At 42.8% G+C, this 72,089-nt stretch overlaps 1 long non-coding RNA gene and 1 pseudogene across 1 annotated transcript in view; both read left to right on the top strand.

The window, feature by feature from the left end:
• Nucleotides 1-3,197, top strand: part of LOC135319836 (uncharacterized) — a 4,429-nt gene extending 1,232 nt beyond the window's left edge. The window contains exons 1-2 of the long non-coding RNA XR_010378730.1: nt 1-1,837; nt 2,249-3,197. The exon at nt 1-1,837 is cut by the window's left edge and continues 1,232 nt beyond it. This is a non-coding gene — a long non-coding RNA (uncharacterized LOC135319836). The remainder of the gene's footprint in view (nt 1,838-2,248) is intronic.
• Nucleotides 3,198-14,192: 10,995 nt separating this feature from the next.
• LOC135319835 (trafficking protein particle complex subunit 9-like) lies at nt 14,193-65,495 on the top strand (annotated as a pseudogene).
• The last annotated feature ends 6,594 nt before the right edge of the window (nt 65,496-72,089 follow it).

Below are 72,089 nucleotides of genomic sequence, written 5' to 3'. Positions count from 1 at the left end.
GCTCCCATCCCTCTTTCCTTTGGCCCAGTGTGAATGAACAAGGTCCCTGCACCCACATGGGCTTAGCCCAATCCATGCACACAGCCCTGTGCATACAGCCAACTACCTGCTCTCCATCTCTGGGCTTAGCTGCACCCTCCAAACTCCCCAATCCCTGCAGGTCCGCATTCCCAGTGCTTCTGCCCTAGGGGTCTGGATCACCATCAGGACCATCAGCCACCCCAGGTCCACAGGCCTGTTGCGGGCAGCCAGAGATCACCCTGACACTCAGACTCAGATGAGGCACAGCGTGCAGGGTTCAGGACACCAGGGCGGGAATTGTATCTGCCTCCAGTTCGGCCCGCCTCGCCCTGTAGCCTCAGACACTAGCTATGCAGGTGCACACTAGGCTGGAACCCTCGCTGGTGGAAGTCACCGTGAGGGCTGGAGTCCCGACTACCAAACCCCAACCACGGGGTGAGTGGTGAGAGAGTCATCTCCAGGGAGGGGTGCACTAGGAGTGAGGGGGGAACCCGCGGTAAAGGGGGTACAGGCTGAGAGGTGACGGGCTGCTCAGAAGGAACTGACCCAGTTTAGGGGTGAGGGGGACCACTTCGGGATGTTGGAGGTCCTGTGGTGAGGCATGAGGGGTGAAGGTGGGGTGTAGGGGCCATAAGTTAGGACCTAGCAGGATGGAGTATGTGTCAGGGACCTCGGTGTGAGGAGAAGGAGCCCCATCTTCGGGGTCTGGTGAGAGACTGGGCCTGTCCAGGATGGGAGGATAGTATCGGGAAGGGAGAGGCTAGCAAGGGGAGTGGGGCTGGGGGTGTGGCCCGGCCCAGGGCGGTCGTGGCTTTGAGTGCCAGGACCCCATTGGTGGCGGTATGGGGACACTGGGGATGGAGATCTGGGGAATGGTGGGCAGCGGTGTGGCGGGCAGGAGGGTAAGCCCGCAGGAGGGTAGGCCCGCAGGAGAGTGGGCCTGCAGAAGGGTGGGGTCCCAGCCCACGGCCCAACCCAGGTCCTCCTGGCCCCAGGCGCCGCTTCCGGTACAGCAGGAGCCCCAGCCGAAAGTCCCCGATGCCGGTGGGATGGGGAGGGGCGCGCATGCGCAAACGCACAGACGCACGGACAGCGGAACCCGCGCAGAGCGTGTGGCAGCCAGGTGGGAGCCGGGTGTTCCTGGAGCAGCTCCCTGAAAAGGAGCACGGCCTGGAGTCTGGGCCGACGCTTACAGTCTCCTCCGCTGCCGCCGCCTAGGAGGTGAAGGGGCCCTGGATGGGGCATGGAGCAGGTGAGTGCTGTCTGAGCTGCGCAGTTGGGGAGGCGCATGGGTAGGGGTGCTTAGCTGAGTCCCGGGCCACGAGGCCCGTTAGGACCCTGAGGAGGTTCTGAGGCCGCCGCCTGGTTCGTGGTGCTGTCCCGTCTCCTTAGTATTCCCTGAACCCTTCGTCTGCCCTGACTCTTATTCCCGGGTTTGGGAAAGCGGGTGTGGCCCCGGAACATCTCCAACCGGCCCTCAGACCATGGCCTGCTCCCTGGAGGCTGGTGCGGTGCAGTCAGTGGGCGGCGGCTGAGAGGAGGGGTGCCTGTCCTCAGGGGGAGCAGGTGGACTTGCTGCCATCTCCTCCAGGGCCTGTTCTCGGGGCGGCCTCTGCTGCCCCGGGTTCGGAGACACATATTCATGCCAGCCGGCTCCTGGGAGGAGGGTGCAGTGCTGTCTAGGGCAGCGTCAACAGCGGGCAAGGACTTGTGGAGGACCGGGCTCTAGCCCAGGGTAACTCTCCTTTCTTCTCTTGCTTCCTCAGGTGGTGGCAGTAGCGGCTTTTCCAGTATAGGTTATTACCAGATATTGAATGTAAGTTTCTGTGCTATAGAGAAGAAACATTTTTTAAAATCTATTTTCATATATAGTGGCTAATATTTGTAAGTCTCCAACTCCTAAATTTATCCCTTCCCACCCCCTTTCCCTGGTAACCATGAGATTGTTAACTATATGTACAAGTCTGTTTCTGTATTGTAGATGAATTCATAGTGACCTTGTTTCTTTCTTCTTTTTCTTTAAGATTCCACATGATATCATGTGGAGTGATATCATGTGGTATTTTTCTTTCCCCTTTTGGTTTGCTTCACTTAGAATGATATTCTCTGGGTCCATCCACCTTGCTGCAAATAGCATTATTTCATCCTTTTTAATGGCAGAGTAGTATTCCAATGCATATCTATATACCACAATTTCTTTATCCTGTCATCTGTTGCTACATTATAGGTTGCTTCTATGTCTTGCCTGTTGTACATAGTGGTGCTGTGAATATTAGGGGACAGGTCCCTTTTCGATTTGGAGTTCCCTCCGGATATATACCCAGAAGTGGGATTGCTGATTCATAGGGTAAGTCTATTTTTAGTTTTTTGAGGCATTTCCATGCTGTTTTCCATAATGGCTATACCAGACTGCATTTCCCAGTGACAGTGTAGGAGGCTTCCTTTTTCTCCACAACCTCTCCAGCATTTCTCATTCATGATGGCCGTTCTGACTGGTGTGAGGTTATACTTCATTGTAGTGTTGCTTTGCATTTCTCTGATAATGAGAAGTATTGAGCATTTTTTCATGTGCCCATTGGCCTTACGTCTTCATTGGAGAAATGCTTGTTTATATCTTCTGCCCGTTTTGGGATTGGGTTGCTTGTTTTGTGTTATGAATTTGTGTGAGCTGTGTGTATACTCAGGAAATTAGGCCTTTGTCAGTCGCATCATTGGCAGATATTTTCTCCCATCCCGTAGGTTGCCGTTTTGTTTGCTTAAGGATTCATTTGCTGTGCAAAAGCCTGTAAGTTCAGTTGGGTCCCGTTTGTTTATTTTCTGCTTTTATTTGCATTGCTTGAGTACACTGCCCTAGGAGAACATTGCTGAGAAGTATGTGAGAGAATAGTTTGCTTATGTTTTCTTCTAAGAGGCTTGTAGTGTCTTGTCTTATATTTAAGTCTTTAAGCCATTTTGAATTTGTTTTTGTGTGTGGTGTGGGGGAGTGTCCTAACATCATTGATTTGCATGCAGCTATCCAGTTTTCCCTGCACCATTTGCAGAAGAGACTGTCTTTACTGCAGTGTGTGTGCTTGCCTCCTGTGCTGAAGACTAATTTACTGTAGGTCTGTGTTTATTTCTCGGCTCTGTGTTCTGTTCCATTGATCTATATGTCTGGTTTCATGCCAGTACCACACTATTTTGATTATTGTATCTCTGTAAGTTCATCTGAAGTTGTGGAAGGTCATTCCTCCTGCTTTATTCTTTTTCTTCAATATTGATTTGGCAATTTTGGGTCTTTATGAGTCCATAGGAATCTTAGGATTATTTGTTCTAGTTCTGTGAAAAATGTCCTGGGTAATTTCATAGGGATTGCATTAAATCGGTCGATTGCCGTGAAGAGTACGGCCATTTTAACAATATCGATTCTTCCAATCCAAGAGCATAGTATTTCTTTCCATTTCTTTAAGTCATTTTTAATTTCTTTAATCAGTATTTTGTAGTTATCCATGTATAAGTCTTTCACCTGCTTGGTCAGATTTATTCATAAGTATTTTATCATTTATTGGTTGTGATTTTAAAGGGGATTGTTTCTTTACTTACTTTTCTTACTATTTCATCGTTAGAGTAAAAAATGCAACTGATTTTTGCATGTTAATGTTGTATCCTGCCACCTTGCTACATGTTTTTGTAGTTCTTCTCTGTCCTTCTTTCATACTCTTCCCTTATGGGTAGTTGATTTTCTTTATTGTTACATTTGTGCTTCTCACTTGTTTTTGCATACCTAATGTAGGTTTTTGATTTATGGACACCATGAGGTTCATATAAGTTGCTTTGTTACAGTATCTGATTGTTTTAAAGTGATTGTCATTTAAGGTTATATAAGTTCAAAAAAGATCTGCTCTTTTACTCCCTCTCCACTCCTTTTTTGATTGTATTTTTTACATCTTCATATGCATCCTATAAGTGTTTATTGTAAGTATAGTTTTTACAAATTTTGTCTTTTAGTCTTTGTAGTAGCTTGTTTAAGTGTTTGATTCACAGCCATTGCTCCATTTTTGCCTTTCAAGTGGGATTTCCCTCTTCACATAAGTTCTTCTTGTTCTTTTTCACATAAGGAAAACTTTTTAATACTTCTTGTGACGTCAGTTTAGGAATGATGAACTCTTAGTTTTTGCTCATCTGAGATGCTTTTTAATTCTCTTTCAATTCTGATTAATAACTTTGTTGAGTAGGTGGCCTAGATTCTAGGTTTTTTCCTTTGAGTACTTTAAATATATCATGGCTGTTCCTTCTGGCCTGCAGTGACTCTGCTGAAAGCCAGCTGATAGGTTTCCACTATTTGCCTCTCCTCATGACTACAGTGAAACCACAACTGACTGCTAAACAAGCATCCAAGAAAAAAAAAAAAGACTGGATCCTAGCAAAAGAAGATCTTCAGTGGAAACACAGAGACGGAACCACAGCAGGATGGTAGGAGGGGCATTCTCATGATATAGGTGGACCCCATATCCCTCACTGTGGGCAACTCACAAGGTGAAGAATAAGTCACAACAGGAGTGGGAATTATAAGCCCAGCATCAGGCTCCCCAGCCTATGGTTCTGGCATTGGGAGGAGTAGGGGACCCCAGGACAACTGTTTTATTTACTTTAATATTCCTTTTATTTTATTTTTTATTGAGTTATACTCAGTTTACAATGTTGTGTCAATTGCAAGTGTAGAGCACAATTTTTCAATCATATGCTTATTCATTGTCACATCCTTTTCCACCATGAGCTACCACAAGATCTTGTATATATTTCCATGTGGTATGCAGTATAAACTTGTTTATCTATTCTATATATACCTGTCAGTATGTACACAATTTGAACTCCCAGTCTGTCCCTTCCCACCCTCCTCTCCCCTGGCAATGACAAGTTTGCATTCTATGTCTGTGAGTCTGTTTCTGTTTTATATTTAAGTTTATTTGTTTCTTGTTTTTTTGTTTTTTAAGATTCCACATATGAGCAAAATATGGTATTTTTCTTTCTCTTTCTGGCTTACTTCATTTAGAATGACATTATCCAGGGACATCCATGTTGCTGCAAATGGCATTATATTGTCATTTTCATGTCTGAATAGTACTCCATTGTATAGGTATATCACATCTTCTTTGTCTGGTCATCTTTCTATGGACATTTATGCTGTTTCCATGTCTTGGCTATTGTAAACAGTGCTGCTGTGAACATTGGGATGCAGGTGTCTTTTTGATGTCAGGTTCCTTCTGAATATATAACCAAGAATGGGATTCCTGGGTCGTATGGTAAGTCAGTTCCTAGTCTTTTGAGAAATCTCCATACTGTTTTCCACAGTGGCTGCACCAAACTGTATTCCCCCCAGCAGTGTAAGAGGGTTCCTTTTTCTCCACAGCCTCTCCAGCATTTGTCATTTGTGGACTTTTGAATGATAGCCATACTGACTGGTGTGAGGTGATAACTCACTGCAGTTTTGATTTGCAAATCTCTGATAATTAGTATATTGAGCATTTTTTCATGTGCCTATTGATCATTTGTATTTCTTCTTTGGAGAATTGCTTGTTTAGGTCTTCTGCCCATTTTTGGATGGGATTGTTTGTTTTTTTCATATTAAGTCGTATGAGCTGCTTATATGTTCTGGAGATCAAGCCTTTGTCAGTTTCATCTTTTGCAAAACTTTTCTCCCATTCTGTTGGTTGTTGTTTTGTTTTGCTTATGGTTTCCCTTGCTGTGCAAGAGCTTGTAAGTTTACTTAGGTCCCATTTGTTTATTCTTGTTTTATTTCTATTGCTTGGGTAGACTGCCCTAGGAGGACATTTTGAGATGTATGAGAGATAATGCTTTGCCTAGGTTTTCTTCTAGGAGGTTTACTGTATGTTGTCTTATGTTTAAGTCTTTGATCCATTTTGAGTTTATTTTTGTGTATGGTGTAAGGGAGTGTTCTAGCTTCAGCGATTTACATGCTGCTGTCCAGTTTTCCCAACACCATTTGCTGAAGAGCCTGTCTTTGTTTCATTATACGTTCTTGCCTCCTTTGTCAAAGATTAGTTAATGAAAAGTTTGTGGGTTCATTTCTGGGCTTTCTATTCTGTTCCATTTGTTCATATATCTGTTTTTGTACCAATATCATTCTATTTTGATTACTGTAACTTTAAAGTATTGTCTGAAATCTGGGAGGGTTATTTCTCCAGCTTCTTTCTTTTTCTTCAGTAATGCTTTGTCAATTCTAGGTCTTTTGTGCTTCTATATAAATTTTATTATGATTTGTTGTAGTTCTGTGAAATATGTCCTGGGTAATTTGATAGGGATTGCATTAAATCTGTAGGTTGCTTTGAGCAGGGTGACCATTTTAACAATATTGATTCTTCTACTCCACGAGCATGGGATATTTTTTCCATTTTTTTAAGTCTTCTTTAATTTCCTTAATCAGTGTTTGTATAGTTTTCCATGTATAAGTCACCTCCTTAGTTAGATTTACTTCTGATAGTTTATTACTTTGGGTGCCATTTTAAAGGGAATTGTTTCTTTACTTTCTTTTTCTGTTGCTTCACCATTAGTGTAAAGAAATGCAACTGATTTTTTAATGTTAATTTTGTAACCTGCTACCTTGCTGAATTCTTCGATTATTTCGAGCAGTTTTTGTGTGGACCTTTTAGGGTTTTCTATATGTGGTATCATGTCATATGCATATAGTGACACTTTTACCTTTTCTTTTCCAATCTGGGTCCCTTTTATTTCTCTCTCTTGCCTGATTGCTGTGGCTAGGACTTCCAAGACTATATTGAATAGGAGTGGTTATAGTGGCCAGCCTTGTCTTGTCCCAGATTTTAGTGGGAAGATTTTGGGCTTTTCACCTTTGAGTACTATGGTGGCTGTATCTTTTACTATGTTGAGATATGTTCCCTCTATACCCACAATGGTGAGAGTTTTTGTCATAAATAGGTGTTGAATTTTATCAAAAGCTTTTTCTGCATCTATTGAGAAGATCTTATTTTCCTTTCTTTTGTTGATGTGAGTATTACATTGATTGATTTGCATATGCTGAACCATCCTTGTGTCCCTGGGATGAACCCCACTTGGTCATGATGTGTACTCTTTTTAATGTGCTGTTGGATTCTATTTGCTAGTATTTTGGTATTGATTTTTGCATCTATGTTAATCAGTGATAATGGTCTGTAATTCTATTTTTTTTTTTTTTGTTGGTGGCATTGCTGGTTTTGGTATCAGGGTGATGGTGGCTTTATAGAATGAGTTTGGGAATACTCCCTCTTGTTCAGTCTTCTGAAAGAGTTTGAGGAGGACTGGTATTATTAGTTCCTCTTTGTATGTTTGGTAGAATTCCACTGTGAAGCTGTCTGGTCCTGGACATTTATTTGTAGGGAGGTTTTTTATTGTTAATTCAATTTCATTTCTAGTGATCAGTTTCTTCAAGTGGTTAGTCTCTTTTGATTCAATCTTGGTGGACTGTATGTTTCCAGAAACTTGTCCATCTCCTGTAGGTTATCCATTTGGTTCCATACAGTTTTTCATAATATTCTCATATGATACTCTGTATTTCCATGTTTATTGGTTGTAATTTCTCCATTTTCCTTTCTTATTTTGCTATTTGTGCTCTCTCTTTTTTCTTCTTTGTAAGTTTGGCCAGAGGCTTGTCAATTTTATTTACTCTTTCAAAAAACCAGCCTTTGGTTTGATTGATTTTTTCTATTTTTTTAATCTCTATTTTGTTTATTTCCTCCCTGAGTTTTATTATTTCCTTCCTTCTGCTGACTTTCTGGTGTTTTTGGTCCTCTATTTCTAGTCCTTTTAGCTGGTGGATTATATTGTTTATTTGAGATTGTTCTTCTTTTTTAAGGAAGGCATGTATTGCTGTAAGTTTCCCTCTTAGCATTAGCATTGCTGCGTCCCATAAGTTTTGTGTGGTTGTGTTTTCATTTTCATTTGTCTCAAGGTATTTTTTAATTTCAACTTTGATTTCCTCAGTGATCCATTGGTTTTTAAATAGCATGTTGTTTAATTTCCATGCTTTCCTCTTTTTCTTCTTTGTTTCTCTCTAGTTGATTTATAGTTTCATGGCATTGTGGTCAGTAAAGATGCTTGAGATAATTTCTTAAAATCGTTGAGGCTTCTTTTGTGACCAAGTACATGATGAATCCTAGAAAATGTTCCATGTGAACTTGAAAAGAATGTATATCCTATTTTTGGGGGAGTGCAATACTCTGAAAATACCCACTAAATCTAATTTTTCTATTGTATCATTTAATTTCTCTGTTGCCTTCTTTATTTTCTGTCTGGAAGATCTGTCTAGTGATCTTAATGTGGTGTTAAAATATTCCAACAATGATTGTAATCCCATCAATTTCCTCCTTTATCTCTGTTAGTAGTTGTTTTACGTACTTAGGTACCCCTATGTTGGGTGCGTATATATTAATGATTGTAATGTCCTCATCTTGTATTACTCCTTTAATCATTATAATATGTCCTTTTAATCTTTCTTTATGGCCTTTGTTTTAAAGTCTGTTTTGTCTGAAATCAGTACTGCAACACCTGCTTTTTTTGGCTTTTCCATTTGCATGGAATATCCTTTCCATCCTTTCACTCTCAATCTATATGTGTCCTTCTCCCAAAAGTGTGTCTCTTATATGCAGCATATTGAAGGTTCTTGCTTTATTATCCAATCTGCCACTTTATGTCATTTGACTGGAGCATTTAGTCCATTAACATTTACAGTAATTAATGATAGATGAGTATTTATTGCCATTTTTAACTTATATTTGCATTTGATTTAGCATTTTCCCTTTGTTCCTTTCTTCTTCCTTTTGTGATTTGGTAAGTTGCCTGTGTATTATCTTGGATTTCATTTAGTTTGTTTGACTCACTTGTAAGCTTTTGGCTTGTGGTTACCCTTTTTTGTAAGTCTATTAACCTATTACTGTAAATGTTTGTACTAAACAGATAGTAATATTAGCTCAAACCCATCCTACCAAGAACACATTTTTTTTTAAAGAAGAAAGAAAAACACAATACTGTATGTTTTCTTGCTTCCCTCTCCCACTCAATGATTTAGATGTCTTCTTTTACAATTTTGTATTTATTCTATTTGTAATTCATGGCAGTCATCTCCTTTCCAGTTCTGAGTTTCTCATTTTTGTAGCATCCTGCTTCTTTTCTATTTAGAGTAGACCTGTCAATATTTCTTTTAGCATGGGTTTAGTGTTGTTAAGCTCTTAGTTTTTGCTCGTCTGTGAAGTTCTTTATCTCTCCTTCTATTCTAAAGGATAGCCTTGCTGGATAGAGTATCCTAGGCTGCATATTTTTTCATTCAGGACTTTGAATATATCTTGCCACTCCCTTCTGGCCTGTAGTGTTTGTGTAGAGAAATCAACTGAGAGCCTTATGGGGGTTCCCTTATAACTCACCTTTGTTTTTTTCTCTTGCTGCCTTTAGGATCATTTCTTTATCCTTGACTCTGGCCATCTTGATTAGGATGTGTCTTGGTGTGAGTCTGTTTGGGTTCTTCCTGTTTGGGACCCTCTGAGCCTCCTGTACTTGGATATCTGATTCCTTCTTTAGGTTTGGGAAGTTTTTAGTCATGATTTCTTCAAATACCTTTTCAATCCCGTTTGTTCTTTCTTCCCTTTCTGGAAACTCTATTATGCATAGATTAGCGTGCTTTGTATTATCCCATATGTCCCTTTATTGTTTCCATTGTTTTTTATTTGTTTTTCTCTCAGCTGTTCTGATTGGGTGGTTTCTGTTGTCCTGTCTTCTAGGTCACTTATTCATTCCTCTGCATTATCTAGCCTGCTATGTACAGCTTTTAGATCACTTCTCATTTCAGCCAATGAGTTTACCAAATATACTTGGTTCTCTTTATAGCTTCTATTATGTTTTTGACATGTTTTATATCTCTAAACACTATCTCTTTTAGTTCCTTCAGTACTTTGATCACTTCTTTCTTTGAAATCTTGATCTAGTTGGTCATCAATGTCTATTTCCTTGATTGTGCTTTCAGGGGATTTCTCTTGCTCTTTTAATTGGGAGTGGTTCCTCTGCTTCTTCATATTGCTCATACCTCTCTGGCACTGTGACTTAAGGAGTATCAGTTATCTATTGTGGTCCATAAGGAGTGTATTTATTTATCTACCTAAAGCCTATGCAGGAATAAAACAGATTATTTCACTTCTTTGTCTTTCGAAGAAGGTGATGTTCTGTCTGCATTAAGCAGGTGCTCTGGTTGGCTGAGTGGGTCCGTAGATGTGAGTTTTGGTGTATTTGTTGGAGAGAGTGAGCTAAGAGCATTCTTCCACTCCTCCATCTTGCTTCTAAACTCCAATATCATGTGTTTTTATAGCGAGAGGTATTACAGTGTTGAAAGCAGGGCTTGGTTCAGTTAAAAATGAGCTGAGGGCATGAGGGATGAGACATCCTCCATCCTCTCCCCTCCTAGGGTGAAACATATGACTGTCAATTTTGAAAAGATAGTCACAGTCCCTAACTAGCCCAGCTCAACTAGTGTATGTTAACAGGAGCAGCACCACCAGAGGCATTGGAGACCCAAGAATATTGCAGTCTTAAAGATCTCTTGGAAAATTTTTGTTCGGTTTTGGTTTTTTGTTTTTCTTAAAATGTGGGGCATACTACTAGTATAGAGGGAAAAATAGTTGTCAGGAAATGTTTTTTTCATATAACAGTTTCATTGCAATTTTGTTCACACACCATGAAGTCCACCCATTTAAATGGTACAATTTGGCGTCTTTTAGCATATTCACAGTGGTGCAACCATCATTATTCCAGAATGTTTTCATTGCTTCAAAAAGAGCTGTGGAAATGAATGACCCATCCAGCCCTCCCCAGTTCTAAAGAAGTTTCTTGGCTGTTCCTGAGCATATATTAACTTGTTACATTCCATGAAAAATCTGGGGGGAATTCTAATCAGAATTGCATTGAATCTATATATTAGAATGGGAAGAATTAATGTCTTTATGACATAAACTTTTTCTATCCATGAGTATATCTGGGACCCTATCTTTTTATCTCTGTAGAGCGTGGCTCATGGGAAGTCCTTACTAATTGTTGGGTCTGTGAATGATGAGATTATATACATCATTAGTTGTGACTGTAGCCTTTCACAGAAGAGAAAACTAACCTCAGTGAAGCAAAGTGCCTCCCTGATGGTCAGAAAGAGTGACAGCCAGTGCTGGAGTGATCCAGTGGACTTGGTGCTTGCAACCATTGTTCTCTCCTTCCTACAGCTAAGCAGATTACAGAGTTCTTTTAATTTTTTTAATGGTGTTGCTTTTATTTTTATTTATTTATTTGTTTCTTAAATTCTTATTTTTTATTGAAGTGCAGTCAATTTACAATGTTTGTTTCAGGAGTACAGCAGTGATTCAGTTATACTTATGCATATGTACACATATAATTTTCAGAGTGTTTTTAGTACAACTCATTACAAGAAATTGAATATAGTTCCCTGTGTTATACAGTAGGTCCTTGTCATTTATTTATTTTATATATAGTTATGTGTATCTGTTAATCCTAAACTCCTAATCTGTCCCTCCCCCCTTTCCCATCTGCTGACCACAATTTGCTATGCCCATGAGTATTTCTAGCAGCATCCTTTTTGCTAGTAATATATGCTGGTTGGCTGCCTTCACTTTCATTAATTCCAACTTATCTGTAGGTGTTTTTCTTCTGGTGGGCCTGCATGTGGTTTGCACACGTGTTCATACAGATCTGTATTTGGAAGAACTCCAGGCCTCGTGTAGTGCCTGGCACGGAGCTCCCACTGAGCTCATGCTTCAACTGGGAAAAAACATAGTAAAGTTTGGAATTTCCAGTACAATTTAGACTTCTGGGTTTCTGTAACCTACGCTTAACCCACCTTAATGTTGGCTGCACCTGTAGTGGATCATTTGATGGAACTTCATGGTATGGCGGTGTAGAGACAGGGCTTCCTTTTTTCTAACACTCACTCTCCTGGGCCTCCCAGATCCTACCCCAGCAGCGCTCAGGGCTGGCTTGGTGCTGCACTGAGGCAATATTTGTTAATAAGTCCCTTTCCTCATCTCTTCTGAGACTCCAGTTCCTTCTCTGCACAGTGAGAGCTTGGACTAGATAAGTGCTTTTTGGTTTCTTTTAAACCCATGTCTCCTTTTGAGAAACCAAGAACTCAAGTCCCTCCCCCACCCTAACTCTTCAGATTTTGATACGTCCTCCAAGGGGTGACACAGCTCTTTGTGGAAAGTTGATGTGATTTTGGTTCTTTCCAAGTGGTGCAGAAAAGACTTCAGAGATTTATTTCAGGGAGGGGGCAGGAGAGGGACAGTATGTCAAACTTTTTGGTATAAGCGCTGGAGCAGGGGCTTTGGTTTAAATACAGCCTCTGACATGGTCTCTCTCTAATCTTGCACAATGTGATAAACCTCTCTTTTCCTCCGTTTCTTCATGTGTCAAGTTGGAATGTTATTATTTTAGGCTCTTCATGAAACAATATACACAGAAGTCATTAGTTTCTCAGTAGAAACATGACCTGTTAGGGAGTCAGGGATTTCTTTAAAAAAAAAAAACAAACCTTGTCCATGGCATGCTGTCGATGTGTATTTTGAAGTTCCTGGAGGGTGAGGGTTGAGTCTAAAGTCCATCATGGGACAGGTGGCGCCTGGGTCTGTGTGCCCCAGATTGCCCCCTCCTCCCCAGTCCTCTTCCTCAGTCCAGGATGAAGTTCCTGCCATTAAAATTACACAGAGTTCTTGTGGATATGGTTTTTAATTTTATTGTTTCACTGGGGAGGGCTGCTGTCATGATTTCCGTGGTCAGGTTTTGGTGACCTGAAGGCTATGCAATTGGGTATTCCTATTTAAGTATAAGAAAACAAAGTTACAAATACAACATTAGACCTAGGGTGGTGGCAGGGGCTCTTGGAAGTGGGGACAATTATCTCTGTTAGCTTCAGGTGCAGTGGCCTCTGGCCACGAGGACCCATCCTTGTGCTCTGGAGTTGGAGGGACCAGTAGGTTCAGTGGGAATATTTACTGTGTGTATATCATAGGCTGTGCATTGTCCTATTTGTACTGTGTGTTCCTTATTTAAGACAGTGAGCTCATTTAATCTCAATAGCCTCTTTAAAAAATTAGACTTTTTATCTTGAGATATAATCAAGATTCCCATGCAGTTGTAAGAGCTGATACGGAGACAGACTATGTACTCTTTGCCCAATTTTCCTTAATGTTTCCATCTTGCAAGGTTGGGGTACAATTCATTATTGACTCACTAACCCTTTGAGGTTTGTGTTATTACTCCCATTTCTATTCGTGATTAAAGTGGGGTTTAGAGAAGCACACAGGCCTGCCCAGGTCACCCACATGGTTAGTGTAGAGTCGGGAGGGAAACGGGCTTGGGATTTCCAGACAGTACCATTATGATTGTGTCAGGGAGCAGCATTCAGATGCTTGTTTATTCATTCATTCAACAAACATTTATTGAGTACACTCTGTGGATCAGATGCTTTCATACGGTTATCTAATTCTTCAGCAGTACTGAGAATCAGCTAACGTTTTCTTTTTTCATCTGTGAAAATTAAATCTCAGAGGTCATAAAACCTCCCAAAGGAAATACAGCTCATAAAGGAGGGATTAGTAAATTTGTACATCCCCCCTTTTTATGCAGGTGGTAACCTAGGCATTTTGCATTTGCAATCTGCCTTGATCTAGATATATTCTTGTAAGGCAAGGTTTGTTTTTTGTTTTGTTTTGTTTTTAATTGAAGTATAGTCAAGTTTAGAATGTTGTGTTAATTGCAATGTTTTTTCTTTTTAATTTTTAATTAATTTTTATGGGGTAATTAAGTTTATTTTTTGTTTCTTTTTTTATTGGAGATACTTGGGATTGAACCCAGGACCTCGTGCATGCTAAGTATGTGCTCTACCCCTGAACTGTACCCTCCTCCCCAGGGCGAGTTTTCTTATCCATTATTTTGCAGCATAGTAGTTCAAGTAAATTGGAGTTGAAATCCAGATCTTTCGATCCCACTGTGGTTCTTTTCATTATATTCTGCTGAGGGGTGTGGAAGCAGTTCCTTTGTTTATTCATTTATTCAGGATTTTTGAGCATCAGGGCCTGGCTAGATGTTGGAAACAGAAAACAAGAAATGACCCTTTTTTGCAGGGGCTGGAAGAAAGAGCAGGATAATGTGATCCTAGCTATGGTAGCCATGTGCAGACTCTGAGGACAGACTGTACCCCCAGGTTTGCTTGGGCTTCCCTTGACTTCTGGCTGGTACACGCAGGTCACCGCATCCCAGAGGGGCCTGCAGCCCACAGCATAGTGTGTACCTCAGTCTCCTCTCCCCTCTTGGCACAGCCTGCAACATGAGCATTGCTGACTACATGCAGTGTGCTGAGGACCACCAGACTCTCCCCATGGTGGTCCAGCACGTGGGGATTATCTTGGAGGAGAATCTCTTATGCATCTATAAACAGATATCCTCAGTGAGCCAGGTCAGGCTGTGCGGCTTCCAGCAGTCATTCTGTATCTGCTACAGGTACCACTACCCACACAAGAACGAGTGGGTAGACTTCAAGACCCACCGAAGGGTCACGGGCCTCGTCACCATCACTGACCGCTTGGCCAAGGACTGGCTGCAGATCGAGGAGATCCCTGTGCAGAGGAGATGTGTGGCAACATGCAGGACGATTCGTGGCTCTTCGTCTTTGTGCTGAAGGGCAAGCTCGCCGAGCAGCTGCGCACTGATGTGGCCTTGTACCCCAGCTACGAGGACTGTGGGATGGTGGAGAAGAGGATCAAGGACTTCATCGAGTCGCTCTTCATCGTGCTCGAGTCCGAGCACCTAGACAGGGCCACCAACAATTTTGGGGACAAGATCTCCCTCCTCTGCATCCCATTTGAGAATAAGGACTTGGTGGGACTGGACACAGACAGCAGGTAAGCCTATGTGGAGTCCTGGCCACCCTGGCTGTGTGCCTGGGTTGCTTTCCTACATCCAGAAAGGAATCAGCAAGAAGGGGAGCTGTCTTGCAGCCAAGGGGGGAGGGAGATGCAGCCTGATTGTTTTCATAGTTTTAAAAATGAATTCATCTTTAGTTCAGAGAGATCCATTTAGGGTTAGTTTGGATACTTACTCCCCCTTTCCAACCAAGACCCCTGGTGGGACCCCTGGAGTTGCTGTCCAATAGGGTAGCCACAGCCAAAGAGGCTGGGAGTGCTGGGGAGGAGGTTGGTCTAAGCTGAGACGTGCAGAAGGTCAAATGGACATCAGACACTGAGACTTGTCTAGAAAAAAGAATGTAAACTAACTTGATAATGTCTATATTTACTACATGTCAAAATGATACTATAATACATATTACATTAAATTAGATCTGTTCTTAGAATCACTTTAAAGTGTTTGTTTTTCTACTTTTTTAAATGTGGCAACTGGAAAACTTTCTTTGTTTTACTCTCATTGCATTCCCGTTGTCCTGGGACAGTCTCGTCCATTTCATGTATAGGTTAGGGGCTGAATCCCTAGACCCAGCAGATCGAGGCACTAGCTGAGCTGGGGCTGGAGCCCATGTCTCCTGCCTCCCAGGCTGTTCTTCCTGCCTGACAGCCAGCATGCCAGGTAGGACATCAGAAACACCGCCAGGGATTTCCAAAGGAGCTCCTTAGGCAGGGGAAGGCGTGTCAAGGAGTATGGGACAGAGTATGGAAAAGTTCATTCTTACTTTGTCCCTGTGATTAAGTCAGTGGCCCCACTTTGCCCCGGAATTGCAGACGAGCTCTTCTGGGCCATCTGCCCCCTCCGCCACCCTCTGCTCTGCTTCCCTGTGTGGCCATCGTGCCATCCCTCGGGCAGAAGAGGGCGAGATGCCTTTGCTGAGAGGTGGTCCCCCTTTGCTGAGGAGAGCGAGGGAAGCTGTGTCCTCTGGCCTCGGGCCTCGGGCCCTGAGTCTGCTCTCCCTGCACTGGAGAGCACGCAAAGCGGTCTCATAGGTGACATTTGGTGGTCCTTGCACATCCTACCGGGCCCGCTGTAGAGTGGAGGCTCCGTAATTCTTGGACTTATCTAAGGTCAGACCATACTTTCTGGGTTTTGGTAAGTTAGAGGAGAAGACACCAGAGAACTGACAAAAAGAATGTCCCGGCCAGCCCTGCGAGTGAAAGGCACAGGGGACCAGAGTCCCACCTGCGTGTGGTGCCTGGCGGGCTCTGGATGAATTTTCAGTTCCTCCCCGGACATGCCTCTATGGCTTAAGGAAATGGCGAGACATGTTGTGGCCATGATGTGTACTTGTCCTTGCAGGGCTCTGTGATCTACACACCTAACACCCTTCTGCTCCTTGAGGATGAGGTGTCACGTTTAGGGTCCTAGGCACTGCTGAGGGCACAGCTGCCAGCACCTGGCCACTACCAGGCTGGCTCTGTTCACCTCACCTGTCACCTCCTGCTGAGCCCCCAGGCATTAGGCGAGAGAGGTACATCGGTGATGCACTAAGGTGGGGCTGCTCGTGCACACAGCGCTGCAGCGTCAGCAGGGACCACCTTCTCCCCCTGGACAGACTGGTGGGTGAGCGGTGGAAGCCTGGAACCCTGCTCCAGCCCCCTGGCCAGTGCCTCCTCTTTTGTCATAGGAGGCACTGGTGACATTTTTGCTCAGCAACTGCTTGGCTATGAGTCTGCGGGCCCACCGGAAATTGCCAGCTTGTTTTTGCCTTTTGAAGTCTGTCCTCGGGATTTGGCGGAGGAGCTAGTTTCAGGACAGTGTGCTTAGTGCATAGTGATTGACACTGTCACCATTGTTTACCCAGAACCTCGTCTACCAGGCACAGCTCTGGGCATCAAAATACAGCAGCACATTAAACCTCCCTCCTGTTGGATCTGTCTGTTCTGGTACCAGAAGTGCTTGGCTTGCATCTGAACGTCAGTGAGATAACGCAGCCAGTGAGCTCCGGTCAAACACGTTCTCCTCCCATCACTTTTACTCCATTGTTGCTTTTATTCCATAGTCACCCAACTCTTAAAACAATGCTTTGTTGCAGGAGCAGAGCCTAATTCTCTCCTGCTACTCTTGGTGGGAGTGAGCAAAACTGTCAAGCCTGAAATGAGACCAAGTATTGTAGATCAAAAGCTGTCGAGGTGCATGTAGGTGGAGTTTTGGTTTGGGGCGCTGACGACGTTGGGGTTCCCATGGCAGTGATGCTCCCCTCAGGCCCCTGGCTTCCCCGGAGCAGGAGGTGAGGGTGGGTCTCACTCTCCCCCATCTCTAGCCTCATCAAACTCACGTAAATTCTTATATTCATGCTGTCAAAATTATTTTGGTTGTTGTGTATTTCTAACTTTTGCTTGTTCCTCTTTTCCTTTTACTCTCGTACCACCCTGTGAGCATGCTGTTGGGTCTGAAAAGGTGGGTTGTGCACACCCTGCATCGGAAATACCTACATTTCACTTCGTGCTGCCTCCATCGCTTTAAAAAGCAAAAACTTAACAGCTGCCTTGATCCATTTATTATCCTAGTCATCCTATTATTTTCTAAAATTTTGGAATTTTTGCTTTGTTAACACATCACACACTGGTGTTTGATACCTGTTAAAATCCTTGCTTGGAGGAGCCTGTTTGGTCCTCCTTATATTGGTGACAAGTGAGCCATTATTAATTTTGCTTGTTTGTGTGTTTTGAGGAAGTGAGATGCGAATTGATTTAGGTGGCTTCTGAGGGAAGTTTTTCATGGGTATTTTCAATTGGAAAGTCAAAGTCTGCAGTACCTTGTTTGATTCTGGCTTTTACTCGCACGCGGTTCCTGGCCGTCGCTGTATAATGAATCTGACTGGGCTTCTGGGCCGGCGGTCAGTGGGGAGGACGTGGCCAGCTGGTGGGGTTAGCAGCCCACAAGGGGCACTGTTGGAGGAAGCAGTTTTCTTTTGCTTTTGCCTTCCCCATCCCATTTATTTTACGTTGCCTTCATAAAGGAGCAGAAATGGGTCTAAAATCCATGTCACTCTTTTGTTCCCTTTATGACACTGGTTTCTCTGAGAATCAGGAAAATGTGGCCTTCTGCTAAGTAGCTGGCTCACTTGGATCTGGTGGACACAGGGACTGCTAACGGGAACCGTAGCTTCCTCTCTGCTTCAGCCAGTGGGCATTCAGAGCCGGGTCTGTGGTTTGCTTAAGCAGCCGTGCACGCCTCCCTGCACCGGCCTTTACTTTTAACCCATGTTGGCAGTAAAGAGCTGACTCTGTTGCAGCTGACGTCCCCCACTGACGGCCGTGTCGTTAGTTTGCGGTAGTGAGACACCAACACCCCAGTCAGCTGTGAAGGGAGATGCTTTGACCGACCTAGGACCTTGGATTCTCACCCCCACCCTGGTTCATCTCACCCGGGGGAAGGGTTGGGCCACCACCGTCATGCTGGCCATGAGGCCTTCTTTCTCCTTTCATGCTCTGGTCCAAATGTAGACACTTCATCCTTCACTGACTTGGTCTCGCTTGAGACAGGCCATAATATCTGAAAGAGTCCACCACATTCTCGGGGGGAACAGAAAAGAAGTAAGTGTAGCAAGTAGAAGGAGTCTAGGCTGTCCGGGTTGGCAAATGCAGGCTGGGATCTGTGATTGGTGGGCTGTGCCCTGGACACAGGCCTTTCCCGTGGCTCCCGATTGCCCAGGGGTCGGAGTGAGAACAGCCTTGCCTGGGTTCCCCCATCCTCATCTGCTCACTGGCAAGTGTGTCTGCTTATTAGGAGCTCCCCCAGACCTCGGGACCTTCAAAGCTCAGATCACGGGAGAAACTTGAGTCCCTTCTCCTGGGCCTCCTTTGTGAGAATCCAGTGCCTTCTGAGGTGACCGGCGGCAGGAGATGCCTCCCCTTCCAGGGAGCACCCTTCGGAGGACTGTGACTCAGTGCACCTTGCTGTGAGCTTGTGGGGATCCGGCCGTGGTCCCTGCAGAACCAGACTTGAGATGGGCTTAGCGCCGGAAATGACAGGACTAATATTACAGGCCAGGGCTGGAGGGAGGGAACAGGGGAAATTGAATGTGACTTCAAACACCTAGGTGAGTGCTGGGTCTGTTACTAAAATGGGGAGCATGGGAGGTACCTGCCAGAAATTTAATTCCAGAGTAAATGGTGGACATGAGGCATTTTTAAGATGCCATTTTTCATCCAAGTTAGGACTTCATAGAGTCACTCGGGTCTATGAGCCTGGGTCTGATGTGAAGGAGCCAGACTAGAGATACACGTTGGGAGTCGTCATTCTTAGCTGGTGTTCACAGCCTTGCATGTGAATTAGCTCATCTTGAGAGGTGCAGACTGAGGCTGAGGGGGGGCAGGGCTGTGCCTGGGTTGAAGGAAAGCCCAGACCATGCAGCTTTGGTGTGTCAGTCAGCGGCGTTTAGGATTTTCAGGGCAATGTCATTTATCCTTAAGGGGCCGGGGGGTGGGCAGGGCCAGCCAGGAAGAAATTTGAAGGGAGGGTCGTGGCCACGTGTGTGTCTTGGGAAGTTGCAGAGTCTGCAGGGTCCGGAGGGTAGACTCCTTCGAAGCTGGAGTTGGAGTAGTGGGTTGAAGGTAGTCACACTAACCTGTCATTGAGGGAAGGAGGCCTAGGGAATCCCCGCTATTCCTGACTCGCGTTCCAATGAACAGTAGGCAGACAGAGGATCTGAGGTGAGAAGGGATGGGCGCTGGGAGAGAAGCCTACCTGGAGAATGGTGCTTGAAAAATTCTGGAATATTCTCCCTGCAAAATAGAGGTTAAAAAAATCCAGACTCTTAAGAATATTGATAGTGACTGGGGAGGAGGCAGTTGTTTTTCTGGCCTCCTAAGGGTAAGGCATGTATCCAGGGATACACAGAATATTCGGGCAGTCTATTCCGGGCGTTTGGTACCGGGGAAACAGCACAAGTTTAAAGGGGGACAAGGGCAGCAGAGGGAAACTAGCCAGGCCCCGTGTCAGGTACCAGTCTGCCGCCCTACTTGCATGTTGCATTCACAACCATGCCTCCCAGGTGGGCGGTGGCAGCCCCCTTTTGCGTATTGGCAAGCCTTCTCAGAGGGGTTAAGGTATTAGTCCGTTTAGAGTGTAGTAAATGCTGTAACAGGATTCAAGCAGGGTCTTGTCAGACTTCAAGGGTGTGTTTTCTCTGCTAATTCCGGTACCTCCCTGTTGTACGTGAAATGGTGAAGTGGGTCAGTTTTGGGGCCTTTCAGAAAAAGTACGATTTAAGTGCCTCAGGACTGATTCACAAAGCTCAGTGTTCTTTGATGGTTCGGTAGCACCGCAGTGCTTTACGCCCCACAGAGGTAAGGTCTTACTCCTTTGACGATGACGTGGTTGCAAATGACGTACAGGTGCAAAACCAGATTTAGCAGCTTCTGAAGGGAAACTCCAGTTCTCCCTTGATAGACTTTCTTCTACGGGATGTAGCTGTGCTGCAGCATAGGCCTGAGCTGTCTGTATGGATTGTGGGTTTGATATCCAAATTTAGCATAAAACAGTCAGATGAAGAAAATCAACGTTCACAATTTATTTTTGGGTTTCATTAGACAAGATATACTATCAGTTAATGGCCCATATAGCTAATGAAATTGAGTACAGAACATTGAATTTCTTACTTTTTTTTAGAGTTTTCTTATTGCATAAGGTTGCCTGCTTTGGAACATAAGCTCCACCACCAGGGCGCCTGTCTTTGTGTTGGTGTGATTGCATTTACACAGTGAATGTAATCTGGGCTTCCTCAGCCCAAACTCTCCAGTGCAGAATCACGGGCTGTAGCCATCTCTTAGTCACGCAAATACTTCTAAAATTATATGATGCCAGAAAAGAAAGAAGAGAGAGAGAGAGATTGCCTTTATCAAAATTCCTTTCAATTCTGACTGCAAACTGTTGTTGAGCAGCTCTCGTTTCCTTTGGATATGAATATATACATTTCTTTGCATGTAACCTGGGTTTTGGACTAGAACACCAAGCCCTTGCTTTCCACAAGCCACAAAAATAGTGGCCAAATTGCACACATGTGAAATATTTTATTCTTTTTCTGAGAAAGAATCCTTGAATTTGGGACTTCAGCTGTGATTTTTGCTTTTTGCTTCTCCCACCCCTGTTGTAATCTCTCACTCCTTCCCACGTGGCCCCCAATAGGTCGTGGTCCCAAAGGAGCAAGCAAACACCCAGTTGGTCACCATGCAGTGCTGCTATAGAGGGAGCCCTGCCAAGACCTAAAGGATATTATCAAAGAGGACTTCCTGGAAGAAATGGGCTCTACATTCAGTTGTGAATATAGAGCAAGGGTCAGCCAGTAGAAAGCGTGAAGACTGTGGCTCATGTGGCAGAGCAGCACACGTAGAGGCCTGGAGGCTTGTACAGTGGGGACTCGGGGAGAGTGCCATGTGTGGTCCAGGTTGGTGGGTGCCCCTGCTGGGGAGGACACTGGAGAGGGCCTGGGGTGGAGGCCTTTGGAAGAGCTTGGGTTTTACTAGAACTGACACAGGAGGCAGTGAATGGTGTCAGCAGGAAGTGACCATCAGGAAAGGTAATTCTGGTTTTGCTTCTGATATTCTACAGTAAGAAAGATCGGGATGGGCGAGAGCAGGTCTGGCTGTCCCTTTGAGACCCACCCCATCATTCATTTATTCATAACACACACACTTCTGAGTGTCTAGGGGAGAGAGGTTGGACCCACATTAGTAAGCAAAATGCTCCTTGGGAGCTTAGCAGTGTCAGAAGTTGAATTAGTCTAGAATGTTCTAGGAACAGAGGAACAAATTGCGGAGGTTGGAGGGAGGGAAGGCTTCCTTGAGAAACAGTCAAAATGAGCCTGGATGCAAGTGGGAAGTAGGGGCAGGTCAGGGGGCCCCTGAGGTCACTGGGGACCTGGGTACTGAGGTGAGGATGGGCGAGCAGGGTCGGGGGTGGGGCTAGAACTCTACCAGGGAGCCTCTGAAGGGTTTGAAGTGGGGTGATGTAATCAAATTTATGCTTTGGGAAGGCTGCCTTTGCTCCACGTGTGTGTGTGTGTGTGTGTGTGTGTGTGTGTGTATGTGTGTGTGTGTGTGTGTGTGTAGCGGGGAAGAGGGGGAGGGTGCCACCAACTGGGGAGTGACATTAGAAGACCATTCACAGGCTGGGAGGCCACAAGTGGGAGAGGGGAGTCGGGGCTGCTTGGGGACTGCAGGGGCAGTGTGGATGCCTGATTTCCTTATGGGGAGGGCTTGTTAGCTTGGCCGCCCTTGTGGCGCCTTTTGGCTTGAAGAAAACAGATGGAGGCCACCAGGTGGACTTTCCTCTTCTCTTCTTCCCTGCCTTGTGTGATGATCTTAGCTCAGCCAACATTTGGAAGAGAAGAGCTAAGTTCCAGGGTAGCCCAGGACTTTTATTGAGCTCGTTTGAGTGAGATCTGATAGGATTTATGTTTGTGTTCAGATCTGCATGTTCACTTAGCTAGAAACGTCCTGTCTTTGAATTTCCATAGGGGTTTTTACTCTTGATAAAGATTGCTTTCTTGGTGAGAGGAAATTTAATACAGCTGTTGTCTTTCTCAAAAACATCATATCTTTTAAGAACTTTAATATTCAAAAAATAGGAATATTTAAAAATGATAAAGTAAGGCTTTGGTGTAATTTCTTTGGTTTCCTAGTTAATGTGGACTTAGAGCCCTTGCATTACTTAATAGCACATCCTTGTCAGTATTTAAAGAGTTGTTAGTGAGCGCCCCAGGCCCCACCTCTCAAAACATCATTAAAGTTTGCTCTGAAATAGTGAGGTCATAAAGGTTTTGTTTGCAGAAGCCAAACACTTGGTTTATAATATGCAGCATAGCTCCATTTATAAAATAATAATAGGTTCAAAATTAAGAAAGTGGAAGATAATTGAGTTTTTTAAAAGCTGAAACATAATCTTTCTTGTGCTAATGTTGAACTGGAAATTTCGAAAATAAAAATCCTACTGTAATATCATCTACGTGGAATGCATATATGCTTTCCCATTTGAAAAGTAAGTGCGCAGTGGTTTTTGAAGTCAGGACCATTCCAGCTCAGATACTGGCAGTTATGGTTGCTGGTTTTCAATGGCAGAGCCTAAATTTGCCTTCTTAGCTTTTTTTTTTCTTTGTAGTGAAAGGGTTGAGTAGTGCTTTGCCAGCATGATTTTGGGGCAATTTGGGGGCAGATGTCGTGCACCAGCAGTGAGATATTTCCATGCATTTTATTTTCCGGACATCACCAAGGCACATGTGGGGTTTGTGCCTGCAGGCTGGGATGCTGCAGGACTCCCTGGTCCATCACAGTTTTTTCCTGGAGCTGCTCCGGTCAGTGAATGATTTTCTGTGGCTTCGAGGTAAGGTGGTCTGATGCAGATGATCATCTGTGTAGTTAAAGTGCTATTACATGAAATAAGAGAAACCTAGAAACATGAGGGAGGAGAATTGGCTGAGCTGATTTCGGTGGGGATTCTTCTCAGGTGACTCCCTCCCCGTGATTCCTGCCAATATCCTCCCCAGCCCTGCACGGTAGTCCTGCCGAAGCAAGCATGCACTTTGCTCAGAAACGGACTGAATTTCCTTGTGCTTCTGTTTGTTGGCTTTTTTTTAAAAGTACATCTTGCCCTTTGCTTAAATGCCATCCCTGCTAGTCACCTCTTACACTCATTCTTCTGGACGTTGTCCATACATAGCTGCTGAATGGATGAACTGAATGTAGTATCTCCATGTAGTGGAACATTATTCATACGTAAGGGTGAATAAAAAGGAAAAAAAAATAAAGGGGAAGATGAAAAAGGCCACCTGTTCTGGGAAGTTCACCCTGATTACTCAACCTGCCCTTTTCCCTTTGAATCCCCACCCCTTATGCTCCACTTTACTCTTTTTGATAGTACTTACCACCTTCTAATAAACTTTAACGTTTTCAAAAAAAAAAAAAGAGAGAGAGATGCTGATACCACTTCAACATGGACAAGCCTTGATAACAGCACGTTAAGTGAAAGGAACCAGACACAAACGGCCACATATTGTTGACTTCAGTGATCTGAAATGCACAGAATAGGCAAATGCAGAGGCAGAGAGCAGGTGATGGTTGCAAGGGGCTGGGTGGAGGGGGATTAGGGAATGACTGATAGTGACAGGGGGTTTCTTCTGGGATGATTGAGTGTTCTGGAAATAGATGGTGGTGAGGGCTGCACAACCGTGAGTGTGCAGAAGACTGCTGAGTGCTGTCTCTGGGAGTGCCTGTGGTTGGGGTGGCTTTATTTTGTTCTCACCCTGCAATGTGAACAGTCATCTTGTGCTGAGGCCGTTCTACTCCTGTGAGTGGTGAGGCTCAGAGACTTTGCAGAGTCATGTTTGTTTTCTCCCCCTTGCTGAGTGTAGGCAAAAAAGGCTTAAGCCTGAGAAAGTGCTCCGTCTGCAGAAATGTCTTTCAGTTTTGCCTGGTGTAAAAATCTTGAGAGCTTTTTAATCGTTGACGACAGTCTGTGGGGGGAAACAGCCCGTGAATCCTAGGTGCGAACTGGAAGAGCCGCGCTTCCCTCCCTGACACGGGTGGGGATTTCACCCCCGTTCAGGCAGTGAAGGGCCCAGACCCATGAGCAGAGTTGACAATCGTGAATATTTACGTGTATTCGCTGCTTCATCTTGGATATTAATTTCAAGCTGAGTCAGTTTGTGGCAGCAGCCTCATCCTACATCAGGAATTTATAGTATCTGCTCTTTGAAGTGGAGACCAGACAGACTTTATTATTTAACAGTCTCCCTTGAATTGATATCTCAGATTCCTTTGTAAAAAGTAAAACAGCAGAAATACAGACGTCCTTTAATGCCAGTGTGACCTGGATTGGGTTTAGTCTCTGTGCCTTTGTGGCCTTAACTGCAGGTGGGGAAGATGATAACAGTGCTTCCCTCAGAGGGCCTGGTGAGGGGGGAGTGAGAAGCACAAATTGAGGATTTACACGAGATGCTCATGAATGACCGAAGTTAGTGCTCTCAGCCTGGTGAGGCCTCAGGGGCAGAGATGTCAGAACAGAGCATTCCTAGCCGGAGCTCGATCCTTGTTGGCAGCTGTTATGATCACTATCACCACTGTGGGTTATCAGGTAGTTTTAAGACTTGTTAATATGAATTCTTGAATAATGTTAAAAGACAAGACATCTCAGATCCACTTTACATAGTTTTCAAGATTTCCTCTGAGAAATGGATGTTTTATTCCCCATCAAAAGTCTGAGTTGAGTCTCTAAAATAATTCTGTATTCCTCCATCTTTTTGCTTTAATTCTCCATTTCTTAAAAAAAAAAAGTTTTTAAATGGAGTTACTGGGGACTGAACTGAGGGCCGCATACATGCTAAGCACATACTCTCCCAAATGAGGTAAAATCTCCCCCATAATTCTTTCTAAACTTTACTTTCTTAGTATTCAGAGGTTAGAGGCCTCTAATTCTTTTTCTGGAGACTTGTCCATGAACCTGTAAATCTAATATTAATGGACAAATCTTGGTTTATTAAAAAAATCAATAGAATATTCTGCAATCCATCCAAAAGGAAATGCTCATTGATTTAAATGTTTCTCCTTTATGGTGATTTCTACTCTCTGGTCTAGCTTAATTTATTAACACCCATCCTCATCATCATAATGACCAAACTCGCTCTGAGTGGACACCTACCTAAGGCTAAAATGCTTTCCTCATGTTTTACTTCATAGCAGGTGTTTGACGGTAGGTATCAGTGTCTCCTTTTTTGCAGCTGAGGGATTGAGAGATGGGGCAGCTTGTCCCAAATCACACGCAGCTGGCGGTTGCTAGCCCGGTGCTGGAACCCTGGCTGCACAGGATGCATTTTTAATTGCTCCTCTAATCAGCCTCCCGTTGAGTGGTTTCCCGAACTCCTGTGACTCCATAAATGGCCAATTTTAGTGATCTCAGCCTGATGAGGCCTCCAAAGGGGAGACACTAGTGAGAATGTGAGACAGAGTGGCATAAATTAAAATTGTACATTTTTACAAAAGTTTTATTCTCAGGTAATGACATAAAAAGTTAATTTTTTTTTAATTTTAGTGCTCTGTGAGCACTAAAAACAAAACATTAAAAATAATTATAGTGCAAAAGAGAAGTGGGCTTTGAAAGTCCAACCATTGCTAGTGATGTTACTTGCTTTTCTCTAGTGGCCCTTATTGACAGAAATACTTAGAAAGACTGAATTTGTTTTATGTAGTCTTAGTATGGAAGAAAAGATTGTCAGTGAATATTGTAAGTAAAATCATTACTCTTTTCTTTCCTGATGATGAATAGGTAAGTTGTTTTTATGGCTTAAGTACATTTCCTCATTTGTGAAATTTGAGTAATAGCGTTTTCCTTGTCTAACTGTGAGAGTTAGACGCCTTGTGTACAAAGCACCAAAGAGGTGCTTAATAAAAATGTGCTGTCACAATGACAGGTATTTTAGAAGGATCAACTCTGAATACTAAAGGGGGTGGCTTATTTCTGATGCATATTCAATATGTATATATATGATATATATGAATATGGCTTAAAGTAACAAGGATTCATTTATTTTTTTTAGTACACTATGAAGTTTTAATGAAATCTGTATCATTCTATTGAGACAGGGACTAGTTAAATTGCCTTAAGCAGACGACCTTGAAGATTATTTACACAGAATGTGTATTGTTACAACTCAGAATCCATGTTGCCGTGTAACTTCCACTCAGACATTTAAATTCGTGGATTCTGACCAGATCCATTAAGTTTAGAAAAATCCACATTTATCATTTTCAGGGAATAATCTTCTCTCTTTTGTGATTAAAGAAAATTTTGATTTTTTTTCCTGCACTTTTAACAGGTTTAAAATATCAAAACATTGATTTGACATGTAACTTTTTTAATAGAATAAATCTCATGCTGTTTTAATATGTAAATAAATGTTTTTGTATTTCAACAAACTTTTACGATTTCCTGGCTCTTTGAGAAGTATTTTGCAAGATACTTAGATTACCTACTGTTGGAAAAATACAGACGTTACTTTTATGAATATAGGCCTAGTAAAGATCTGTTGGTTTTTGCTACAGTGCAAGACATGGGGCCTAGGAGAGCTTTGCTGCCGATTGCCAGGAGGACAGATCCCAGGTCTCAGTCTCCCCTCCTGTAAACTGAAGAGGCTGGACTGGTTTCTTTCCTCCTCTAAGATGAGTTTCCATAAGCCTATGTCTTTTGTTTATATTCAGGAGTATTAGCAATATCAGATTAAATACTGAATACCCCTCCCTTACCCCGAAACAAAGTGCAGTATGTGCTACATAAGCTTTTAGTTATCTGATTCTCGTTTCTGATCCTACAGGCAATTTTGTGTTGCATGTTTCCCTGCAACCTGGAAGGTCTTTTTAGCCATAGGTGGCGCTGTTGCACCTTCTTACAGTCTTAATTTTCCTGTTTGTTAAAGAAGGCTTAAACAACGTTATTTTATTTTGATTTCTTTGCTTAATGCTTCAGAATAGCACAGTCTCCATTATGTCTGTCTACCTGGAAAAATTATTCTGCTTATATCTTAGTTTTATTCTGTCATCTCGCTGTGAACATTTCAGACTTGCTGTGCAAACAATGGCGAAATCGGACTTTTCTTCCAGTGCTAGAAACCAGTGAGCCGGGAATTTATAAAACAGCTAGAAGCGGCCTCTGGAGCACCTTAAAGCTGAAAAGTGTACTGAGTTCCCTGAGTATTGACCCCGCCTCTGTGTGTTAATTGGTGGTAGGAGATTTGGTACATATAGGAAGGGGTGTAGTTTTTTGACGGGTTTGCGTGCATGCGCTGCCACTGAGCCACGTGAGCCTGAGTCAGTTCGTTCTGAGATTTTCCCTCGTCTGTGAGATGGGGATGCTCATATCTGCTTTGTAGAATTGTGAGAATTAGAAATTATGTAAACTGTTTACCACAGTGGGTATGTCAAGAGGGCTCATAAACTTTAGCTACTGTTTTGTGAGAAGCCATCATTTGATAGTCTTTGGCAATTACTAAGAAACAGGAAAATAAGGAAAGCTGGTTTTATGATGAAAGATACTTGAGGAGGTTCCATAGTTCCTATACCCATAATTTAGCATCAGCAAGTCAGAACTGTTACACAGTCACCCTGAACCAACGTTAAGCCACAGAATTTTTTGTTACTTCAAATATGTTGGGGCTTAAGGGGATCCAATACTTATACATATGTTGTCTTCAGCAGCCAAGCGAGAGATGACAGAAAAGAGTAAGCAGGCGATATATGTCTTCTTTTTTACTGATGAAGCCACGTTCTCCATGAACTTCAGGGCTGTGGGAAAATGCGTGTCATTATACTGTGTCCCAGAAGTAGAGACTCACCCTGTCCCAGGTAGCTCTGGGCCACCGCGAGCCTTCCCTTGAGAGGATCTGCCCCATCATGCACAGGGCTGTCCTGCCATGAAGCTGAGCATCCCGGGTTCTTCCCAAGTGTGGCCAGCACTGGAAGGAAAGGAACGGTTTCACATACCCTGCTTGTCTCTCCGGACTCTCACCTCACTCTGTTAGTGTGATAAAGGCTAGCTGTGGGCCATGGGTCTGTGGTGTGGAGAAGCACTCTCCGTGGCCAAGAGGAGTGGGGAGGAGGCATCCCCTCCCTCAGTTTAAACAGGTGGTGGTATGGAACAGAAGTGTGCTCCCCAAGAGTTTATAAAAGGAGAAATAAGGATTTTCTTTGGAACTTAGTCTAGCCAGGAAACACAGAAGATGATTAGAAAGGAGACTTGTAAATCACTTTAATATTAAGTTGACATTTGTTGAGCACCAATAATGTGCTACATACTTTTCTGAAAGTTTTACAGAAATGAATCCTTCAAACTTATCAACAAGTGAGTAAGGAAGGTTTGATTTTTATCCCAGTTTTACAGTGTGGAAATTGAGGCACAGAGAGGGTAAGTACGTTGGCCAAGGTCACAGAGATAGTAAGTGGCAGAGCTGGTATTTAAATCCTGGCTGTCTGGTTTTGAGGCTCCCAGGGATGGGCTTTGGGTGTTTAGAGGTATCTGCATCCCTGGATCTCTGTACCTCTGTGCATCAGTTTGCCCAATAAGGACAGGGAAAGGAGAGTTACACAGGTGCTCACAGTCGTGTCTCAGCCACTGTCCACGAAGAGTGCACCGTGATTAGCGTTAATTGTTTTCCAGGCAGTAGATCTGTTGGTATAAAAGAAATTTAGTCCATTGAGTTAATCTAGAAACCCTTCCTGCTCTGCTTCTGTCCATGTTTGCCATGTTACTGCCTGCCAGGGATTAGGCCGTGGAGGAGAAACTGTACTCATGGTTGAACTCTGATATTTCAGTCTGGTTCATAGTTTCACATATTCTGTTACAGTAATAAGTTAAGTTTCTGGTTTTCTTGCATCAGTGTCTCGTGAGTTTGGTTAATGTGAAACCAGTCCATGGGAGCCCAGGTGTGCTGACGGTATAATTTCTGAGCACGTTGTGGCACTTCTACACGTGCAGTCCTGACTGGAGGATGTCCGCCTTCCTCACTGATTTCTCCCAAGAGCAGGGCCCTCTCCCATCCCCGGATGTGAGGCTGGGAGCTCTCTGAGTAGGCCAGTCAGCGGCCAAGTCCACCAATCAGAAAATGATGAAGTACCCGGAAGTGGGTTTAATAAAAGAAAAGGGCTTCCAGGTAGTCCGATGGGCTGTTCAAGTCCATTTGGTGAAAAGCTGTTCACTGTCTGTGGTTGAGCTGATTCTTTGCTGTTGAAAATTCTGGATTAGATGAAGGGATTTTAAAAAGCAGAAAGGAGTGATTTCAGGTGGTACGTCCACACTGGTGAGAAGTGATGGATGACCGCCTGTGTGAGGCATAGACAGAGTCTTACAAACTTCATAAAACAGCTTTAAAAGCTCTGCCATCTGAGTGCACTTCATAAGGGGTCTGGATCATCACTGGTCACGCTGAGAGGGCAAATAACTGATGATGGCATAAAGGACACGGAGGCATCAAAAAGGTCTCAGTCATGTTCCCTATATAAAGGATGTGGCACAGTGTAATATATTTGAGCTGGTTTTTCACTGAACAATTTTTCGTGTTTTCTGGGACTCCCAGCTCCCGAAGTTTCCACGCAGCTGCATGTCCCCTCACTGCAGCTCTGTCAGCGCTTGTCCTGGGCTGACGTCATGTCACGGGGAGCAGGACCATCAGCGTCCCCGGCTCCTCCAAGCTCCGTCTCGTCATCCGCAGTGCCTGGTTGCTCATCCGTGTCTACTTAGAAGGGTTGCTGAGAACCACACGTGATGGTTGTCAGGGGTGATTTGTGGTTGTCCCTGTGTTTGACATATAGTCAGTGTTTGATAGAAACACATGTTTTTTATTATAGTTCTGGCTTCTACATTGCAGTGGTTTTTAGTCTGCATTTTTTTATAACTTTTTTCTTATTTTTAAATAAGCACTTTTTTTGGGGGGGGGAATTACTGGGGATTGAAGCCAGCACATTGTGCATGCTAAGCAGGTGCTCTACAACTGAGTAATACCCAGCCTCCTTGTCTGCACTTAAAAGTAAATATTGCAATACACAAAATAGCTCTTAAACACCATCATGGGACCTATTTTCTGTATATACAATTGAATACATATGCTATTTCAATAAGAATAAATGTTGGGACATACCTTTCTGAATCTGTTTACTTGTTTAAAAACGATCATAGCTAGTGATAAACACGAGTCTTGGATTCAGTACTTCTTAGGGTCTGCTTTGACATCATGGGAAATTACATTCTACAGAAAAGGCAAATTGGGTCTCGTTGATATTTGGATGATTTAGCAGATGATCAAGTCTTTCAAAACTTGACAGTTTTGTATTTTAAACTAACTGCAAAGTTATCTTCTAGAAGTTGGAATTCCTAAGCTTGTGAAGTGCTCAGTAATTCAGTGTGTATGTGTTTGTGTCTGTGTGAACGTGTTTGTGTGTGATTTCAGGAAGGTAGAAATAAGTTCCATGTAGCCCTCTGATACCTTCCTCCTGCAGTTCAAGATGTAGGCATATATTTACACAAGTAAATTGATATTCTTTAGTCATTTGACATATTGGTGGGAATACGAGGTTCTCACACTTGTTTCAGAAGGGTTGGGGAGCATCAGGTTTGAAAACAGGAGGGGAAAGAGGCAGGGAGGCACTTCACACTCTGTGCAGGATTTGAGGAACAGTAGCTTTTCTTTTTTCTTCTAAAGCAAACTGGCACTGAATTGTAACATACTATTACTCAGAATTGCTTTTCTGATCAGATACAAGTGCCTCAGATTTTTCAAGGCAACATGAATGATGAAATCATTTTTAGGAGTTATCTTTAAAATAGGGTTAATTTTCAAGTAAAAGGCTATAGCCTGTTCTTTCTTCGAAGGGTAAAAGACGTTCTCATTGATCCAAGCGCATGATCAATGTGCTTAGTTTCTTTGGGTTTTTTTTCTTTTTTTTTAAGTGCTTGTTTCATTGTGGTTTGAATGAATGTTTAAAATTTCTGAATTTTGTTCTTTAGAACATGCTGATTTATCAGAACTGTTAAAAACCTGATTGATCTTTCGTCTTTGTTTGGAGGGGCACCCTTTTGATTTCTGTTGTCTGTTAAAGAGGGAAATTCTTCCTCTAGCCTGCAGATCATTAAGTGAATGGTTTGCAATGTGCCTTTAAAATTCTTTGAATGCTTTGAGCATGCTTGTCTAGTGAATTTTGAATTGACTCATAGTAATGACTTTGCTTTGATTCTGTGGCTTTTGCTCCTCTCTGCAAGAATTTGAATTCTCTGTTGCATTTTGTATACATGTTCTTAACAGGGGAAGAAATTTTACATTTTTTACAAAGGTGGGTTTTCCTATCCCCTCTGAATGCCTTCTATAATTGATACAACAATAATCTGTTATTGCAGTGCTTAATTATTTCATAAACTAATTTTTGGCTTAATCAGAAGCAATGAGAAAGAGTGATAATAAAAAATATGAAAACCTTCCTTCCTTTGAAGAATACAAATCAGGTGGTCAGGCTCACGCATGTTTTGTGCTTGACACACTTACTTTCATGTCATTGTGTATCATGATTCGGAGATGGAGTTGCTTCAGGTTTTATAGATTTTTGTTTTAAAATTTTTGTTGAATTCTTTCTCCAGGCTGATGTTTCCTGTTGGGTTTGTGGAAAGCATAGAAGGGAAACAAATTCTTTGTTTTATTTTCAGGAGGCCTGAGTTGCTGATGAGAAAAGAGTTGAGGGTGGGCTGAGGAATAGAGTGACACTCCCTCTCTTCCCGGCTGAAACTGATGAACAATGAAATCAATTAAGTGTATCAGTATTTGACCAATAGAATTCAGCGAGCCCAAACTGGCAAGTTATGCCCAATGGAAAGTACTGAATTCACCTGCAGAATTAGGTGCTTTGCCAATTAGAAGCAGCTTAGAGCAATCAGAAAAATTAGTTCATATGATGAGATATAAAAGAATGTAATATCTTCTATTTCTAAAACTTTTCTTTGTTAAGTTGTGTAGAGCTAAAATTAAGTTTCAAGCACCAGGAGTTAAGAGTCTGGGTGGTTCTGTGGGATCCTTATTCAGGGATGTGTCTAGATCCTGCTAGAGTGTCTGAAGCTGGCAGGAAAAGACACAGAGCTAGGATTTGTCATCCTAGGGTGTCCTCCATAATGGTTCCATAATGGTTACATGTGGGAGCCCAAGATTAGGTTAACAAATTGTAACAGACCCCAGCGGCCTGTCAATGTTAAGAAGAAAAATGTGTGCTTAGTAACTGCTTTGCAAGCAGGAGCCTGTGCATCCTCACTCCTGTCTCCTTGCCTTAAAAAGCAGAGACAATGCTTTGCTTGCATAGTTGATGCTTTAGATAGCACTCTGCTCATTTCAAAGCAAGGACCCAGGCCCTCAGCTATAAAAGCTGGGCTTGTGTGCTTTTAGATAGTCTATTATCCCCAAAACAAGGACCTGGCTGGTCTCGTGGTCTGCTTTGTAATTCACATATCTAAAGAATGTATCTTATTCCCCTCACCCCATGACTTCCCTAAAGATACACTAAGCCTTTGTACTCACTGTGGATTCTACAATCTCTGTCTCCTCCCGTCTTTCCTCAAGTTCCTACTTACTATCACACAACTGTTAATGACTTTTTCCTTTCATTATACACAGTAAATATAGGAGCATTTGAGAGGCTTGTGGAGTTGGCTCCCTACTCCTTCTCTTTTTCTGGACTTTTCCCACAGAGTCTTGAATAATCATTCTGTGTTGGTACGACTTCTGCCAGCCATAACCCTCCGTTCCAGGTGAGAATGATGCAGGCTTTATCTCTCCTACCCGAGAGAGAGAGAGAGAGAGAGAGAGAGAGAGAAGAGAATTGAGATCTGCTCCCTTGTGGTCTCTTCCTTCCCCAGGGCCACTCCAGTTCACCTGCAGCCTTCTGGCCTCTTCTATCAGGGCCTCTGTCCCAGGACTGACTGCAGCCATTTTTTCCCTTGCCAACATTTCCTGTGCCTTTCAGAAGTTGGTCTCTTCTCTGCAATTCAACCCTGGCAGATGTGATGGTGGGCAGCGTGCTGGTGGGCAGTCACCTGGGGAATCCCAGAAGCCATGCTGATTCTCCTGAGTCTCTCATTCGGGGTTACAGAACTGTCGAGCACCAGAGGAAGCCCATTCACGTGAGGACAATACAGCATTGCATCACTTTCATTTTATTTTTGAAATTTCAATGGAGTAATTATTTGTAGCAAACTGTTCCAGTTTTTTGGTTGACTGCTTTCCTCACCACCATTTCCTTGTTGGATGTGGTGCTTGTTTTAAGAACCAGGTTTCTTCTCTGGTTATTTCTAGCAGGTGGGCTTGCCGAATCCTTGATCTGCATTTGAAGCAGAATGCTTCATCTTGATGTCAAACTGATTTTCTTCATTCTGAATATTTCGTATACAAGCATCAACTGTTTCAAATGAACTGCTCTTGTCCAATTTCGGTTAACTCACATTTGCTGATCTCCTGCTTTCATGCTGAGGGCAGTTTCTTCTTCCTGTAATAAAAGTTAGCAATTTGCATCTACTATGGGAAGGTACTGGCCCGAGGTGCTTTTGTTCTTAATAGTTTTAATACAATTCACCCATTAAAATTTACACCGGTTTTAACTCTATGCCAAGAATTGTGCATCCCAGTCAATCATAGAATATTTTCATCCTCCTAACAGGAAACCCCGTATGCATAAGCATTCATTCCCATCTTCCCCATCCTCCCCCAGCCCCAGGGAGCCACTCTTCTCTCTCTGTGGATTTACCTGTGCTGGACATTTCATGTAAATCGAGTCAATTCATGTAAATGGAACCGTCTATTGTGACTGACTTCTTTCACACTGAGTAACGTTTTCAATGTTTGTCCACGTTGTTGCCTGGGTCAGTACTCCATGCTTTGCTATTGCTGAATAATATTCCACTGTATGGCTGGGCCCCTCTGTTTACCCATTCATCAGGTGATAGGCATTTTGGTTGTTTCTTCTTTTTGGCTGTGATGAATAATGGCACCGTGAACATTCCTGTAGGAGTTTTTATGTGGACATTTGTTTTCAGTTCTCTTATTTGTGTGCCCACAGAGCAGAATTGCTGGGTCATTCAGAAACCAACTGTTCAACTCTCTGAGGTCCTGCCAGGCTGTTTTCCAAAGTGGCCATGCAGCGTTACATCTCACCAGCAAGGGCTGCTATCTCTGATTCCTGTGTGTCCTCATTAGTTCTTGTTATTCTTTTTTTAAATATAACCTAATGTAGTGAGTGTGAAGCAGTTTCTCCTAGTGGTTTTGACATGATTTCCCTTACAGCTAATGATATTGAACATCGTTTCGTTGTGCTTATTGGCCATTTGTATATTTTCCTTGAAAAATACCGTTTCGGATCCTTTATTCATTTTTTAATTTAGTTGTCTTTTTTGTTGAATTGTAGGAGCTCTTTTTTATTTGGAGATACAAATTCCTAATCAGATAAATTATTTGAAAATATTTTCTCCTGAGTGTTGTTTTTTCACTTTCTGGATGGTGTCCTTTGAAGCAAAGTTTTAAATTTGATGAACACAAATTTATCTCTGTTTTCTTTTTTCCTTGTGCTTTTGGGGCAATATTTAAAATCTGAGGTATTTTATTTAAAATTTACATATAAAATAACTTAATTCTTAGGACCGTCCTAGGAGACGGGTGCTGTTGTTGTCCCCAGTCTATGGATAGGAGGCTGAGATGCAGAAAGTTTCACTGACTTATCAGTGTCAAAGCTACCCAGTGCTGTGGGAGTTCAGAGCCTCATGATTGTCCCCAGCATCTGTGCTCTTCACCACCATGCTCCACTAATGCCTGGAATCGTTAATGAAAAGTCTTTCCTTTTTTGGTTTCTTGTTTGTTTGTTTTCTCATTGGGAACCTCATCTCCTCATTTTCCTTGCAGAGATCAGTGTAGGTTTATTTTAGGTCTCATGTAGGCAGAAGCATTTCTATCAGTTAACTTCTTTATTACTCACTCTCCGGTGATGATTGTTGCTATTTGACCTAATCAAGTCATGCTTAAGTCTTTCCTGCTCATGACACTAGCAGCAGAGTCATGACTTACAGAATGCTCAAAGAAGAAAATAATTGATTGATTTTATTTTGCTACCCAATCAAACCAATCAAATAAAAACCCCGGTGTTGACACAGATGGTAAGCCCTCCAGAATAGGGTCACTGTCTTCCTTGTGTTTCATTTGTTTGGTCACAGTGTCTGGATAGTGACTTGCTGTCCAGCAGTTTTGTGAGGATACGGTGCTCGTGAATCATTGTAAGGACAGAATTTTGACAACAGACTGTATTGGTCATTTCACGAGGGAAAAGATAATATAAAAATACTGCTCAGATCTATTTTAAAATTAAGTTTGGAATGTTGAGAAGAGTTCAAGAAACCATACAAAGATCTTTTTCACTTATTTTAGATCTATCTTAGGCACATTATGATTACATAGCAGAGTAACTTATCAACTAGATTTGACAAGAGGGGTGTTTTATTGATTATTTGTTTTAGTTGAAATATTCTACCTGGGAAAAAGTAATCAGTGCCCATAAATGAACAAATATGTTTGTATTTCTATGTAACATGGGAGCAGACTTCATATGTTTCTATATAATATATATGACTGTGTGTTTTAATCTGTCTGTCAGTGTATTTATAGTTTTTCAGCAATGTTCTAACTTTAGAATTCTTCTAAGAAAATCAGCCCGATTCTAGCGCAGTTTGTACTGTGTATCCTGTCTTATGCATGGGATTCCACTGTCTCCTCAGTGAGGAATTTCCTCCCCTACTGAGGTAGTAGCAGAGTTAAAGGACCTGTGACTTCTAGGCCTTTGCTCTCCATGTGTTTGCATTTGGCTATCAATCGCGATTTTCCCTTTCTTGAATTTTCATTGTTCAATTAGAATTTTTGAAAATAAGTGTTAATATGTTGTATTTGTCTCCCTAGAAACTTGATGTGTTTGTGCTTTTCAGTTTTCAATTTCTTAAAAATGTAAATGCACTCTTGTTTTTAAGTAGTCCTTTTTCACTAGATATTTGTTTACCTCTTTATAGTTAAAATACTTTTTTTCCAATGAATGAATTTGTGTGCATGTTTTAAAAGATACCATACTTTTTATTTTCCTTATTATAACAATTATATTCATTCTAGAGAATTTAGAAAATAAGGATAAACACAGTAATAACTTAAAAATGGCCTCTAATCTCACCTAGAGATACAGTTGTAAAGTTTCAAATTGAGAATTACAAGTCTTCTCATGTTGTTCTTCTTTTTGAAGATCGTTTTGGTCACTGAGACCCTCGAATTCCCATATGAATTATAACAGCAGCTAATCAGTTTTTGCAGAGGAGCCCGCTGGGATTGTGACCGAGACCACGTTGAATATACGATCACTCTGGGGAGCACTGCCATTCCAAGATCACTGTCTTCTGATCCAGGAATTTACGTGGCGTGTCTGTCCAGGTATTTAGGTCTTCTTTAATTTTTTTTCAGCAATGCTTTGAGTTTACAGAATACTATTTTACTTTTTTTCTTTGCCTTTATACTGAGGAGAAGTGTGCAAGGTACCGGGATCAGAAGTGTATTTTAGCCCCGCCCCTTGCTGCCAACATGGTCGCTGCGCTCTTGCTTTGCCTTGTGTACAATCTTGCACAAAATAGGACCTCAGTAACTCTCTCTTCAATGAATGATTATATGATTGTAGGATGATGCTTGAGAGTCCTTCTGATGATTTTTTCCTCCAGCCTTTCCCCAATTCTTAACTATGCCCTTTCTCTTCCTTTCCTCCAGCCTGGGTTTCAGCCTGCCTGTGGCATTGATTTTCCCTGTCTGTAGACTCTTCCTTTCACTGGTTCACGATAATGTTACATGTGGGCTGTGGAAACTTGCTAGATGTCAAGAAAGAGCAAATCCATTGCATGCTAGTATTTTTACAGTGTGGTATTTTTTATCAATTGAAATTAAATCAGACTGACCCCCTGAGCCCTCCAGTGAGCTCTTTTCACTTTCCTACATCTGATACTGCTCTGGTTGCTACATGTGCCCTTCCCCCAGCCTTGGTTTTTGGGTTGAGTAAGTCATCATCAGTGGAGCCCTCTCTTTAAAAGATGAAGAGAACATTGGCTCCTTCTCCCTGGTTGGGGACTTGGATGAGATGAGATACCAGATAAAGAATGGAGCTCCACCTCATTCTGACCCCCGCTCTTTCCGTTCCATTCTCCAGAGGAAAATAGTACAATTCAACAGTATAAAGATTGATTGTGAGCTAATGAGATAGACAAGACAATCGATCGTTTATTAAATATAACTTCATGCCAGAAACAAATGTATTATACACACAAAAATCACACAAAGCATGATAATATCGTGCTTACAGATGTGGGTCCGAGTTCGAGTCCTGCTCAGGAGTGACCAGTCCTGTGAGATGGAGAACTGGTAGGTCGGCTTAGGCTCTCCAGGACTGGTTTTCTGTCCTGCAGAGATGGGGCTCGCTAGGCTTCCCTCCCCCGTAGAGGTGCTGTGGGGTGTAACTGTCACGCGTGCACAACTGCTCGTTCCTCGTAAGTGCAGGATAGCATAGATTTTGCGGTGACGGCTTTATGACCGCCCCGTGTAGACTCTCAGTGCTCCAAAGGGATGCCTTGTGGTTTGGAGATGGGATTCTCATTTCTGTAAATACCCAAGGATTGTGGTATTGGGCCCTGCTGATTTGAATCTATTCTTTAGAAAGTACATATTGTAGATATATTTTTCAAGCATGTGTGCTTTTTTTCTTTTATTATTTATAGTTCTACCCTCTCATCTCTTGGTGTGACTTTTCATGGAATCCAGGAAACAGTCCTAAGCTACATGCCTCTTCACTCTTCTCCGTGGTGGTTTTCTTCCCTGACTAGAAGAGGGTTTTGCACAGGAAATTTTATTTGTTCCCCTTTTCTTGGAGTCCCTCTTTCGGTCTGCCCATCTCTCACCTGTCCATCTGTCCATTTATCTACCCACTCATTCTTCTGACTTGTTCCAAAAAGCATTTCAGGCAGCTTACAGAAGAACAGATACCAAATAAACAGGTTAGAAAATGGGGCCAAGTTCAAACTGTGAGGCTAGGAGGCGAGCCTGTGTGAGGGTTGCAGGCGTGAGACACACGCTTCTGCCCTGTGACTTATAAGATCGTCAGCAAGAGTGTACCTGATGCTTCCAGCAGACACAGGGTAACAGGGTTTGTGGGATATGCTCACTGGCTGTGAAATAAATAAGTGGCTCAGGAGAAGCCCAATCTTTCCAGCTACAAAGGCTTAGGAGAATATTTTGAGTGTCTTCCAAAATCAGGGTAATGCATTGTTTCTTTTGTCAGAGTTCTATGTATAGTTGGTTACATTCTATACCTGGAAATTTCTCCAAAACTCCTTACCAAGTGAGTGCCATTGCTCGGGAATGGGGTGGTTCTGCTCATTGACGGGGGTTGGCCAGAAACCGGAAATGACAGCTTCAAAGGAGCCTGGGATTTGTCAGTTATGTTTTGTCAGTGCTGTAGATTTCAGGAAATACTTTCACACTTTCTCTCCATCTGAGGCGGCAGCGTGCTCTCTTAGCAGCATCAGCAGCTCAGAGCCACGGGATGTTGGGGGCTGACTGCACTGCCGTCAAGACAGCCAAGCTAGTCACTGCAGGCGTGGTCCTTTCACGTAGTGCATTTCATGTTCTTTAGTAGAAGGTTTCAACAGGGAGTTAATTAACTGAGTTAATTAACATTTAATAAATATGAAGCTTTGATGAAAAGACGGTTATAGGCAGAATATAAGTTGTGAACACTTTGAAAACGGTTTCATTACTGAAATTTCAGTAGGGAAGATACACAGTTTATCTTATTTATGCCTCTCTTTTAAAGTAACAAAGAAAAAAGACAGAAAAGGCAGAGGATGATTTCTGTTATTCCTCTCGGCTTGCAGGTGCCCTCACATCCAGTGGCATCCATCCAGACACCAACACTGACACTGGCCATGCTCAGAACTGCCTCAGCCCTGAAGACACAAGTGACAAATAGAAGGTGGCCGCGCCCTGTTACAGCAGGTGCTCTTACTTTGTGGGTCCTTATGTAACTGCGCGGTGTTAATCAGGATCGCCCGTTCTACATTGTGTGGCGCTGCTGCGGTGTCTCCTAGTTATTTGTTTCTGTAAGTACTTGTGTATTATTCTCCAATGTGTGGTACTACACATCTAAAAATGCTTTTTTCAGATGAAAAATAATGTGTATTTAATATAATAAGTCTGAAAAAAGGGACAAAAAAGGCTATCCACGTCCCACTACTCAGAAATAATAATTAACATTTTAACATCTACTTTCTGTTCTTTTCACCAGTGTGTATCAGCTCTGTCATAAAAACCAGTGAGCACTCTGTGCCTGTTTACTGTGTGGAGACCTCCATTTTCCATTCGGCTTATTACATGTTTTTCTACAATATTCTATCTCCCCTGGCATGATTTTTAATGACCAGTATAGCATTATGTCTTGTGGAGGCATCGTCCATTTTACTTCGGACTTAAATAAACTTTTAAATTCCAAGTGTACTTAACTGAAATACTGAAAAGAGACCTGTGGTTGTACCGAAAGAACCCTACCTCCCTTCCCCTTATTTCCTGAGTGTAAAAGCTGTTGCCAATGTGGTGTATATATTTCATGACCTTTATGCCTATGACATATATATATACCCATACATACATACATACATACATACATACATATGAGAAATCTATGTATATGTGTGTATATATGCTTTTTTGAAAAATAAGGCCATACTATATGTTTTCTGCAGCTCGCTTTATTCACTCAGGGGTATATCATAGACGTCCTCCCACTCCAGACTCACCCGGTCCTTTCAGATAGAGTGGAGGGGTCTCCTGATGTGCAGGTGTGGTCTCTTGTGCAAGGACACCTTTGGTGGGAGAGTGCTGTGGACAAGGCCCTGGGCCACGGGGAAACGCCGGCCCCCTCAGTGCCCACAGCTCACTGTGATTTACCGCATCATTGTCTTGATGGTGGACACTTAAGTTTTCTCCATTTTCCACTGTCAGAAAGGATGGTTGACTGGCATCTTTCTTTAACAGACATTCCTGTGATCTTGTATGAGCATGCCTTTAGTTAAGTCTTCTGGAAATTTAGTCCCTGGATGTGACATTTATGTTCATCACAGGCTACTTTCAAGTGACTAGAAATTCCTTCTCCAGTGTGGAATGAAAAATGTAGGATTACTTATGTAACCAATTCTCTATCGCTGGATATGATTTCACTTCAGCTTTTCTTCCCACCAGTGTAAACAGTACATCTATTTGAACTGATTTTTTTTCTAAACGAAACGATTCCTAGAAGTGGGGTTGAATCAGTGTGTACACACGTTTTTCAGAGTTTACATATCCATTGACATGTCATCCTCCAAAAAGTTCGCTCACAGTTTTTTCTCCCACAGATGGACACTAGCTACTATATCTTTTAAAAATATTTACCAATAAGATGAGCAAAAGTGCTTTTTCATTGTTTTAGTTTGCATTTGATGACCAGTGAGGTATTGAGCATTTTTCACTGATTAGCCATCTGACTTTTGAAAAGTGAATGATCCATTTTGTCCTTTGCACAAATTTAAGTGAGGAAGCTTCTTTTTGCTTTGTGACAACTCTTTGTATGTTATGAACATTAATCCCTTGTCTTCATCAACATCTATCACAGAGTTTTTCCTTGTCATTTCTTTCGTTTCATTTTGTTCAGTAGGTTTATTTTTGTTGTGGCTCAAAATATTCTTAAGATAGTAAATGTCTTCCTTTTGGGTTTTATTTTTGGTATTATTCTTAGAAATACTTTCTTATAATGGTATAAATCTCATGTAGTTTTATTTAATGTCTAAGATGGAGATGATAATAGTACTTGTTATAGTGAGGGGAAGTTGAATTAATGTGAGCAAAGAGTTGTATTTGCTGTTATTAGTATTTTAATATTTACATCACTATCTGTAATTTTTTTTGTGGTCATTATGACAGGAATATAATTTGTTCTTTCCAGGTGATTCTCTGATTGTCCCAGGACAATTACTGAATTCATACTTTGCTCTTTGATTTGAAATCCCACATGTACAAAATACTTATGTACACTAGATTCTCTTTTTGAGCTCATGCTTTATTTCTGTCAATCTTACTTCCTTACTCCAGCGCTATATCTTACATATTGTAAAAATTAATTATTATCTGACAGTGCGATTTTTTTTTTTTGTTCTTTTCTTCCATCCCAAACTTTCTTGGCTATTATTATGACTTTATTATTCCTGAAGAATTCTAAAATACTTTGTTCAAGTTAAAAAAAAATCAGATAAGAGTATTCATGGGATTTTTATTAAGTTTTGAATTATTTTTAGGAGAACTTCCATATTTACAAAACTGCTTTCCTCCATGTAATATGTTGATGTCTCTACATTCACACCTTTTATTTACCCCCCAGTACAGTCATGTAGTTTTCTCCATGTACAACATGGGCATTAATTTTGAGTTTATTCCAGATTATTGTTGATGTTTTTGTTAATTTTGTAAGTGAGAATTTTTTGCTATTATATTTTTTAACTTTTTAAACTGACACCTAGGAAGGCAGATTCGGTTTGTAAATACGCACTTTGTAACAAATCATTTAAAATTGTAAGTATTAAGTAATTGTTCCAGGATCCTTTCTTTTGTGTTTTTAAAAATTTGTTTCCAATATTATCAAAATGGTCATAGCTAAGAAGTATAGGAGTGGAGACAGATGGAGAGAGGTAGTGTGGCTCATGTACAAACTGTGAGCACTTTCATGGCTGCCTTTAGGCTGGAGAAGCCCCAGAAGAGCCCAGGTTAGACCAAGGGTGGCTTTGTATGCACTTGAAAGCCAGCTTTCCTACCTTTATGGTGAAGCCTGGTGGGCGTGGCAGGTAGATGATCAAGGTCTGATCAAGGTCATTGGCTGCACAGAGCACTGTGTCTGTGAGAACTGGAGTCCATCGCCATGGGAAATGCTTGGTGCCAGGAACACTGCAGGGGAGCTGGGGAGTCTGTGCATTAAGGATTTTCCAGTCCTGGGAGTGGGAAGATCAGATTCTGCATTCAGGTCTGAGTTTGAATTCATCCTCTCTTTTTTACTGGTCCTCTGACTTTTGTCAAGTTATCTACCCTCTTTGAACCCCTATTTTCTTGTCTCTCAAAATAGGAGAATTACGGACTGCTGCTAGAGTGTTTGACCAGGATAAATGATTTGTTTCTATAAGATGCCACGTACAGTCACAAGCTCAGTGAGAAATGGGCTGTCACCTCTTCATCTGCAACTCAGTGTTCGACAGGACATTGGGGCAAAGCCAGTCCGTAATTTGTTTGTGATGCAAGTAGGAACAAAATTAATGTCTTGCCTTTCCCTTGCAGTATTCTTACTCCTTTGCTTCATTTACTTCTTTCCTCCTTTCCTTTCCCCTCCTCCACCAAAAGATCCTGAGACTCTCTCAGAACACTAGATTCAAATTACTTTAAAGGGTGTCTCATCCTCATGAAATGACAGTAACTTAAAAAAAATCTGTACAGATCCCAGACGTCATTGTATTTGATTTACACACACACACGCACACCCACCCACACACACAATCAGCCTACCTCCCACTTGCTGAGGGAGAAGGACCAATTTTTCTGAGTTTTCATTCACTGAGCGTGAGAGCAAAGTCTCTTACGCAGACTTTCACCTTGCTTAGTGCATGGTGTTTTTAATTGGATTTCTGCTTTGTGGCCATAGAACTATTCTCCTTATAGAAGAGAGGATGTGGAGACATAGACATTCTGCTGAGATATTGGTGTCAACATATTTGAGTTGGAAAGGACTTAGGACAGCATAGATTCGTAACTTTTTATGGGTGAGAATTCATGATAGTGTAACTTGGACAAGTACCTAGGTCTTCTGTCTTCATGTCCACGTGGATGAAGAGGCAACAGGGTGGGAGATGGCAGGGATCCTTCTTGCTTGAGTTCCAGGGTCTTGCTAGTTTTCATTGCTCAGCTGCCTTTAGTTTAGGTCCGTGTGGCCTCTCATGGGAAAGTCACTCTGTCCTGATAGACTGAGTTTCTAATCAGCAAAAAGCCCTGGACCCACTCATATTTCCCAGAGTTTTTCTGCTGTCCTGCTGACAGTTTATATAAATGATACCTAAGAAACTACTGGATATAAAATCCTTATTGTTATCATTTGCCCTCAAGTTCCATAGGAATGGGGTGCTATCTCAGGCTGTCTAAGGCTAGATCTGAACAAATATAGGGTGATAGGCTGTGCTGCTGGACCCTCCCCAGTCGAAAGGGATTTCCACCTTAGTTTTTAGAATCAGACAGATGAGTTCAAATCTTGCCTTTACCAGTTATTAGCTTTGTGAACTTGGGGAAGAAACTGTACTTGTTTGTGTCCAATTTTCTTTATCTGTAAATAAGTTCAGTATTTACTTTAGGGTTTTTGTTTTAGAATTGAATGAGCTAATTCCCTCATTTATACCTAAAATACTGATCACGTGGTTCTATGCTGGTGCCTTGGTAGAAGATTACTAAGGGACTCAGCAGTGAGAATGCAGGTGGGGGACCCCTGGATCATAGAGCTTATATTCCAGGATATGCTTGTAAAAGACTGGATGTGCAGTGGATTTTTAGTAAATGTCCATTCCTTTCCTTATCCACATTGATTGTGTATATATCTTTGTACAATATATGAACAATTTTTATTGCAATTTAAATCTCTTTGTAGTATTTAAATTATGTAGCTATAAAAAAATACTTGAAATAAAATGATTTGTCTTTTATTTTCTTTTCAATATGCAAAACAAAATAAAATAGAAAAGAAAAAAGGTTTTGAAGGAGTAGAAATAATTTTATTTCTGTGGAATCAATTCCCTATGTTAGGTTTTTTAGTTGTGTTGTTAAACAGCATATAAAATTGATAGGTTGTGACTTCAGTGTTGATAGCTAGGTGAGTGTAGTTTCTTTTTGTGGTTGTCTTTGATGAATTATTTGCACTAGATCATAAATGATGTGCATGTTACATATTGGAAACGAGGAAAGAGTGGAGACATACTACCTCCAATGCAGTCATCTTGTTACCAAGTCGAAACTCGTACTGCTTGCTGCATGACAGGCCAATAAATCGGGAGATTGAGGTGTTGGAGCAAGGAATAGTGACTTTATTTGAAAAGCTGGCAGACCCAGAAGATGGCAGAATGACATGCTGGAGAACCGTCTCCCCCAAGTCAGAAATCAGTCCGCTTTTATACTAAAAAGGGGCGGGGATGTGGTTGGTTGTTGCAAGCTTCTTGCGGTACGAATTGTTTCTCCTTGGAATTCTTTGTTCTTGCAGTGTCCACGTGGGTCAAATCATGGTGCCCCTCTAAAACTTCCAAAAAAAAACAAAGTTGATTCTCTATTTTGCAACTTGCCATCTCTACATAAGTGCAGAAGAGTTAACATCGTGAAAGATCAGAGCCCGGAGAATAGGCTCTCCTGGATATTTCAGGCTAAAGGCAACTTTCTTTTACAAAAGGTACAGAGCTACCAAGTCTGAGCCTAGAAAACGGCAAAGGTTTAAAGCCAAAGTAACAGATCTAACATGCAGTCAAATTTATTCTTTTCTATTACAATTTCTTTTTCCACCTCATAAATAATTTTAGTAAGAAACATGAGCAATTTTTTTACTTTTGCTTCTTAGTAACGGATAAGTGGGCCAAATACATTTATGAGAGCAGGGATGCTGTGCGGGTATTGGGGTCACAGCAAACTCTTGTTGGGGGTGGTCGACTCTGCAACATGTCTGATGCCCCATGGGTGTTGGTGAGGGACCCCATAACCAGGGGCTCTCTTCAGGAACCAGCATATGGGCATTGACCTCTGGAGACCTCTTTTTTAGCTGCTGGAAATTTTTTCAGATACTGTGACTGAAAAACCACTTCAGCTGGTGACAATTAGGGAATAAAGGAAGAGGAAAAGGGCTTGGATTAGATTAGAAGAGAAGGACAGAATATCAGGGAATCTGGGGGCTTGGCAGTGGGTCCTTGGGAGAGAGGGGAGCAGAGGTGGTGAGGGGCACGGCTCTGGAACCAGCTCCTGCACCTGTCCCAGGGCCCAAGTCACACAGCTTTTAATTGGCCCAGGACGCTCTCCTGTCTGGATGTCACCCTGGGCAGAAACTTGAGAATCGAAGGTAAGGGGTGGGCAGCACTCACCTAGGGGATCACTGAGGACTTCGTTCAAGTCCACGGTGCCTTTTCTGGTCATGTGTCTTCACTTGCCCTTTATCTTAGGATCTGAGGAGCAGGAGCAAGGAACGCAGGGAGAGATCCAGGAAGACATCTGACTGTGTTAAGAGACGACAGTCACAGCCACACGGGGAGCAAGGACACTTGCAGCAAAGTAAAACAACTTCACAACTATTGCTTCAGAGCTGCCGGTGTGAGAGAGCCTAAGCCTGTCTCAGAGTGCAGGGGACAAGCGGAAAGGAATGGTAAACTTCCACTGACAGTTGAAATTTTGTTAAATACCCTGCTACTGTTGCTTGTATCACTTGAATGAATGCAGGCATATTTCTATGGGCATTTATATGTTCACTCAAACCCACCAGCCACACTTGCCCCCATCGGGGATGGGCTTTCTCAAGCACAGTGCCCCTCCTGCTTGGGTGGGCCATGCTGCGGGTCCTCGCCTGGGGCCGGGCTGCTGCAGGGCACTGAGTCCCCGAGGCACGGCCTGCGAGACACGACAGGAACACCTCTGCTCTTGACTGAGGGCCTCCGTTTCCCACTGCAGTGTAAGAATGCTGGTGACTGAGTTAGAAGCATGCTTCGAAGCTGTCCGTGTCCTTGCCATCCAGAAGCGGAGCCTGGGAGCTTCCGAATTTCTCCAGAATGCGGTTTACATTCACCTTCGATAGGTGAGTTTATGTCCTTTTACAAGTGGAGGAATTACTGCAGTTTTCCTGGAACTTACTCACCACTAGTCCATCTGATTTTTCTGTGCTAGGATTCAATATGGCCTGCTAAAAATTCTGGAGTCAGATCTTGAAACCCTGATGAAGAGGATTATTTTATTTCTTTATATGATAGTATTTTACTTTCAAAATTCAGAGTTTTTGGTTCTTTCAAAAATTTTTTGGGGGGTTGGAGAAACAACTTTGCTCTTACCATCTTTGTGACCTGTTGCTATATGCCTCTCACCTTTCTTCTGTCACTTGTGAGGCGGTTCCATTTGTGACCCTGTCCGGGTTGTTCATGGTATAAAGTATAAAGTCTGTAAAAGTACAGTCCCTTTTACTCCGAAGACATTCCACAAATACTACTTAAATCTGGGTGTGGTTTTAAGAAGACAGAATCATTAGAACATGTACTTGCAGGTTGCTAGTGCAAAATCCCCAAATCAATAGTCTAGCTCAACATCTAAAATCTTTCTAATCTACCTTGGATGTGTATGGATAATTGAAGCAGTTTGCTAAGAACTCAAGACCACGGTTAGAATACAGGCTGGTGTAGCTCAGCAAGTCCTCCCAAGCTGATGCTCTGCCAGAGGGCAGGTCCTAGGGGAGAGGGCGTGTCCTCCCCTCCCTGAGCTGACATTTTGATGGCAAAGACCTTCATCAGGTGAAGAACTTGGAGTTCTTCTAAGAACAGTGGGTTTGAAAACAGTCCTAAAAGCGTTGGAGTGACACAATCCCATTTGTCTCAAGTAGGGGAGAGTGGCTTTGGGGCCACTTGGGAGACTTGTGAGTCCAGGTGGGCAGTGTTGGTGGCTTCCACTTGAGCGGTGGGACGGTCAGTGGGTAAAAGCGAACAGATTGAAGGCACATTTAGATGGTAAAAAGGAAAGGATGAATGCTGTCTGTGAAGGTAGGATGGAGTAAGGCCCAGGTTTCCGGGTGGATTAATGAGGTAAATGATGGTCCTGCTGTGCTCTGAGGAGGGAAAGCTGCAGAGAGAGTTCTGGGGGATAACTGATGAGTTCAGCTGTGGGTAAAGTGAAAGGCTGTTAGATGTGTGGTTTGGGAGCTCAGGTGAGAGCCAGTAGTGAGTAGGGGGAGGGGAGAGAGACTTTCAAATCAGTTTGTCTTGTGAACATACAAATAAGGATGAGTAATGACACACTTAACACCTCTATATTCTGTATTTAAAGCCCAGTAACATTTTGCTATATTGACTGCAGAGGTTCTTAATTATTTTTTAATAGAAATAAAAAAATAGAAACAAAATAGTGGAGTTAATGAACATCTTAGAGTTGATGTGTGTCCTTGTATGTATTTTGATACCTCATCTGTTTATAACCATAATCTACAAAAAGTTAGCTTGCTTAGCATAAGAGTTAAACAGAGGGACGTGACACACAGTGTTGGGGCTTGAAGCTGATCTTCTCTGGCAAATTATGTCACCTCTCTGTGCCTTAGTTCCATCTTCTGTGACTGCCCCCGGGCCACTCATCACAGCTGATTTCCTAGACTAGATGTTGGGAGGGAGGCTGCTGAAGGGAATAAGAAGCGGCAACTTCTAGGGATATTGAAGAGAGAGACAAAAACAGATTAAAGCCGATAAACTGAGTACAAATACCCTCAAAAGAGAAAGAATCCCGCAGTGTTTTGAGCCCCTTAGCATAAGGGAAACAAAATCACGTGGACCCAAAGCTCTTGATCATGTGAGTATTGTGGGTGGGAGGGTGTCCTCAAAAAGTGTTGAGAAAAGGCCTTTTCATTTCCCTTGACGTTTCCAGTAAGGATGGGGAGCAGAAGAGAAAACCCCCTGCTTCACAGTGGAAGCTGCTGTTTTGTGCAAAACTGACCAAAGGTTGGAGAACAGTCATCAGCGGTGCTGGCAAATGAAGAGACTTCTGGATTGGGTGGGGCACTTGCTGCGACTTCCAGGTGACCTGCTGGCTGGGGGCTGTGAGGTGGGCAGTAGGTTTGCAGGGTGACCCGGGCATAATCCCTGGCTTGTGGCTGCTGGTCTGATTAGCAGACCTGGGCACCCGCAGTCCTAATGGGGCAGCTCGGGATGTGGCCTGGGACACCTGCCATGCTGAGGGCGAGAAGAGGGCTTCCCTGAGTGGGTGTCCCTGTGGAGAGTGGAAACGTCCTCCTGCAGGGGAGGAAGAGCCTCTGAGCATGGTGCTGGATGCACAGGCAAGACCACCCTGAGCACGGAGGGTTTGGGGAGCCGGAAGTCACACAGTGGCCCGAGCATCCTTGTTCCTGCGAGATGGAGGGAAAAGATGCTGAAAAGACAGGCTAGGGTCAGACCCTGTGGTGGGTTATGAGTGACAGGAAAGGACTGGTCAGGCAGGCACGAGAGAACCCTGTGGCCGTCCCAAATGGGGCGTCACGCTGAAGGGAGGAGCAGAGTTATAGACTTTGCCACTTATTAGCTGTGTGACTTTGAGCAAGCTCACCCCACCTCTCTCTATATATATCTTCATCTGTAAAGTGACAGAGTGACAAGCTCGTGTCATCAGAAGGCTTAGTTTAGCTCTGATCCTCTGTCCAGTCCTGTCAGTGCTGCCCTGTGAGGTTCTGCAGCCGCTGCTCTTACCCTGAGATGGGAGGGCGTAGAGGGACGTTTTAGTGCCCGAGGGCAGGAAGGGGTTGCTTTAAAAGCAGACATGTTGCAACCTGCAGCTGCAGGCCTGCAGGCAGTTTGGTTGAAGGTCCTGCAGGGCACTTTGGAGGCCTTAGGTTGTGGAGAGTACTTCGGATGCCTTAGCTTCGTCTTAAGTCTTGTTTTCCCTTGCGGACCGGATTTGCCTTTGCAGATTGATGCTGAAGATTTGGGCTTCTGGCAAAGCTGTTTTCAAAGATGGGTATATACGTAAAATATCGTATAAAATAAAATGATTTATTTAACGTGTGGGACTTCGCAGCTGTTGGGAACAGCTCTGTTGTCCTGGTCGTCACGGAGGACACCAAGGGTCAGCAGAGCGTGCGGGAGGGCAGGTAGCCTGCAGTGCTGCTGTGGGGTGTTCTCCCGAGTAGAGCACTCTGCTGAGTTGACTCTCTCTGAGTTTGGTTGCCAGATGAGCAGACAGCAAATTAATGAGTTCTGGTGGGATTGTATAATGACAGGAAGAAAGAGGAAACCGTAATTTTTCCAGACTAAAACAGGCTTTTGTTTCCTGATCCAGTGTGTTCCATTACAGAATTGATGAGTTGTGTCTATTCTGGGACTTCATTGAAATAAACGTTCAGCCTAAATATTAAGAGTTATGTTTTATTTGGCTGGAGGACTCAAGCCTGGATGACAACCTCTCAGATCACTCTGAGGGACTGCTCCCAAGAGGTAGGGGAGGAGCTAGGATATATAGAAGTTTTACAAGAAAGACCAGGTAGTTGGAACAATAAAATATTGCTTGTTATCTAAAGAAAACCAGATATCTCAAGATCAAGTATTTAGTGCTTTTCTATGTATGGGAGGAAGCAAACATTTGTGTCATTGAATTCATCCCTTTGGCAAGTACCTAGCTATCTAGGGCCAGTATCCTGTCCTTTCTTATTCTGAGTCTGCTCAGAGGGCACCATTGTGAGTTGCTGCAGCTCCTGGGCTGCAGGCCTGTCCTCGCTGGGGGTTGGCGGCAGCCGCTAATGACTTGGTTTCAGCATTCTTTGTTTACTGACATGGTTGCAGTATTTTCATTCACATTGTAGTATTTTCATTCACGGACTGATTATGGATAATCTGCAACCTTGGAAAGCAACCGAGATGGAATTACTGCAGGTACCTTCTACTTTAATAAGCCGTGTGCAAACATAAACATGGAGGAAGCATACATTTGGATTTGGTGGTGTAGGGAAGGGATTCTGCACATTACAGGAGAATGCAATGCATAATTCCTTAAGTCCACCTTTCTTTTCTGTAGTGGTTTCTGAGAACAGTTTATGGTAATTAACCAACATTGACAAACGGTGGCACACATTGCATTTAAGAGCTGGCCGGCTGCAAACTTGTGTATTGGACAGGTGGAATTCATAGGCAAGTGGTCAGGTGGATGGGAGAGAGATGGAGCCTAGGCCTGGGCCGAGATTCTGGTTTAAATCGCCATTTCCTCACCATACGGCCTTGGACTAGAATGTAACATCTCTTAACCTGTTGGTGAATCTGTGAAATGGGCATGATAATATTCGTTTCTTCCTGGGATTGTTGTAAGTTCTAAAGAGTATTGTAGCACACATGAAGCACTTAACACACTGCCACTTAGCAGTGTTCACTGTGTGCGGCCGCCCTGCTTGGCGTGTGTCAGAGCCGTAAAGGCAGCATTTGTCTGTTGAGGATGCACTGGTAGCCCCTTGAATAGGTTGTGAATTTGGTGATTTCCTTTAATCTTGGTAACTCTGTGTGCCATGGGCAGTTATTTTCATGGACAGATGAGGAATCTCAGGGTAAAAAAGACTGTAATTTGCCCAAAGTCAGACCATAATTTTGGGTGCAGGGGCCTCGGTTCAGCATGGGCCCCAGGGCCTTCTGCCCTCTCCGTTCAGCACCAGAGCCAGATGTGTGGTCGGCTGTTTCCCAGCCCAGAATATCGGGCAGGCCGCAAGACACACCTGGCCCTGCGCTGCTTGAGCAAAAACTCCGGAGGAGAGGAAGTTACAAAAGGGATAAACATAAAAACAGACGACAGCAAACTGTGATCAGCACTGAGAAGGAAAGGAACACGCCTCGCAATGCAGAGCTGCGAGCTTTCCCGTCGGGGCTGCTCTGGGGAGGTTCATCTCAGCTAAACAAACTCTGCTGCTGCACCAAGGCAGGAAGGCAGGGAGCGTGTGGCCAGGTAGACAGGGCCTTGTTAATCATACTCATTCCCCATTAAGCTGCAGCTGTCACGGGCACTTACCTAGTAAACAGATGTCTTCCATAATCATCACGCACTTTTCTTGGTTGTTTTATTGCCCCACCTTTGAGATGAGGTCATTGAAGCTGGGGAGTTTGCTGCATGCCTGTGATCACCATGGAAATACCCCCACTGGTCTTTCAACCTAGACTGGTGTGGCTGTCATGTCCCAGCCCTGTGAATGTCATTGTGTTGCTTCTCCCAAGTGGCCCAAATGACTGACATTGATATTCTTAATTCGTAGGAAATTGTATGTGACAATAAGAGAAAAAGGTAGTAAAAATTGTTTGGAAAACTAGAAAAAAATCCAATTCTTCCCCAGCTGGGGGAGCGTACCCCGTGTCACTCACCCCACTCACTGCGTGTCACCTCCTCCCTGCCGACTCCGCGTTCAGAAGCCACTCTGAGCCTTTGAAGAACATTTTGCCTCATGACAATGTTGACTGGGACCTGCGACCTCTCTGTCCCTGGTTAACTCTCTCTTCAAAGCCATTTAAGTTTTATGCAGGCTCCTCCGCTCAGATGTAAGAATAGCCTCTTTCAACTTCTTGATGCGGCTCCTTAATGAAGATCTTGTGAAGGAAACTTAGTCAAAACCTGGGAGGTATGCACACAGTGACTGCAACCTCAGCACTTTATGAAGTTCAGAATCAGATTTGTGGGTGACTCAGGAAAGGCTTTTTTAAGGTAACAAGGGGAAAGTGAAAGGACACAGGCTGTGTGAGACTGAAACATCTCGGTCCCAGCCAGCAAGGCACCTGCGTTCAGGATGGTGTGTGGGGAGTGCAGAGTTCTCACAAAGAAAGAAGTGTTGGGATGGGAGGGAGGACAGTTAGGTACTTTACTGTGGAGGGAAAAAGTGGGTTGTACATTTCCTGGTTGAACAAGAGGATTGTGACATGATGTGCTTGTATTTTGGAGAGAAGGGTTTTGTGGAGACAGGCCTAGGGAGAACGCTCTGTGGCTGGGAAGTCAGCACAACAGAGAAACACAGAGAACCCGGCAGACCCCAAGGCCCCTGCTGGGGAAGAGGCTGTCCGCCAATTCGAGCCCTGGGGGCTGCTTTTGTCCCTTAGCTGGGGCCTCAGAGCTCCATTCACAACCCTGTCCTGTTGATACAAGAAAAAAAAGGTGCGGCATGAGAAGGGCTGTGTCCCAGGCTTTTGTTGAGCCCCTGGGATGTGCCCCGCTGGATGTTGTTCCTTGGCTTCATGCAGTAAAGGATTCAAGAGCAAGCCAGTGTTGAGTAAAGGTAGATTTACTCAGAGAGATTCATTGAAAGGCAAGAGAAAGGCCACGAGTTGCGGGGGTTGGATGATCATATTAAAAGAAAGTTCACACTCCACAGACTGAGTGTGGGCCTTCTCCTAAGAGGGAGAGAGAGTGGTGACCTCGAGGAGGCCCTGTGTTGCTGGTTTTCATGGGCTTGGTGGTTTCATTTGCTAATATGTAGAAGAACCAGCCTAAGGGCAAGGGGCTGGGATTCCCAGGGAGTTGGCCATTTCCCACCCTTTGACCTTTTGTGGCTAGCCTTGGGACTGCCATGGTGCCTGGGGCATGTTATTCACCATGTTACTATTACAATGGGTGTATAATGAAGCTCAAGCTCTGCTAGAAGTTAAATCTCTTCATCCTGAGCCTCAAGGCCTACTGGGGTTTGAATCCTTCACCAATTTGATGTTAATTGCTGTGGCCTTCCTTGAATGGCTGTGCCCTGCCCCCTTCCATCCTGTCTCACTGTGATGACACAGAGAGAGCAAAGGCCGGGCCCTGCCTATTCTCCTGCATTTAACAGCGGGAGGTGTGGGGTGGGCTTATGATGACTCTGAGTGTTGAAAAGGATGTTTCAGATTTTCCCACGTGAGACATGGGCACCTGCCAGCAGCCATCACAGATTTATCTCACGGGCATTATCGCTTGTGTTGTTACGGAAACAACAGGCCAGCCAAGAAACAAGCACTGAGATTTATTACGCAGGCGGGCTCAGAGGGGCTTCTGTTCCGAAGCTCTGAGCACCTCCAAGATCTGCACATGAGGTTCTATAGGGTTAATTACACGTAAGGGGCTATTAGCCAATAAGGCTCAAACAACAAAAAGCAAGGAATCAGTACACTGAAGCTTATGAATTTGGAACAGATCACGTTACTGATAATTGTTGACCTTGGATTTACGAGTTAGCTTATTAGCCCAGTAAACTGACACTAAACTTCAGATTTACGAGTTATCCCAGCAAAACTTAGATCAGTAAACCGACACTTATCACACTTAGATTTGTGAGTTAGCTCGTTAGCCCAGCTGGGCTTTTCCTTCACAGTGTCACTCATCTTTTCTATATTTCTGTTTTTTTTTTTTTAAGTATTTAATCCAAATTTAATATCAGGGCTTTTTGGAAAGAAATTTCTCTTTTTCTTTTCTTTGGGGCTCTTTTGGGGGGGTAGGTAATTAGGTGTATTTATCTGTTAGTGGAGGCCCTGGGGCTAGAACCCGGGACCCCGTGCACGCTAAGCCCACGCTCTACCACCCCCCCATGATCTTTTCTTTTTGCTTTAGCTGCCAAGAATCTTACAGCTGAATTTCTAGTCGGCCTTTAACACTTGCCCTGACTCCAGGGAATCCATTTTTATGACTTTACCTCCCCCTGGTTTCATTTAAGTATTGAATCTCCAATTTCTCTTCACTCTCAGTTTTGCCTTTTTGTTGTTATGGTTGTTAAGGTGTGTTTAAAAAAATTGTTTAATTTCTCTTTTAGCAGGAGGCTGAAAGTAAATAAATATGTAAACAAACAGCACACTTAAATGCTTTTATACATTCTAAGCTGTTTAGTTGTTACTTAAAAACCGAATTGAATATTAAAGTGATAATATTTTTAAATTATTTTTTAATTTTTTACAAAGATATAGCTGATTTAAAATATGATATGTTTCAGGTGTACAATAGATGCTCCATTTATAGATACTGTAAACATTGGCTGTATTCCCTGTGTTGTAAGATACATCCCTGTAGCGTGTTTACATTACATGTTGCAGTTTGTATAAGAAAGTTGGGTAACGCAGAGTCTGGGGCATGGCTGTGTCTGACTCAGCGTCACGCTCACCCTGCCTGTCAGAGCCCAGGCCCTCACTCCTGTCTGCAGGGCAGCGAGTGGAGGCAGCCCTCATCAGCGCTGGCACCACCCTCTGAGCGGCAGTGACAGCAGTGTCTGTGTGTGGACGTGCAAATTGTTTTTCCAGGAGCTTTACATGCATTTCTGCATTTAATAATTTAAGCCCTCCTGTGAGGAAGCGTTTTATGATTTTAATGAATAATACATTTTATTTTGATATTGATAGACTTCAAACCTCCGGAAAATTTACAGAAGTAGTACAGTGAATGCTTAGATACAGTTCACCTTAAAGGGCACTCTTTGTCCTTTTATGTCTGGCTTATTTTAGCATAAAGTTTCAAGGTTCATCCATATTGTAGCCTGAGTCAGTACTTTATTCTTTTGGTTTCATAATATCCTTTTTCTTTTTTTTTCGTTTTTGGTCTATTTAAAAATATTTTCATTGAAGTCTAGTCAGTTTATAATTTTGTGTCAGTTTCTTGGGTACAGCACAACAATTCAGTTAAATAGGAACATACCTGTATTCATTTTCATATTCTTTTTAAACATAAGTTACTATAAGATATTAAATATTTTCTCCTGTGCTATACAGTATAAACTTGCAGTTTATTCTATACATAGTCAGTATCTGCAAATCTTGAAATCCCAAAATATTCCTTCCCACACCCTCTCCCCTCTGGTAACCATAGTTTGGTTTCTATGTCTCTGTGTCTGTTTCTGTTCTGTAGATAAGTTTATCTTTTTGTGTCTTTGTTTTTTTGATTTTTTTTTTTTTTTTTTTTTTAGATTCCACATGTGAGCGATCTCATATGATATTTTTCTTTCTCTTTCTGGCTTACTTTTCTTAGAATGACATTCTCCAGGTCCATTCATGTTGCTGCAAATGGCATTACTTTATTATTATTTTATGGCTGAATAGTAGTCTATTGGAGAAATATACTAGAGTCTCTTTATCCAGTCATTTGTCAGTGGACATTTAGGTTGTTTCCATGTCTTGCTATTGTAAATAGTGCTGCTGTGAACATTGGGATGAAAGTGTCTTTTTGAATTAGGGTTCCTTCTGGATATATGTCCAGGAGTGGGATTGCTGGGTCATTGGAAGGTCAATTTTTTGTCTTTTGAGGAACCTCTACACAGTTTTCCACAATGGCTCCACCAAACTGCATTCCCACCACAGTGTAGGAGGATTCCCAATTCTCCGCAGCCTCTCCAGCATTTACTGTCTGTGAACTTCTGAATGATGGCTATTCTGACTGGTGAGAGGTGATACTTGATTGCAGTTTTGATTTGCATTTCTCTGATAATGATATTGAGCATTTTTTTCATGTGCCTATTGGCCATTTGTATGTCTTCATTGGAGAAAAGTTTCTTTAGGACTTCTGCCCATTTTTTAATTGAATTGTTTGTTTTTCTTTCTTATTAAGTGTAAAAGCTGTTTACATATTCTGGGAATTAAGCCCTTGCCAGTTTCATTTATTGCCACTATTTTCTCCCATTCCATAGATTGTCTTTTTGTTTTGCATTTTGTTTCCTTTTCTGTGCAAAAGCTTGTAAGTTTAATTAGATCCCACTTGTATTATTTTGCTTGTATTTCTATTGCTTGAGTAGACTGCTCTAGGGAAACATTGTTGAGATGTATGTCAGATATTTTGCCTATGTTTTCTTCTAAGAGGTTTATAGTGTCTTGTCTACATGTTTAAGGCTTTAAGCCATTTTTAATTTATTTTTGTGTATGCTGTGAGGGAGTAGTCTAACTTCATTGATTTATATGCAGCTGTCCAGTTTTCCCTACACCACTTGCTGAAGAGGCTGTCTTTACTCCATTGTATGTTCTCACCTCCTTTGTCAAAGGTTCAATGAACAAAAGTTTGTGGGACTATTCTTGGTAATTTTGTTTATCCGTTCATTGATGGATGGATATTGTTTGTAAACTTTGGCTACTCTGAATGATACTGCCATGAATATTGATGTGCAAGTTTTTGTGAGAATATGTTTTCATTCTGTTGGCTGTACAGTTGGCCCGCCATAGCTGTAGTTTCCACTTCATGGATCCAGATGGCTGGTTGTAAAGGGACTCGAACATCCTTGGATTATGGAATCCAGGATGGGGGGTTCCTGAAACCAACCCCCCAAGGATACTGAGGGATGACTCTACATGTAGGAGTGAAATTGCTGAGCCATATAACTCTAACCTTTTGAGGAAACACCAGACTTCTCCAAAGAAGCTGCACCATTACCCCTTTCCAACGGCTGCGTATTGAGGGTTCCCATTTCTCTGCCTCCTGACCGACACTTGTTATTGTCCATGTTTTGATTATAACCATCCTAGTGAGTGTAAAATCAGATCTCATTTTGATGTTGATTTTGCTAGTGATGCTGAGCATCTTTTCATATGCTTATTGGCCAATTGTGTATCTATTTAAATACTTGGCATATTTAAAAATTGGGTCGATTTTCTTTGTATTGGTCAGTTGCAAGCATTTGTTTTATATCCTGGATACTAGTCTCTTATTAGATATATGCTTTGCAAAATTTTTCTCCTAATCTGCAGATTGTCGTTTCACTTTACTTTTTTTAAACATTAAAACAATTTCTTTCTAGGGGAGGTAATTAGATTTATTCATTTTATTTTTCTTGCTAAGCACGCACTCTATCACTTGAGCTACCCCCTTCCCCTTTCATTTCACTTTCTTGATGATGTCCTTTGTAACAAATGGTTTTAATTTTGATGAAGTCCATTTTATCTTTTTTTTTTTCATATGTGCTCTTGGTATTGTATCTAGGAAGCCATAGCTTATCCTAAGACCACAAAGATTTAAACTATGTCTTCTTTTAGAAAGTTTATACATTTAGTTATTACGTTTCTGTCTGTGATTAATTTTGAATTAATATTATATTTGTTATATAAAATACGGGTGTCCAGATTCCGGATTCATTCTTTTCCCTGAAGTTACCCAGGTGTCTCTGCACCATTTGTTGAATAGACTATTCTTTCAATGGAGTGTTGTTGGCACATTTCTGGAAAAATGACTGTAAATGTAAGGTTCCCCCCTGGATTTTTTATTGTGTTTCATAGATTTATGCATCCAAACTTATGCCAGTACCATAATGACTTGAGTACTATAGATTTGTAGTAACCTTTGAGTGAGTCCTCCAGCTTTGCTCTTCTTTTTCAAGATTGTTTTGGCTGACCTGGGTCCCTTGCACTTCCATATGAATTTTGGCATCAGTTTTTCAATTTTTGCAAAGAAGTCAGCTGGAATTTTGATAGGGATTCCATTAAATTTGTAGATCACTTTGGGGAGTCTTAACATTTTTAACAATATTGTCTACCATTCCATGAACATGGGATGCCTTCCATATATGTAGATCTTTTAATTTTTTTGGTGATACTTCAAAATGTTCAATGTGCAAGTCTTGTAAAATTTTGTTAAATGTATCTCTCATTTTATTTTTAATGCTGTTCTAATTGGAAAGGCTGAGCTTCCTAAGGGTGGGACTATATATCAATTTATTTATTTCTAGGATTCCTACACAGCAAATACCCTAGATTTATATTTGCTACATAAATCTATCCACAATTCTTCCCACCCCCGTGTCATAAGAAACCAAGACCCAGGTTAAGCTACCTGAACACCTATGTGGAAGTGAGAAGTGAGACCCTTGGGTGGGGCTTTGTGCAGATTATACTGAGAGCTTATTCAGTGTGGCTTCATCTTAATGTCTTTTAAACAATCCTTTCAGTTTATATAGTCAGATACATTAAGAAAATGCCCTTTTGTTGTGTGGAGGAGCTAAGACTATAATTTTCAAATAATTTCTAGTGAGAGTGTTGTACTTGAAACCTAATTTGCATCAATCTTTGAAGATTTATGTTTCAGGAGCTTTGACTATATAATACCTGTCTTTATTCAATAACGACAACTAAATGCTCAAACAACATGTAAGAGTTTGAGCAACCTGCCCCCACCCCGTAGTGCTGGTTGGCTGCAGCTGTAACTGGAGTCAAGGCTTACCTATCCCAGTACGCTTGGGCTGATCTGCTCAAAGGGTTTCGTCCAATAGTTTGTCGGTAGTCTTTTGGACAAAGCCATAAAGCATTGATTTAAGGTTGCTGGAATGGAATCTATTTTATTAATATTAAATAAGCACATATTGAGTGCTTACTGTATGTTGGGAATTGTCCCTCAGCCTCACATGAATATTATTTCTTTTAAAACCTCACATATTTCCTTGTTATTCTCACTTTACAGATAAGGAGACAGAGAATTAGGTCTTCTCTCTTTTGGGGGGAGCTCATTATAAATGATGGGAAGTTGTAAGGAAAAAGATATTGATTCATCCAGAGAAAACATTTTACTGAGAGTCAGCACTGAAGAGGGTGATCATTGTTTGAGTGAGACGAGCCCCGGGTTGTACGGACTCAGCATCCCTGTCCTGGACACGGCACGTGTAGGGCTGCGTGGTGGGTGAGGCGGCGAGGCCACGCAGGGAACGCGGATGCCGGGCCATTGGGCTGTGCTCAGGCCCGGTGGGGCTTTCTCCTAAGGGCAGTGGACCGTCATTGACAGATTTTAAGTAGGGGAGTGGGGTGCTCTCGTAGATCACTTTTGTCTTGTAGAATGCTTAGAAACATTTAGAAGGCTCCACAGGAGGTGATGTGATAAGTCAGAGTAGGGTGGCTGTGAGGTGTAGCAGTGTTCAATTTTCAAGTGATTTTCAGTCCCAGGTTTGTGGCTCAGTACCTGTGTCACTTTGGATGACACACTCAAGGAAGTGAAACAATTTATCTTATTAATTGAAGCAGTGATATACCGACTTCCCAGGACTTCTGTGGAGATCCAGTGAGATAACATGTGCACAATGTGCAGTGTGGTCCCCAGTACAGAGTCAGTGCTGAGGGAGTGCCAGTGAGAAACTGGTAGGTGAGGTGTGGGTGGTGGGACTCGTTGACTGAGGAAATTGGGCCCTGAAGGAGGGGTCCAGTCACATCTGTGAGTGATGGGACTGAGCTGGGAGAGGCAGAGAGACCTTGCCCCCCGACAAGGGGCCCTGGGCACGACGGCTATGGGAGGAGCACCGTGAAGACAGCTATTTGCAGGTGGAGTTGGAGGTGCCCTTGAAACATCTAAGTGCAGTGCCACAATCACAGAGAAGGTCTAGGCCCGGGCTGTGCATTTTCCTATAATCTCAATCCCTGAGGATGCCGAGGTATTGATCATTGAACGTGAAGACATACTTACAGGACAAGTGAATAGTGGTATCATCTCTGTCATCAAAGCTCACGTCTCTTTATTCATCACTCACTTTGCTAATTGGGCACTTACAGAGCTCACTTCACCGTCCTCACCTGGGCTCAGGCTCCACAGAAAAGATCTTGTGAGTCTCCCTCTTTTCCAGAAGAAAACACATTTAGCTGGTAGACTTCTCTACCTCGCCAGACTTAGAATTTTAGTTTGTTGATTTAATTCTGTTTTCTGTTGGCCGTCTCCTGACAGGAGAGACATTTTACCTCATGGTCAGGTTTCAATTAGCTGTTATTGAGAACTGCTGATCTGATCCATAGTGTATGTTTTCTATTAACTTTGTAGAGTACTTATCATTTTTCTGTCTTTGCCCTTTAATTTTGTTTCCTCTTCAATGTTCTATCCTATTTGGGGCCTTATTTTATTTTTTAATTAAAAAATGTGTGTTAGCAGTTAAGAAAACAAAAGCAAAGAAAAAATGCACATGATGGCTAGATTTAGAAAATATCTAGTGTGTTTTCTGTCTCGGCAATGGAGGGTTCTAGAAACTCTTGAAAACCTTCATTACATAAGTTCCTTAAAATGCTGATTAAGAAATAAGACCTTCCTTCCTCATCTTTCAAGCTGCACAGCTAATTGTCAAGAAAGTGAGGGGAAATCTTCAGAAGCCAAGTCAAACCAGAAAGCAGGGATTCTGGGAGATACGCTAGCCTTAGAAGCCCTGGGGGGCCAGTTGGCTCGTGAACTGAGTTTCAGTTGCCTTGACAGGAGGGCTGGAGGTGAGCCCCAGGCCTCTCACACTGGGAGTTGGATGGCTGTTCTTATGTAAGGCCAAGCACATCCTGAGAATCCTGCTTTATAAAAGGGGGAATTAGAAAGAAAAGTAAAAAAGCATTCCTCAAGGCAAGGAAGTAAGGAAAGTCAATTTTTTGGAAGCGGGGAAAAATAACATATCCAATGTAAGTATTTAGTTTAAATCTGTTCTGGCATGAGAGTGACAACAAACTCCTGGCAGAAAATCACAGCTCCTCCCGGAAAGAGAAGTTGTGTTTTGAATGAATCAGTGGGCAGCCATTCCGAAAAAGGCCTCCAGAGTCTTCTGGATCAAGATACTGGACCCAAACACCTCCCTTCCATGGTCTCATTTAAATAACCAGAAAGGTTTTAAAGGAAAGAAGCCATAATCATAGTTCTATTTATTGACATTAATATATGCTAGGAATTCAGAGGTGACTATGGAGTTGTCTCCTCTTTTATGGACCTTACTTTCTATTTGACATAGTCGGGGAACTTGGTGGAGGGTGGTGTTAGTTTGTTGCAATTAGCCAGGAGAGGAGATTAAGAAAACAGTGAAGGGTGGGTGACATTTTTAGCTGAGGACAGTCCTGTTCAGTTGGTTTGTAATTGCAGACTCGTTTAGTTGTCACTGGAGGGAATTGATTTTATGGAATTTGGACTTAACTCAGGCCTCTTCAGAATGGACAAGTGAACCTGGAGAAAGACAGTCAAATCTGTGCAGACATTCAAGTCCACGTGAACGTGCTTTATCCCTGAGCCAAAGATAGGACAAGTAGGCAGCACTTCTTGAGGACAAAAGAGTGGTTTTTAAGGTTCTCCAAGAATGAATCCCAGGGAACCGGGATGGCCAGTTGTCAAACTGTGACTTTGCTCTTTGGACGGTGTACCCACCGAGGTTTTTGGCCATTTATAGGTTTCCATTTCTCTTTAATGCATGACAGGTGATGAGGACGTGGGCATACACTTTTGACACCTTGTTGAAGTGACTGGGTACCTGCCTAGAAGCGCGGGCACAGCTACGGCTGCGCCATACATCTTGCCGCCCATCCCGCTCCCTGGCTCCCTGATCACGGCAGAGTGGTTCCTTGATGACCTGTCCGTCTCCTCTGTGACATCGTAACCCAACAAAATACCGGAGCGTATTAGCTTGGCTTTGTTCTTTTCATCCTTCCCTTCGAATGATGATGACTGATAATGGACCCAGTTACGTTTGCAGATGATTTACACGTAGGGCTTTCAGTACAAACCTTGTAATCCCCACTGTGTGATCTAGAGAAGAAAGTTACATTCTTTCCAAATTGTTTTGATGCACTTATGTGGGAAAATGTTGTATGTTTGAATATGTATTTCCTCTCTGAATCATCATGGCTCGAGATGAATATTTGTAGACATGGAATGAGTTTTCTGTATTTGAACTGTATGGTCCCCTAAATTCTCCCCAGCTTTTTAAGTCATCACTGTAGTGCTACCTCCAGAGTTTCCCAAAGCATCCACCACTGCCTGTTCTTCGGACACTGTGAGTTTCCAAGTTGGAGAAGGCTGCTGGTTGTTGAGGCATTCTCTGGCACATCTCTGGCTGGCTGATGTGAGCTTAGCACACAAGACTTGGCAGACAGTATCTAACCATGGTCACGTCCATTTCTGGAACACTCATGGAGGGTTTTACACCTATGCTAGTGGCATACGTTATTTCATTTAGTTTTCCCAACAATCATAATTAGATTTTATCACCTGTATTAATAAGGAAATTGTCAAAGCGAGTGATGTGCAGACTTTGGACTGGAACACGGGTCTTTCTGATCCCTGTCTCTGTTCCCTCCCCAGCCTATCCTTCCAAATGGCCAGGAGACTCTTCCTCAGTCTTGAGTTTCCCGCTGATTTTACCACTCTCTTTGTTTCTGGAGAGGAAAACAAGTCTAAACTTACTTTCCAGTTGGAAATGGAATGGAGAGTTAACGTTGGAAGCCGGGAGAGTCTGTCCTGTGATGAAGCGGTCTCCGAGCCACTTCCACTGGGACGTCACATCACTGTCTGGGCCCCTTGCACAGCCTGTGCACAGGTGATAAGCCAGATGTGCCGAGCAGTCCTCCCGGACAGGGCAGTGCGTTGGAAATGAGTTTGGGGATTTGGTTTCATTACATAGGTTCCTGAGGGCCTTGGCCTGGCACTTCGAGTGGGACCACTCCCTGTCCCACAGACTCGTGCTCTGGGCCCGTGCAGAACTAACGTGGCCTCAGCCTGAGGCTCAGGGCCCGTTTTGATGAGGAGCATTTTAGTCCAGGGTCTGCCGGAGGCTCTGACACTTCTGGGCTGTGGGAATTTGTCCAGGATGATAATAATTCCTCCCCGAGTTTCAGATTTCCTTGCCTGTGAGCCGGGGTAGTAATAGTTTCTGAAATGATTGTAATGATTCAGTAATGGGCACAGCGTGTGCTGGCAGGTAGCTGGTGTTTAAGGAGCAGAAGTCTCAGACACTCTGTCAGCCTCTCACTGTGTGCTCTGTGCTTTGAGAGGTTGTGTGTTTGGTGAAAGTCCCGCCCAAACCCTAGGGTCTAGATGAACTGTTGTTCCTTTACTTTCCCTTCCTTTTCCTCTTTCCCTTCTCTGTGTCCCATGTTTAGGTAGCAGATTCCTCTGTTTCAGGGAATACGGACCTTTCTAATAAAAGGAGAGGCGGAACTCGGAAAGGTGGGGCCCAGAGGGTGTCTGGAGCGTCTGCAAAGCGCTGCTTCCCTGCATTTCTGCATCCGGTCCCATCAGTGCATGAAGTCAGCCTTCCTCTTCCTTCCTGTGTCGTTGGGTCTCTGTTTTAAGGGAAAGTATTTTACGGGTCTTTTTTCAATTACATGTTTCATTCAGATGCTTGTTGCTTTTCTCCCTGTGCTTCAGCATTCCTAGGAGAGAATTCAGCAGTGCAGCATCCTCTCCGTGCTCTATGATTTGATCGGCTTCCACCGCAAGTCCGCCTTCTTCAAGTGGGTGGCCCCCGTGCAGCTCGCGGCCCCCTGCATCCCAGAGCCTGGCGGGAAGGCCTGCTACCGGCTCCTTCTGCAGACGCTTCCTGGCTACAGTCTGTCACTGTTTTCGCAGGACTTCAGCAAAGGTGTTGGAACTAAAACATTGCTTCAGTCCCATTAACCATGCCTGGTTTGGGCCCTGCTGTCCTGTCTCATCAGGGTGAATCCTGATTCGTTTAGAACAGGGCTCAGCAGGCTTTTTCTGTCAAGGGCTTGGGAGTAAGTATTTCAGGGTCTGTAAACATCCTGATCTCTGGTGCAGCTGCTCAGCTCTGCTGTTCAGACGCCAGAGCAGCCGGACATTCCACACACCCACAGAGCGTTATTAACAGCGGTGGCTGGGGCTGGATTCGGTGTATGAACTGCACTTTGTCCCCACAGCCTCCTCATTATTGACGCCTGCACCAGAGCGTGCATTTGCGACAGTGGGTGAACCTGCACTGACACGTCATCATCACCCAGAGCCCAGACTTGACACTAGGATTTACACTTGGTGGTGTGCACTCTGTGGGTTTGGACAGATGTGCAATGACATGTATCCACCGTCACAGCATCATACAGAGTAGTCTGTCTTAGTGACCTTAAAATGCTCTGTGCTGCACCTCATTCATTGCTCCTTCCCCTCTAGCCTCTGACAGCCACTGATCCTTTAGTCTCTGTGGTTTTCCCTTTCCCAGAACACCATACAGTGGGAATCAGACAGTTGCGGAACCTTCCCAGATTGGCTTCTTTCACTTAGTAATATGCATTTAAGGTTCCTCCATGTCTTTCCATGCCTTGATAACTCATTTCATTTTAACAACAAATAATAGTCCATTTTCTGGCTGGACCACAGATTATTTATCCATTCACCTACTGAAGAACAGCTTAGTTGCTCCTTAGTTCTGGTGATTGTGAATAAAGCTGCTATTAACATCTGTATGCAGTTTTGTGTGTGGACATAAGTTTCCATTTCGTCGAGTAAACACCAAGGAGCACAGTTGCCGGATCATATGTTAGGAGTACGTTTAGTTTTGTAAAAAATTGCCAGACCGTCTTCCAAAGTATCTGGGCCATTTTACATTCCCACCAACAATGCATGAGTATTCCTGATGCTCCACATCCTCACCAGCATTCGGTGCTGTAAGTGTTCTGCGTTTTGGCAGTTCTGACAGGTGTGCAGTGGTATCTCGCTGTTTCAGTCTGCATCCCCTTGATGACAGATGCTGTGGACCATCTTTCCATAGACTTCTTTGGCATCTAGATTTCTTCTTTGATGAGGTCTGTGTTCAGGCATTTTGCTCATTTTTTAATCAGGTTGTTCATCCTTCTTGTTGAGTTTAAAGAGATTTTGGTATATTCTGGATATCAGCCCTTTATCAATGTGTCCCTGCCCTTCACCTGCAGCACCGAAGTTGTCCTTTGGGTCTCAGTGGAATGTCAGCCCTTCAAAGAGGTTCCCTGTCTTCCCTCAGCCTAAATACTGTCCTTGTATTTTTCACTTTCATTGACTTATTTTGTTCTTTTTAAATAGCATTTCCCATAATTTGTAAGTACATTAAAAAAAAGGGCAATGATTGAACACCACCTCCCCCACCAAGCTGTGTGCCCTGTGAGAGCAGAGGCCCTGTCCCCACTCACCGTTTCCCATGACAGCACATGGCACATGTCCATGTAAAAGTGTGTAACGTGGGGCCAAACCTGATGAGCATCTATGATGACATGTGTTGGCTACCATTTATTGAGTAGACTTTTTTTCTGATGTTAATTATTAAATCACATGAATGAAACTTGTTTGTTTTGAAAAATAAAACAACAAAGCACACCTCCGTTTGATTGGTACTTTCTACTTAGCCTTCTGACCCAGGAGGGGATGTTCACCATCATTTTGTGGAGGAGGTTGGGGAGGTAAAGTAAGAGAGTGAGATCAAATAAAGTAAAAATGATAACTATCAGTTGGCTTCATTTTCACTAAGACATAAAATTACTTTAAACCCTATCTCAGCTGTTGTTCTGTTGTTTTAAACATTTCTCATAGAATTAAATGGAAGCCCGCTAAACCCTGAAAGGGAAATTGTGTGCTCAGGTCCTGAAAAGTGTTTATGTCTATTTCTTGAAATGCACATTTTCCCTGCTGGTTACAGAAAGTCGAGGCGGGAACACAGCCGTGCGCTGTGTGTCTGCAGGCTTCACGAGCTGCTCACTGTCATTTTCATTTTCTTGTGTTGCAGTTTATGAAGGTTTTCCATGAGATATATTGCTCAGCCTTTTCCTGAATGAAGGATTGAATTTTCCACAGGAAATCTTATGAAAGAGAGTGACAAGGCACATGGGTTTCCCAAAAAGGAATACTTGATGTAATAAACCCTCACTATGGTGAACTTTTTTAATACAAGCCAGTTGAAAATTTTATCACTAGGTCATAGGCCACAAAACTGTCTTAAGAATAAAAAGATTCAAATTTTATAGAAGAAGCAGTTTGAATCAAGTAGAAATTATGATTTATACACTAGTTGGTGTTAGAAATTATACTCAGTCTTATCATAATTGCCTGTGGTAGGAGCTGGATTATTATTTATTTATTAAAAAAAAATCCACTAGGTGCTATTTGCCCCATTCTTGATGCAGCAGTGCTGAGGTTAGTTAAGTTGGGCCATTTAGGATTGTTAGCTAGGTTTTCCAGACATTGATTTCAGCCTTTTTATCTTTTATACAATCTCTTCTTTTGTATCGGCCTTTGGTCTTTTGACAACATGGAAATACTGCACGGATCTGCCTTTCCCTTTTTTCCTGTCTTTGTGGGAAAAGAGTTCTCAAAGACAAACTACTAGGATATAAAGGATTTTGTGTGGGGTAAGTTTGTTCAGTTCTAAGGATTTCAATTAATATGTATTAATACTTGCTATTCAGCTAATGACAGTAAAATTATAAACTAACTTAAGTATACATCAGTAAGTATAGTACAATCAGCCCATCACCCAGATTAAGGAATTCACAAACTTTTCCATATTTCCTTTATTCAGACCTTTGTTCTTTTATTTGTCCTTTGTTGAAGTATTTGACAGCAAATCCAAGAAGACATGTCATTTTACCCTATGTGCTCAAGTAGGCATGTCTGAAAAATGAGGGCCTTTTTTTATCAGATTTTTCCATTTGACCCATGTGCTCGTTAAGTACCAGCTTTATCAGGCATCTCACTAGGCATTAGGGATCCTTGGGGCAATGAGACAGTCCTGGCTCCCAAGGAAGTTAAGGGCTGATGGAAGAAACCAACACAGGAGCTTGGGTGCCTCACTTAAGGTCCCTACTGGGTGACACCAATTGGACAAAATTTGTGCACAATACAGTAGGATTCACAGAAGGGACTGGTCAGACTTGTAGGGCAGGCCTTGAGAGAGGCGGTCAGCAGGGCTACAAGAGGAGGACTCATTTGATCAGAATCTGAAATCCTTTCTGCCAACCTTTCTACCAAGCCCCCAGGGCCCATCACAAACAACCCTGTGCTGTAACTGTTTTTGATTCCAGTTACCACATCTCCTTCAGGAAGGATTTTAAGGTGGAAAATATTTAAAATCCGTAATTGTTGCCAGAAGGGACATAGAACAAGGAACATGTAAACAACACAAATGTCCATCAGCACATGACTGGATAAAGACGAGGTGATACATATATACAATGGAATACTACTCAGCCATAAAAGATGCCATTTGCAGCAACATGGATGGACATGAAGACTGTCATTCTAAGTGAAGTGGGGTGGAAAGAGAAAGAAAAATGCCATATGACTTCATTTATGGGGAATCTAAAATTAATAGCAATAATAATAAGACCACAAATGAACTAAATATTGTTTTGATTTCTTGAATATATGCAAGCAAATCTGACTGTCCTTTGTGATTGGATTACCATATTCTGTTTATTCTTTTGTAGATGTCCTTATTCCTCTGGTAACTAATTTTAAAAATCTAAAGCTCTAATCTGTTCTTAGAAACAATAATTAGTACATATATGTAAACTAAAAAATGCAGTATACTCTATACATGTATTTACATGCAATATGTGTATGTGAAGTTGAACTGTAAAAATTCTACCTGATAAAACTGAAAAAGGAAAAAAATAAAAAATTTATTTTAAAAAATCACCCCTCTTTAGATATTAAAACGTTCATTTCTGAGATTCTGTGAAAGACATCATGAAAGTAGGTTTTTAAGATTTTCTCCTTGCTCCTCGGTGAGCAGCCTGGGCTGCACAGCTCGGCCGCCACAGGCGCCCAGGACTTGCCGGCTTGCTCCTCACTTGTTGGGAGGAAGATTAGCTGCTTCAGGAATATTTATGCTCTTAGAAGTTGCTGAAAACCCCACAGAGCTTCTGTTTACATGGAGTGTATCTGTCAATATACCCCATTATAGAAATTAGAACAGAAAATTTAAACCCAAGAACTGACAAGCACATGCTGTCCCAGCACATGGTCAAAGCAGTGCTGCCACGGTGGCGTGTGTTGGTTCTAGAAAAAATGCACCGTACACTCAAGAATGAGGGTGAACCCACAGATCTCATCTCAGCAATGCTATGAAGAGGTGGGACCCAAAGCCCCTAAAACACTGCTGAAGTCCCCAGATGTCTCAGAACACACAGAGCCATGGGATCAAGAATCCAGTGTCTCATGGATCATCAGCTGTGGAGACCGCGTCCTGGGTCAGGAGGAGCAGAATTAGGGATAGAAGGCACACAGTCCTATTGACAGCAAAGCTTTAAAGGTTTTGAATTGACTGAAAGTTTGGCAAAGATTTGCATTTAGATTACTACATTTCCTCTCCTGGAGACGTTAGAAGGAAAACACTGATTAATAGAGGATGATTGTAATGGATTAATTATGATACTGATGACATGGGCTGCGAACACTAACCCTGCACTCAGTGTAGACTAAACCTTTTATGTACACAATTCAATAGGTCTCCACACCCCTGCAACGTGGCATTAAGCAATCATACAACCATGAAACCAGTGACTATAAAACAGTCACAAGCCTTCCTCTCCAGCATGAGGTAGCAAAACCAGTAAGGGTTTTCAATGACAAAAGCTAAAATCATATATTTTGGGGAAAGAAAGCAAATGAAACACTGAAGAACAATAAACCAAAAGAGCAGATGGAATGGAAAATTTTATTGAAGAAAGCAATGATTGATTCAATTAAAACAGCTAATGTCCCTGGTATAATTGAACCATCAATCCAAATTTTTGGAAAAGTGGGTTGTGAAATTACTGTTTCATTTAATATTGGAATTCCTATTTGGACGAATTTGATATGCACTACTGGTGTGAGGTTAGATATTTAGGTAAATAACAATATTCCTATTTTTTAAGTTAACAGAAAACATAACACAGGACTCCAGATTTAGGGAGAGAATGCAAAAAACTACTATCATACTCCATCCAGTAAAGACAAGTGTCCCTGCGTCACCAAAGCAATGAGAATTTGCACAAAGAAAACACAGTTCTCCAATTGTGACAAATACGAGACCGTGAGCCATGAGTTACGGGAACAAGCAACTGTTTAAATACCATGGGCAAATTTTTTTTATCATCTTGAAAACATCACTGATGTTCCAGGTAAGAAAAATAATTGTTTTACTAGCAAATCCAACTGACACAGGGGTTTTTCCAAGTGAGAATGTGATTCCAAAAAGTGCAGTAAAATGAGTAAAGATGATCTGCGCAGTGAAGGAGATGGTCTTAGACTAACCAGCACCACGATTCCCGGTTTTACACTTGCTCTCTGCTCGTCACCTCTGACACAAGAACTCATCAAATGATTGTTTTTCCTTTAGGGAAAAAAATATAAATAAAATCTAACTACAAGATGTCGTATGTAAAGCAGTAATGAAGTTGTCTAACCTTATAATGCAGCCAGTGTAATGTAGCACTTATTCGGGCACTAGAATTTTTTAAATCATGATTTATTTTATATCCTATTTCTATCCTAAAGGAGGCATTTAAAGATTTCTACTTTATTCAACATATCTTGTTGGGTTGTGATATACACTGGTATGGCAGTTTTCAGAGATTCAAAATCGCCTCTGTGGTTGTGGTCAGGAAAGGCAAGGCTCCCTCACAGCTGCTATGGAGAAGGAATCCCCGGAGTCAGTCCCCGGGCAGCTTCCGAATCGCATCTGCTTGCACTTGGCACAGGACACCATCAGCAAGTGTAACTCTGACAATGAGTTTTCCCCGGGGGCCTGGGAGGGGCTCTAACATTCTGAAGCCACTTGTTTCCCAGTTAGATAAGGCTTGGAAAAACAGTTTATTAGAAGTGACTCCCTTTGTATGTGCCTTTTGTCCTGAGAGGTCACTAATTAGCATAACTATAAAATACCCCATAAGAATTTAGGCACCACATCTTTTCATCTACCTGTCTATTTGTTTATCATATTTATAGTTAGGTTACATTTTCTATGACGTTCACTTCCGGGCACCAGAAAAGAAAGGTTACAAAATATTTATTATAAATAGGGGGGACTGGGTCTAAGGGTTAAAAACCACTCCTGCTAACAATAAAATATAATAATTTTAATCTCAGTTGCATCAGACCTTCCAGAATTACTCCTTCAATTTCACTGTTAAAACAGTAATGGAATCTCTGTTCTTCCAAGACTCGGGCCTGATCGCCAACCATCCAGACATCTGTCTGTGGGTCCCTACTTGTCCTCGAGGCCCCCGAACACACCTTATGGGGTGAAATTTCTTCAGTGTCCCTACTGTAGGGGAAACCTTGAAGTCTCAGGCACTATCCAGGATTCACACCTACCTGCAAAAATCAAAGTCATGTGACTGAAACGGGACAACACAGGAGGTGTGATAGGGCTGAAAGCTCACCAAAAACAGGTTTGGGGGCCTAACCCAAGCCCTCCAGCTCCTAACATGAAGAAGGACAGGGAGTCCCAATTAGCCACGAGACTGGGGGGCTTCATTACTCCATGAATAAATGATTTGTGCCAGTGCCACCTTTAGACAGGGAACCCCAGAACCCAAACTTGGAAGCACCCCGTCCCCTCCGCTCTGAACAAATATTCTCTCAAGACACGTAGTGAGAGATGGGAGCCCCGATGAGCTCTGGAATAAGATGCGACCTGAAAGACTGCTGGTAACAAATGGTATGCAGCTCGGGCAGCCCCCAGGACCACCAGCCCTTCTGGTACCACTGATGCCCACACTTCCATCCACAACAGTTTCTTCAGGACCCTTACGCACACATAACCATCACACAAAAATGATTGCTTAGATATTTTAAGAGAAATAACATTATGAGAATGCCAAATTCAGGACAAGTCAGAGTCAAGACCACAGAGTATTTACTGGATGAGATCTCACGTGTGCTCCGCAGTGAGCTTTAAACCCTTAGGACACAGTCATGGGACAGTAGGCATTTTCTTTCTTTCCTCCAAGTTTGCTTTACTGCAGAACTCCTTAGACACAGGAAGACTCTGGATCCCACATCTACTACTTACACAAAGGGCTCATCTCACCATTTGGAGTGGAATCAGTGCTGGTGCGACCGGCTCCAATGTGCGCACTCCCGTGCCCAGCTCCCCGAGGAGCAGAGCTCCCCCCACAGGAGCAGAGACCCCCCCAGGAGCAGAGCTCCCCCCACGGGCACTGCAGTGCCTGCAAGAATCAGGTGTCTGATTAGTGAGCCTGGGGCGGGCAAGACAGGAAGCAAGCACCGCTCCCTCACGCTCTGCAGGTGATCTCTGTGTCATCTTGAATAAATACAGTCAGCATTAAAGATGTTTGGCAAGAGGGTAAAAGGTAAGGCCTCCCCAAATCTCCTCGCATTCCTTTAGTGGGAGTCCTGTTAGAACACATGGTGACAAGAGATGCTGGCTTTACATGCGCACATTGCCCTCAGGGCTGCAGGGGAGGCCACGGTGCTGCCTCTGTCCCACCTCCTGCCCTCGTCCCCCAGACCTCACAGGGGCCGCTGACTCATTTCTCTGACCTTCTCTCCTTGGTATTGCTGCTCTTCCAGCTTTTAAGAGCTCATAAGAACCTCACCAGAAAATGTTTAACAATGAAAGCAAATCAAATGAAATCAACCACAGAAACACACTGCCTTCATCATTACTTTACATTTTAGGAAGAAATTCTTGAAGACGACTCCCTGACCTGAAGGGATGGATGGAGGAGAAAAGAAAAGAAGACAAGAATTTTTGGCCCACAAAAAATGAAAGGTAACCAGATGGTGGCTAGTTTTCATTGCACCCCTCTGCCCGCCCCAATTTCACATGCCCCTCCCAACTGAACTCATCAGAAATCGACTGAAGGAGACGGCTTTGCAAATTTATTGGAAGCCAAAGAAATCGCTCCAGAAACAGTCTCCCAAACCCAGCGAGAACACTGAAAACTGACCAGTGCCAGGATCTGAATACTAAAACACACAGATTCAAACTCCGACACCCTCCCTGGTGGGTGTAATTACTGTGCAGGTGTTGCCGTGAAATTTGTCAGCATCCAACATATAAAAATGAATGGGACACCAGTTTTCAACATCA

The sequence above is a fragment of the Camelus dromedarius genome, chromosome 33 (assembly GCF_036321535.1).
Source record: "Camelus dromedarius isolate mCamDro1 chromosome 33, mCamDro1.pat, whole genome shotgun sequence".
Lineage (NCBI taxonomy): Eukaryota > Metazoa > Chordata > Mammalia > Artiodactyla > Camelidae > Camelus > Camelus dromedarius.
Note: the sequence above shows the minus strand (reverse complement) of the source record. Positions and strands in the feature narration are given on the sequence as shown.